Below are 53,602 nucleotides of genomic sequence, written 5' to 3' on the forward strand. Positions count from 1 at the left end.
CTTCACCACAGGACTAAAAGTTTCAGTAAAATCAATGCCAATTTTTGCTCAAACCTTTTTGCCACCAATCTGGCCTTGTATCTATATATGGTACCATCTGCTTTAAGTTTCAACTTGTAAATCCACTTGCAATGTATGACATTTTTATGTGAAGGTCTGGGACAAGGTTCCCATGTTTGATTAGCTTGTAAGGATTCAAATTCTGATGCTATGGCAATTATCCATTCAGTAGATTTTGCAACCTGAGCAAATGTGTTGGGTTCAACAGGTAAAGCAAAGGTATTGAGCTAAACATAAGGGTGCTTGGTGCTATAAAACAGTTGGTAACCTATGTACTGTTTGGGACAAGAAACACCAGCTCGAGATCTAGTTGTCATAGGGTGATGAGGTAGAGATGGAGCAACTTTTATGGATGGTTGATGAGAATGAGTGGAGGCATTGTCATGTGAGTCAATAATAGGAGAATGGGAAATAGGTGGTGCTTGAAATTGGTTAGATAAAGAAGATAATAGTGATGGTGTTGGTAATATTACAGGGAAGTATTGGTTGGAGGGATTGTAGATTGTACCTGATCATAGACTAGGAAAGTGCATTCATAAAAAATAACATGACGAGAGATGAACACCCTAGTGCTTTGTGGATCTAGACACTTGTAGCCTCTATGATTTAGATTGTGGCCCAGGAAAATGCATTTCTTACTGTGAAAGTTGAGTTTGTGAGAATTGTATGGCTTGAGTAAAGGGTAGCAGCAGCAACCAAAGACTTTGAGTTCTTTATAGTCTGGTGCCTTATGGAAAAGAGTGGTGTATGGTGATTCAAGATTGAGGAGAAGAGTAGGCAATCTATTTGAGGAATACTGTTGTCAAAATCGCATCAACCCAATATTTTTGTGCAAGACCTGAATGTGCTAAGAGAGCTAGACCAATTTTAGTTATGTGCCTAAGTTTCCTTTCAGTAACCCCATTCCGTTGAGGTGTATGAGGACAAGATATTCGATGAAGTATTTCATTCATGTCTAATAAGTGCTTGAACTGATGTGAGGTAAACTCACCAAGTCTATCAGTTCAAAAAGATTTGATAGTTGTGTTGAATTGATTTTCAACAAAGCACTTAAACTTAACAAAACTTGAGAAAACTTCAGATTTACGAGTCATTGGAAACAACCATGTATACTTGAAAAAGTCATCAATAAAAATAACATAGTGATTACAACCTCCAACAGATTAAATAGAAGATGACCAAACATCAGAATGGATGACTTCTAAAGGACTGAAACTGACTCTTGAAGATCGACTAAAAGGCAATTGTTTTATTTTTGCTAGCTGACAAGATTCACAAACAAAGGAAGATACATTTTGTTGGGACATTGGAAATTGAAAATGCTTAAGAACATGTTTAGTTATTGGTGGAGATGAGTGTCCAAGTCTGTGATGCTATAGAGACTTTGAAGTTTTAGCTCCCATCATGCAGGTAAACCTTGTGTTATTTTTTATAAATGCCATTTGCAGTTGGATTGGGTACAATCCATCCTCATTATGCTTGTGATGTTGCAGCTTCTTGGTCTTGCAATCCTTTATAGAAAAATCAGATTCAGTGAGTTCAAAAAAATAGTTATTATCAACATACAACTTTTGGACGTTCAAAAGATTGACAAGAGCTTGAGGATGATGAGAAATATTATTAAATGTGAATGAAGAAGTTGGAGTGGAATGTATACTAGAACCAGAATGTCGAATAGGTAGAGAGGTACCATTACGAACTGCAACTGACTCAGGACCTTGATATGGCTGTTGATATGAGAGATTATCCAAGTTGGCTGTAATATGAGTGTTTGCCTCACTGTCAACATACCATACTTGGTCTTCAATAATTGAGTTTTTGGTTGCAACCATTGCTACTAGCTGCTTAGGAGGATGACGACCCTGTAAGCATGGTCCATTCTATGAAAACAATCCAAAACTTCGTGATTTGTTCTCACATAGATTTGACATGGAACTTGTTTAGATGTGGAATAGGAGTTGGTGGGCTTAAAGTTCACATGTGGACTGGACTGCTTTTTGTTGATATTTTTGAGATGGGCCAGATTATTTAGATTTGGAATGGGGAGGTTGATTGTTATGATATTGAGAGTAAAGAGCAAAACTCACAGCTTCAGTATAGGATGTCTGTGCAGCTAGTAGCAATTCATGGTTTAACAATTCTACTTGGAAGTCTTCAAAAGTCATAGGGGTATTTCGAGTAGCAAAATTAAAAGCAATCACAAATGAGGTATAAGAGGGGCTGAGTCCACTGGTGATGTATGAGATGAGATCCTCATCATCAACTTATTTTCCCACAGTTGCTAATTGAACTATCAATGTCTTGGCCAAGGAAAGAAATTCTTGGCAGGACTTGGAGTCTTGGCGAAGACTCTGTAATTGCCTTTTGAGATGTGCAACTCTTGAACGAAATTGTAATGAAAATCTGGCTACTAAAGACTGCCACACTTGTTTGGAAGTGTTAAGACCATACACAATTGAAAGTACAGCTTCAGTAAGCGTGGCATTAATCCAGATTAGTAGATACTAATCTTTCTTGTTCCCAATGATGTAATCTGGATTTAGAGTTTGGGAATCAGGTAGGTGTCGTGGAGGGCATGGCTCAGTGCCATCAACAATACCCAAAAAATCATGACTCCTTAAGACTGAAAGAAACTGTGACACTCATAACAAGTAATTTGAGCTGTCTAGTTTGACAGAAACTAACTAACTGTGTGATGTTGGGAAAGGAAAACATGATTGTAGTAGAACTAGAATTGGCCATAACAATAGGTGTAAACCCGTGGGGCTCTTGATACTGTGAAAGAACTTAGGATTGCGAGAAAAAATTTTCCTCATATCATTTCATGTTTTGTACATGTATATATACTAAAGATGTAGATAAACCATACAAAGTAACTTCCTCTATATAAGGTAACAAATCAACATTAAACTACAATCCATTACAAGAGATCAATATGCTAATATGGTGGTGCTAATATCCTGGAGACTTGAATGATAATTGATATACAGTGGCTGCATTTGATCTATCATTTTGATTTCCTTCCTTAACACTCCCTCTTGGCTTCCTAGCAATCATCTATCACTCAATCACAATCATCCGTCCAATCCTCCACCTCTTCCCTACCTAATCTCAACCACACTATCCATGTCAAATTGACCCACACCAATTACCTCTTATCACGCACTCATTTGGTTCCATAATTTCAAGGTCGACAACTTTTTGGCTATATTAATGGCACTCTGCTTGCTCTTCTCGTTTCAACCCAACACCTTTACCATTAACGACTTTGACAGCCTCATGACCAATCTTGTCTATACCGCCCGGTTTCAATAGGACAAACTGATATCGAGTGTCATGTCCTCTACATTGATTAAAGAAGTTCTTGGTTATGTTTTTTTGTCTTCAAACCTCTTGTGAGGTTTGGCCCGCTTTGGAAATATTTTTTTCTTCTCAATCCAAAGCCCTGAGGTCATTTCCCGCCTTCATCTTGCAACTCTGAAGAAAGGCTCCCTATCTATTGCTGACTACTTCCACAAAGCTCAAATATAGGCACATACATTAGCTGCCATTGATGAACCTCTCAAAGATTGAAAGCTTTTTTCCTACATCTTGGCAAATCTTGGCTCTAACTATGAGTCTTTAACCACCTCTATCACAACTCAAATAGATCTCATATGTGTTAATGAACTCCATGGTCATCTATTTACTCATAAGCAACACCTTGAACACACTTTTTCTGCTGATCTGTATCAATCCAGTGTCGATATGGCTCATCACAAGAACCCTACAAACAAAAACCAACAATTCTCCATCTCAATTTCCACCTTTAAATCGTCCCACCTATCAGGTTTGCCTTAATCTTGGACATACTACAACAAAGTGGTATCATTGATGTGACCACGGCTTCCAATGTTAGAATCAACCTCCATCTGCCTACTATACTGTTTAATCTCAAACACCTGATCTCAATTGATACCCTAACATTGGTTCCACCAATCACCTAAAAAATGACTTAGCCAAACTAATGTGCAAGCTGAAAAATGCCATGCTCCAAATCAAATACAAGTTGGAAATGGTCAATGTTTGGACATTATTTATTTGGTTCAACTCATCTTCCCTCTACATCCTGAACCTTTTTTGTGCAATATATTACATGTGCCTCGTTCAAAAAAAAAATTATTTCAACTAATCAATTTACTAGCTAAAACCACACAGTCATTGCGTTTTATCCATCTTTTCTTATTGTCAAGAACTTTCACATAAGGAATTTACTGTTGTAAGGCCCAATAAAATGTGCTCTCTACCCTTAGCCTTTATCCTCAAACTTTTCTAGTGTTGCTTGTGTTGCTGAACGTGTTTCTATCTCACAATGGCATCATCGTTTAAGTCATCCTGCATTCAACATCGTTCTTCCGGTGTTGTCCTCTTTCAAACTTCCAGAGTTCAACAATAACACTCCCTCAATTAGTTCCTTTTGTCACCCAGGTGAACTACATCATCCTCATTTTAATATATCACCATCTATGTCCAAAGGTCCACTGGACCTTCTTTTTCTTGATGTATGGGGTACTGCCCCTCTTCTATCTTTCAATAATAAAAGATTATTTCTTTGCATTGTTAATAACTTTAGCACTGGGATGATGCATTTGATACTGCTTTTTTTTATTATTAATATGCTGTCATTTAATCTAAACAAACACAAGTATCAATTTCTTTTCCAAAAACCACTTGACTACATGACATTCCTAAAGACCTTTGCAGTGGATGTTAGCCCTATCTTAAACCTTACAACAAATAATCCTTTAAATCCAAGTCATGTTTTCCTTAGGTACAATAAACCATATTGGATATGTGTCTTGACTTGTATCTGGCTGTGATTATGTTGCTTGACATGTAATTTTCAATAAACCTGTTTTCCCTTTTCAAACAAATAGAACTCAGTCCTCATCCACTTCTATTTCAAACTTCAATATGTCTTGTTCTTTGACCATTACACTCCCTACATCTTCTCCCACACTAGCTCCTCCTATTGAGCCTCCCCTCCCATTTGTTCTTTCTGTACCTATTATTTTTGCCATAGAGTGCTCTCACATGACCTCCAATCCTTTTCATGATCCATCTCCTTAACCACGACCTCAACCTCTCACTCACAACATGACGACTTGTTCCCAACATCACATCACAAATGGCACTATTGAATACCCATTACCACATGCCTTAACAATTTTAATTGATTCTTCCTCTGATGAAACTACATGTTATATTTCCTCTACAATTAAGCATGTTGTCCAGGATGATGCTATGGTTGCGAGCTCAATGGCCCTTAAAAAATGGCACTTGGACACGTTCCCTCTCAACCCTTTATGAATGTTGTAGGATGCAGATGAATATTTCGGAGTAAAAGAAAAGTCAATGGCAATGTTGAGTGGTACAAGGCAAGCAACTTTGTAAAATGATTTATTCAACAAGCTGGGTTAGATTCTGCTGAGGCCTATAGTCCCATCATTAAGCTCATCACAATTAGAACAATTCTAATCTTGCCATTTCAGTTGGCTGGTCACAGAAGCAAATTGATGTCAGCAATGTTTTTCTACATGGTTTCTTTTTCTAGGCTTCGTGCATGCCAATGTCTCGTATCTTCTCAAGAAAGCCCTATGAGGCCTTAATAGGCCCCTAGGGCTTGGTTTTCATCACTTAAGTGGACGGCTGCTCAAACTTGGTTTCACTACCTCTAAGGTGCCATTTGGATGTTCACTACCTCTAAGGCGCCAACATTTTACACTGATCATTTCACCTATGGCTGCTTCGAGTCCTCTTAGCAATCTTTCTAAAATAGCTTTATCTTGCAACTATTTATCGCAACACCATGGAAGCCCTTCAATACTTCTTTTTTACCCACCTAACATAGTATTTGTTGTCAATAAAGTATCTCAGTTCCTTCAAGATCCTCATAATGGTTATTGGACTTCTGTCAAGCATGTCCTCCATTACTTGAAGCATACTATTACACATGGTCTTCACATTTGCAGATGCTCCTTTATCTAGCTCTTTGCTTATTCATATGCTAACTGCATAAGATACATAGATGATGCTATTATGTGTTCCTTGGAAGCAATCGTTTCTCATGGAACCCCAAAACGCAGTCTATTGTGTCCTGCTTGAATGCAAAAATCGAATACAAGTCACTTACCAATGCTACTACTCAGTTACTCAGGTTACAGTCCTTGCTTAGTGAATATGGCCTTTTTTTCCCAACAGCTCATATACTTATCCTTCAACTTAGTCTTTCATGCTTGTACAAAACACATTGAGATTGATAATCTTTTTATACGAAACAAAGTTGCTCAAAAGGCAATTCAAGTTCAGTCTTTTTCTAGAAAGGACCAGCTTGCAAATATTTTTAACCAAACCAATTGTTTCCTCTCGATTTTACTACCTTATGTTCAAATCTCAACATGTTCCCCTCACCATTGCTATCGCCATTGCGGAGGCGTGTTGAAGGATCACTCTTAAATTTAAAACCAACTGATCACTACAAGAACAAAGACAACAGATAGCAACAACAACAATAGCAAATGACTATTAAATGTGATATTTGTTTGTAGAGTAATGCTAGATACATTCGTGGAGTATATAAGCGCTATAGAATCCTTTTGAAAAATAGTGGGGTCCACTATTAAAAACATTGCTAGTCCCATGAAATGTTTTTGAAAAGCTTTGATACATATATACTAAAATAGCTAGGCATGATCTCTCACCCTTTAAAACCTAAGCCTTGATGTTCATCCCGTCTGGTCAGAACGGCTTAACATTCCATGCCGGAAAAATAAGCAACACAGTTTGATGGTATGTTTCGTTTCAAATAAAATCCCAGCTATTTGGTACATTTTGGTTCATTCAACCAAATTCCGATATCTTGGTCAAAATTGGCGTTTCAATCCAAAATTATTATGAATGTGATTTTTTAAAATTTTTTGAAAATGTAAATAAACTAGTAATTTGACTAGTTTTTTCTCCAACTGGTGATAACCCCTTCTTTTCCCTCTTCTCTTAGATACCCCATTCTTGCAGTCGTGAGGCTCGTGACCCATTACAAGTAGACACCTTTAGTTCCACCCAACTAGCAACCACTCGGTCCGCTTTGCCACAACTCACCACCTCCACACTCCACTATACTCTCGATCTGTGTGTGTGATAGAAAGCTCTTTGTATCTTATATTCTATGTTTATTGAAATCTGAAACTTGATAGCATCTTTGTATTTATTGTTATACACACACACACTCACACAAACACATATAACGTCTATCCAAAAATGGTTCACTGAAATGTATCGATATTAAAATACTTTGTTCCACTACCTCAACCAAAACAATCATCCAAATTCAAATTCAAGACTTTGATCAAAACTCCAAAGATAAAGCTGTTGCAATGGCAAAAACCAAAGGCTGGAAAGTTCAGACTAATGCCTTGTTTAGTTACACAAACAATCAAATCTCATCTAATTATTACAACTTTCTTAAATTCTCACACAAGATACAATAAATAATTCAACTTTTTCAAATCTCAAAACAAAAATTATATTAAAAAATTATATTCTAACAATATTTTATTCAACTTTCAATTTTCATCTCATTTCATCTGTGTAACCAAACGAGGCATAGAAGTACTTTTGACAACAAGTGGTGATGAAGGTGTTATATGTAAAACTAGTACTTATTCTAGAAGTTTAAGTAGAGTGAAGTGTAGAGTCAAAGTTTAAACTTAAAACTTTTGTTCTCATACTATGTAAAACTACCATTTGTCTCAAAAGTTTAAACTAATGGGAAGAGCTAGATTTTATTGCTTATACTATATCTTAATACTCTCTCACTCATATGGGCTAGAGTTTCCCTTAATAAGTAAAGCTAATAAGTGGAATATATTGCAGCTTTCTCACACTCCTATGGGGATGGAACTAGCACGATGGTAGAAGCTCAGGCTTTATTGGATGGACTAAAACTATGCAACAAACTAAACTTACCTAGAATGGAGATAGAGATTGATTAAAAAAACTACTGCAACATGGTGGCACAAGGAAGGGGAATTCCAATAGGCCATCATGGTGATTGAGATTGACGAATTGTATAATTTGTTTGATGAATGTACTAATGTCATTAAGTGCATTTGATGAGATTGATGTACATAAGACTTAAAGCTCATGTCATTTACAACCTCTAATATAATTTTCACATAACTAGTGATAAAATTATGTTTTTTTCTTATAGGACTATAATGTGTTGATCATGGCAATCCTTAATTATAGAAGTGAAGAGTTCTTATCAACATCATGTGTTTTCATATCCTGAGCATGATCAACATGCAGCATATTGAGAAAAACTTGAATATTTTCTCAAACTCTCTAAAGCCAATTAACATGATGAACATGCATGATCGGCATCCTTTATGCATGATTATGCATATTGAGAAATGAAACACCTGATCTTCACTTCTCCCTTCAGTTGCCAATCTATCCCTAATCTTCTTTATGCATGTCTGAAACTGCAGAAATTGAAAGTGTTGGGAAAGTATCTTCTCCTCTAGTACTTTGTGCCTCAAACTCTTTCAAAACGTATTAATTGATAGGACTCTTACATTTGTGATCTGGGTGCCATTTCTCCTCACACGGGTAATAAAGTCTCTTCTTGACCCCTTTTTTCCTTCATTGAAAAGAGTTATGAAAATGGTTGTCTATCATTATTCATAAAATTTGAAGACTATATGGGTTAATATCATTAGTTTGCGTGTGTGATAACTCAACCTTCAACATCGACCATGAACATAACTAATATGTTATTGTAACTTGATTGCTGCCTGCAATTAAAAAGGAAAATCTTACTTATATTATGCAATCCTTGTACAAGCAAAGGCTAGGATCAATCACACAGCTTGATAAGAACCTTCACACAATCAGGCTGTTTCAATTGCTCAAATGCTGTATCTATATCTTCCAATCTAACTTCGTGAGTCAAAAGCTCATCAAGTTGGATTTCCTGTGGAAGAGAATATAACAATATTTCAAAAAGTTATGAGAACTCAACATGATTGATAAATGTTGGTTAATTATGGTAATTAGTTTACACTATATAGAACATGGTGCTGTCCCTTGTACAAAACAAAACGTACATGACACAATAAGAAGTTCAAATAAGATGCATGCTGCTATATAAGATGCTAAAGCAAACATGTACGAGACACAGTAAAACAATATTGGTTTTACTATCAATGTTTTTTGAGAAGTGAATATAATGGTAGATTTTTTGGCGAGGGAATGTATTAGGGGGTGTGTAACGACCCGATCCTATATTTTTAAGGATAAATTACGGATAATTTTTTTTGCTCAATAAATGAGTTAAAATCCATATGAGAATTACCAGATGATTTTTTTTTTTAAAACCTAGAGTTAAGGCTTCATTATTATTATTATTATTTTATTTTTTATTTATTTATTTTATTTTTTACTCCAAGCACGTGTGTTAGAGTCCAAACACTATTACTATTCTTATTTCCTCTTTATATTAAAACTCCTAGCTACTGGATTTTATTCTATAAATTTCAAACACGCACGAAATCTAATCCACTTTCATGCACGTACGCTTCATCTTCTTCTTCACTAGGGTTTTCATTAGTCTATATATAGAGGCTTATTACGTCCAGTCCGAACCATTATTTCCAGCGTGATCAACCAGCCTCTTCCTCAAGCCGAAACCAAACCCAACAACCCACGCCTCCTTCCCCACGTCGTACTCAGATCCCCTCCACGCCAACGCAAATAGCAAGCCCCTCGCTGCTGCCCTCCACCACCGTCGCTCAGCCAAGCCTTCACGTGCACCACACAGAACCACTCAACCCGCAAGTCCGTCACCGAGAGAGTCTAGTTTTTTATCCACCTCCAAACACACAACCAACCACCGCACAACCGCACACACGGCAGTACACCAAGAACCACCAGCTTTCCCCCACGCAACAACCACCACACAGAAAATAGAGTCTTTCCGCAACCCACGTAAACGGCGCCAACTACCGAAATGTTTAGAGAGGGTGCTCTGTTTTCACCATCGAAAATAGGAGATTTTTTTTCTCCCCACCGTGAGCCACAGCCCAACCACCCCACGGCACCAACTCCCTACATGTCTTCACCACACTGCACAGGAAGTGCCACCGGGCACCTCACGCCAGCCTAAGCCACCACTCCCTTTCGGTAAGCTCACGACGTGCCCACTGGTTCTCTCTGATCCCTCTCAGATTTTCTTTTTTCTTTCATCACTTGGTCTCTCTCTCTCAAGCTTTCTGTTTCTCTCTATCTCTCCAGCCTTGAGCTATCGAGGAACCACCCAGCTCCTTGTTTAGCACCACCAAGCCCGAAAGCCTCACGCCTAGCTCTCGGTAAGCTCTGCTGTGTGTCCGTCTACGTAGTTGCATGGTTACGTTTCAAACAAAATGCCAATAATAGGTTCTAGTTTGTAACAATCACAATTTTGCCCTTTTGAGTTTAGTTTGTAATGTAATTAGCCTAAGCATGCGTATTAGAATCTTAATTAGAATTGAGTTATTTTTTAATTATCATGAAGATAAACATGCATGTTATTAGGCTATATTCGGGTTCTAAATCATTTTGGGCTTGATAATATTTTTATTAGAGCGACAATTATATTACTTAAGTGGGATAGACTTGTTTCTTAGATAGACTTGTATTGAATTAAATTTAGGGTAAGTGAATATCATTTATATGTCAATGAGTTTAGGGAAATGATGGTATTTTAGGGATTAGGAGAATTTTAAGTATTGAAGAATTAAAATAGGTTAATTTTAGCTTTTCAAGGTTAAATATTTTAACACGTGTTCAATTGGAATATTTACGGAAATTACACGCTCATTGTATAGGTGATTGATTACGTGCCGAAAATAGTGGATTAGCGCTGCAAAGTAAGTAGCATGATCATACCCTTACATGTATGTACGGTAAACGGCATGTCTTTTATAAAAATATTATGCATGTACGCCCTCCGTTGGAAGCCCCTTTTTACATACCTAAATCATGATTTTATGTGAAGATTTATGCATTAAAGTATTTTATGAAAGTCATGATTTTATTTGAAGGTTTATGAAAATTGATGATCTTATGTGATAATTTATGCAGTTATGGAAAGTCATGCATGATTTTATGTGAGAGTTATGCATAAAATTATTTATGAAAAGTCATGATTTTCTGTTAGAGTTATGCATAAAATTATTTATGAAAAGTCATGAATTTATGTAAGGAAACATGTATCACGACATTTATGAAAGAATGTGATTTCATTTGAAATCTATGATATGATATGACAAGTATGTATGTGATTTCTTTTGAAATCTATGATATGAACAAGTATGTATGCGATTTCTTTTGAAATTTATGAAATGACAAGTATGCATGTATGATTATGATAAGATATGTAACGGCCTATGTTATGATATGAAGACGGTACCTATGTTATGGGCATATTGCATTGCCAGGTCGTGCATGCTGGTAGTGCACCCAGTATGTCTTCCTTATGTATGGATTCCATAACCCGCAGCCACGGGCGGAATCAGAATCTACGTAGATTCGTTAACCCTAACTCACGGGGGTCAACAGTGGGTAACGGCCTATGATAAGTGAAAAATAAGTTAATGTTCATGTTCATGTTCATGTTATTTATATATGTATTTATGAATATGCACGTTTTTCAAGAAACCTTATGTTTATTATGTTTACTGTATGATGTGTTGCTTATTGAGTATTCGACTCATTTTAGTTTGTTTCTATATTTTTTAAACCACCACAGGTGATGACATTTATGAGGATGGGACTGCAAGACTTGACCCCGGGAGGCGAGGCAGAGACCTAGACAGATTATGCTATGATTATTTTTATGGTTTAAGGTTTAAATAAATTATTCTGATCAGCACATGAGACTTCCGTATTTTTTTTTCTTTAATAAGTGCTTCTGAGACTCTATTTTGGATTTTAAGTATTTATTAAATTTTATTTTATTTATGGAATCTTTCGCACCTGGCGCGTTATTAAAAAGAAAAGTTTTTAAGTTCAAGTTTAGTAGTAGCACACCTGCTCCTTGAAAATTCTAAAATATCTTTTTTGAAAGCGGGGTGTTACAGGGTGTCTTCAAATTTTTTTAGAGATAATTATGGTCCGGGTCGGTTTCGTGGTCTTGTACATACTGGTAGATGGGGTTTACCTTATATTCGAGCACAATAGAATTTTTAGTTGGGTTTGTATAAACTAGTTTTCGGTTTATATTGGTTTGATGCCTAGGTTTGGCCGTGTTTATGTCTATATGTAAGCCCCTAGGTGTCGGGTTTGTTACAACTATTTTTTTCAGCCACAAATAAGGGTTTTTTTAATAAAATTAGGGTACCATCCTCTTCTCTAGAAAAAAAAAAAAAAAAAAAAAAATTAGATGACAATGCTATGAGCCAGGTGGCAATAACAATTCGGATTCATGAGACGACGTGTACGTTTTAAACTGAATGGATACTATCAATTTCAGTTGAAGAATTGAGAGGATCATACAAAATTAGATGCTTCGAGTCAAGTAACAATGGAAATTTGGATTTATGGGTGGCAATTTTTGTTGTATTGTCTAGCTAAAAGTTGCAAATAAGATGCATGTATGCTGCTATATATATATCAATCGGATGCTAAAATCAGACATATAAGGGACATAGAAAACAATGTACGTTTGCAAGTGTAGATGGTACTTCTATTCATAATAATTCACCTTATTTTTGCATTTGTCGATTATAATAGGAAGGTCAGTTTTGACTCTGAGCCCACCAAAAATGGAACCCTTCAAATTTCCACCAAACACTAGGGAAAGGAAATTGATCTCCACAGTTGCATGATTTCCTTCTCCAATTACTATTGTTTGGCCTTTTCCCTTATCACCATCAACAAAAGACTACAAATTATTAATAAATAAAGGAGGTCATACCTTTTTTACTGAGCAAAATGTAATAAGGAGTTGATAGAAGTACCATTTTTGTTGCTTGGAGAGCTTCATTGACCAAGGGTGCAACCCCTGTGCACTCAAAGCAATAATCCACACCCATTCCACCTGTTAATTCTTTAACTAGCTCGGAAATAGTTTTATGACCATGTCTTTCTGGGTTTATAAATTCAGTCATTCCAAAAGCTTCTCCCTTTGTTTTTTTTCTCTCATTTTTGTCAATGCCAATTATCTTTGCTGCCCCTTGCATTCTGGCCCCTTCTATTGCCTGCAATTTCCAAGTCAGGAAAAACAAATTCAATAGGAACACAAGTATCAGCATGAATAAAAGCTAGTTAAAGGCATATTCATACCCCTAATCCAACAGCACCAAGACCTAGAACAGCAACACTCGATCCTTTGTCAACCCCAACTTCCTTCCAAGCAGCCCCAAATCCAGTTGAAAATCCACATGAGAGAAAACTAGCATGGGGCAGATCAATTATGCTTGGATCAAGCTTGAGGATGTAATTAGCATCAACAACCATGTACTCAGACCACGTAGAGCAAGAAAAGGAGTGATACAGCACCTGGCCGCCTCTTGCAGACATTCTTGAAGTGCCATCAGGCATAAGCCCACTGAAGGGTACTGGGTATTTAAGGCACAAGTTGGTTTTTCCTGACAAACAATTCTCACAGTCTTGGCACTCCCCAATGAAGGTTGGAATGACAAGATCTCCTTCTTTGAGATCTGTTACTTCCTCACCCACACTCTCTATTACACTGCAATCACATAGTTTACTTCACATGATATAAGGCATCCAACCTCGAAAATGGGACCGACTCTGTTTGGTCTCCATGATAGTACTATAAGAAGCCCCGGAGCAAAAACATCTAACTTCAAACAGTGCAGAGATTTCAAAGAATTAAAGAGAGTTGAGAAGAGAAGTTTACCCAACACCTTCATGTCCTAAAACTCGAGGGAAAGCAGGCTGTAGATCAACAAGGAATGATATCAAATCGTCTATCCCAAAGGAAAAAAGTACATATTGCAAACAGGACACACGAACTGATCAGCAAGGAAGAAAGAATACTAACGATTGGGAAGCCATTTGTTAATAAGATGTCGGTGTGACACACACTGGCATACAGGGTTTTGACGCGTACTTCACATGATTTTGGTGGCTCTACTTGTATCTCTTCCACCTTCACCGGCTCCCCCATCCCCCAACACACCACCGCTGCCAGCACCACCACCAATTGACATGAAATATATGTATATATGTATGATCAGAGAGAGAGAGAGAGTACTGACTTGAGATGGCGAAAAGATCAAAGAAACTGAGTGGTTGAACTATATATACATATGCAGTATATCATCTGCAACTCCACAATTAAAAGATAAATATTATAGGGCTTATATGTATATATATACCTTTGCATGTTATGACCAGAGAGTTGCTCTTGGACATTGCCTAGCTCGTTTACAATCCAAACTTATCAATGGAATTTGGAGGGTTAATTGATTATTTGCGTCTGTAAATATTCCACTTAACAACGCATATAGTAAGTGAAGTACGATCATTTTGCAGACATTATCCAGTAAGAAAAGGATAATGGCCGCAAGTTGGGCAAGCAATTATGCCTTCAAGTTGGACAAGGATTGATGTGAATGCATCTATACAAATAATATCACTGAGGGAAAATGACACTTCAGAACTACCTTTTTCTAATGAGCGGCCGGAGTAGTACCGCTCCATTTGACTGTTAGGTTAAATTAGGCTTTTATCTTTTTCAATTTTTTTATTTATATTTTTTTATTATTTTAAAATATTTTTAAAAAATATAAAAAAAAAATTAATACACTAATAATTACTTCTTTAACTATTAAATAAAAAAAATTAAAATACATAAGATGTCAAAATGAGGGACAAATTGAGCGGGCAAAATAACATTTTTCTCTTCTAATAATGACTAGTCTTGGATTGGCCTGATGCATTGGCGGAACTACCGGCCTCCAAAGAAAAATTATAATAAATTATTATTCAAAATTTAAATAAAATTTAGTAAAAAAAATAATATTAATCCCAAAAAATTTGAAAACTTCTTAAATATTCTTTCAAAAATATTCTTTGACCCATCTAAAATTATTGAGTCTTCTTAAAAGTATGAAAAAAATAGTTTCTATATTTTCTTAAAGTCAATGATTTTTGCATCCCAAATATAAAAATGAGTATACGTACGTAAAAGATCCAAAAATATACCACCGAAAATTTAAAACTTTAAGATATGAGTTAAAAAAAATACAAGTATGTATATATATGCGTTCATAAATATTTTTTTTATAAAATTCAAAAGTCTTTCATTTAAAAAAAAATTAAAGTGTCTTTTTTTAAAAACCTTTAGATGTTTGCATATTCTTTACTAAATCCCAACAATCTTTTACTAAATGAAAAATACATGAATAAAAAAATATAGTGTGATTTATTATTTTATTTGAAATAAAAATTTTAATAACACCAGCTATCGAGTTGATAAAAAAATATTTGCTATAAATTGAAGAAATATGCGTCTATAATGTACTTTTTTATAATTATAAACAAGAAAGTATATAACATACACATAGACAGCATACATGCAAGCATCGCCGTTATTGCATAGATCAATATGCCCCCAAAGTCGAATTTATGGCGCCACTGGCCTGCTGGGCAGGCCCCTGTACCTAACGCATCTCGCACCCGGCCCCAAGCTATTGGGCCGACTACCCACAAAAACTTAAAAAGATAAAATTAGGGAAACCATATGTAGATAGAAATAAACTATATTGCAAACGTCCATTGAACGTTACTACTATATATATAAACTATATGTAGATAGAAATAAAAATAACACAACTGCATTATAAAAAAAAAAAGTATATTTTCTTACAAATTTATAAATCATATTGTAAAAAAAAGTTATAACCTAATTGCGAAAAAAAAAAAATGTCGAAGAAAACAAATAATATATGCATGAACAACCATAGTAATATATATGCAAAAGAAGTTTGATATATAAGTCTACAAAATGTAGTTTGATTTAAGTTTTAAACAAGAAGCAAAGTTCATATTATAACCATAGTAATTAACATATTTCTTTCTCTTTTGTAAAATTAATTGATAAGATATTAAATTCTTATAGTATTGTTGGTTCATCTGGTCTATATCTGCACAAAGTTCGATTATTCATTCTTTTTCTGAGATTTCTTTAGCCATATTTTCTAAGGCAAATGCTCTGGCAAAAAAATAAAAATTACTATAAAAATTATGTTTTGATTTATAATTTTTTTATTTGAATTGAAAAAGTTTTAAAAATATAATTATGTTACCTTGCCAATATGATTCATATAATGAATTGCTGAATAACTCAATGCTTTTTCTGTAATTTCACCAAATACTATTACAGCTAGTTGTCATATACCATCATCAACTTCAACAAATGCTCAACAGCTAGTTATAGTTACCTTTTGAAAAAATCAATATTCTGCACAAGAATTTTGCAAATCAAAAGTTATCGTTAACATTGTTTTAGAGACTAAATTTTATCTTCGAAATTCATGATACAGTCCAATAGGAAATATTTGTGTAGAAAAATCATAACACATTCTATTAAGTTCCTCAGGAATTCAAGTTAACGTGTTCTGGGTTTTTTTTTTTAGAATGTGTATTCAAATCAAAGCTCAAATTGAGAAACTTAAGCCGAAAACGAAAAACCCAAACCACTTAGTCACCATAACATCAAAAGAAGACAATAAGACAATAATTTACAAGTTTGATCTTCTATACTAAAACAAAAATAAACAAAATATATTATAAAATGCTTTTATTTTACATTTGTTCAATATATATCTTACATATCAAATCTTAAAACATACAAAAAAAATATACAAACGAAGACGTAAACCCAGCCGAACATATTGAACATGGAACAACCGAATAAAAATCCATATACTTTTTTTTCACAAAAACAAAGTGCATCATCCATACAAACAGAACAATAGAAAGCTAGAAGGAAGAAGAAAACCTTGAAACCAAATTTGGTACAAAAAGAAAACCAAAACTATCACAATTAAGAATAATAAAATAATGCAAATAAATTACAAAACACAAATATAAAACAATCTATGCAATTACATACTCATACACATTGAGCAAGTTCAAAAATACTAACCTGAAAGGAAAAAGTCTGAAAGAAAAAAATCTTGCACTATAACAGAACAAAGCAGTAACATCAAATCAGACATTCAACAAATTTATATATAGCACTATCAAAACTATAAACTTGAAACTATCAAACATACTTTTTTTCAACAAATTTGGACAATGGCTTCATTCTTTAAATATTATGCCATAATAGAATCGAGCAATAACACAAAATCAGAATTTCAACATCTATGCAATTACATACTCATACACGTTAAGCAAGTTCAAAAATACCAACCTAAAAGAAAAAAAATCTTGCACTATAACAGAACAAACAGAAAAAAAAAAAAAAAAAAAAAAAAAAAAAAACTGTTTATCGAACACCGCACATGAAAAAAACTGAATCATAAGAAAAGAAAAAATAGAAAAAAAAAATCACTAATGATACAACCAAAACACAAGCTTTACAAGAAGATGAAAGCAAAAAAGCCAACACTGCATTATAAAATCAAAAAATACAACAATGCATTATACCTTAAAAAATGAACTTCAAACAACTCAAACTCTATAGAACAAATTTAAAAAAAAAAATTATCTATACTAACAAAAACCAACTTTACAGCAAAAATATAAATACAAGATTACATGTGAAAATACAGAACCAAAAACCAAAAAAAAAAAAAAAAAAACAAACAAACAAAAAAAATTCCTAGAAAAAAAAAACCAAACAGCTAAAAAAATATTCGCAAACGCAAAAAACCATTATATTTTCCAAAGATGTGCAAATCACAGAACCCAACACTGCACACGAAAAAACCTAAATCATAAGAAAAGAAAAAACAGAAAAAACATCATTAACGATACAACCAAAACATAAGCTTGACAAGAAGATGAAAGCAAAATAGCCAACATTGCATTATAAAAACAAAAAATACAACACTGCATTATACCTGAAAAAATTAACTTCACACAACTCAAACTTTATAGAATAGAATTAAAAAACATTTTATCTATACTAACAAAAACCAACTTTACAACAAAAATGCAAATACAAGATCGAATGTGTAAATCACAGAACCAAAAACAAAGACCAACATTACATTATGAAAGAAAAGATACAACACTGGTTAATAAGAAAAATTATATTTCCTTACAAATCTATAGATCATAAATAATAATACAACTAAATACAAACTTGACAATACTGCATTATAATAAAGATTATATAAAAAAGCCATAACTAAGTTGAAAAAAAAAAGACACAAAAAATCTATCTTTTCACACAAAAAATACATAAAACCGAGAAAAGGTAAACCCAAAACCAAAAAAATATAAAAATCCGAAGACCAACAAACATTTAACAGCATAAAAAAGACAACAAGAAAAAAAAAAATTTTTTTAGCAAAAAATGAAAAGAATTGAAAGTATCCAAACCTACAATATACAAAAAAATATTTAACTGCATAAGAAAAAAACCAACACTGGATTATAAAAATACCAAAAAAAAAACCAACATTACATTACAAAAAAAGATACAACACTAGATTATAAATAAAATGATATTTCCTCATAAATGTATAAATCATAGATAATGACACGAACAAATACAAACTTTACAACATACGCAAAAAAAAGCCACAACCCAGTTGAAAAACCCAGAAATAGCACAAAAAATGTATCTTTTCACACAAAAAGTATAGAAAATCGAGAAGACGTAAACCCAGAACAAAAAAATACAAAAACCCGATGACTCGAAAACTCAAAACATACCAACAAACATACAAAACACACGAAAAAATGTCTAACTGCATGATAAAAGATTCCAACGCGAAAAAGCTAAAACCCATGAGAAAGATATAATTTTTTACAAATAATACAAAAACTCCACAACATGCAAACCCATAAAATATAAAAATCTCATGGAAACCCTTAAAAAAATACACATTCTCAAAAAAATTCAAAAAAAATACACAAATCTGAAGATAGAAAGTGAACAAAACTGCATGAGAAAAAAACCCAACGCAAAAAAGTTAAAACCAGGAAGAAAGATATAATTTTTTACAAAAAATCCACAACATACAAACCCATAAAACACAAAAACTGATGGAAACTCATGAAAAAAAGACACATTCTCAAAAACAATACAAAAAAATACACAACCAACAAGACCGTGCAAAAAAAAAAAAATTGACAAAAAATACAAAAAAAAAAAAAATACAAACTCAGATCATACAAAACCATAAAAAATATATTTTTTACCAAAAATGCGACAAAAAATGTGAACCAACAGCAGGAGGAAAAAAAACCCACATAACAACCCAAACAAAAACACAGGACAATCCAGAACTTGTAAACAAAAAAAAAATTCCCAACCTTGCAGAGAACAAACCTGAAGAGACACCAACAGACTGCGAGAAAGATATAATTTTTTACAAAAAATTTACAACATGCAAACCCATAAAGCATAAAAGACTCATAGAAACCCATAAAAAAAAATACACATTCTCAAAAATAATCCAAAAAAATACACAATCAAGAAAACCTTGCAAAACAAATGACAAAAAATACAAAAAAAAAAAAAATATATATATATATATATATATATATACAAACTCAAATCATACAAACCCATAATATATATATATATATATATATATATATATTCACCAAAAATGAGACAAAAAATGCGAACCAACAACAGGAGGAAAAAAACCCACAAAACAGCCCGGACAAAAACACAGAATAATCCAAAACATGTAAACGAAAAAAAAAATCACAATCTTGCAGAGAACAAACCTGAAGAGACACCAACAGAAGTAAAAATGTGACCAAAAATGCAAACCAACAGCAGGAGGAAAAAAAACCCATAGAACAGCCCAAACGAAAACACAAAACAACCCAAAACATGTAAACAAAAAAAAAAAATCTCAACCTTGTAGAGAACAAACCTGAAGAAACACCAACAGAAGTTAAAACACAAAGAGAAGAGAGAAGGCGAAGAGAAACGGCCAACAAAAAAACTGAGAGAAAGCGAAAGAAAAGAGAAAAGAGAGAGAGATGAAGAAAATGTGAAGAAGAGAAGATAAAAGAAAGAGAGAGAAGATGGAAGGCAAATAAAAAGGCAGAAGGAAAAAAAAAAAAAAAAAGCAGAACTTGCAGCCCCTCTGACACCACTACATTAAAAAGATCAAACCATCCCTATGTAAACGGACACAAAAGAAAAATATAAAATGATAGAAAAGACAAAACACCCAAAAAACAGATGGGATGCATGGAGGACGAAAATTTTACTGTTCACCTATATCGCCACTTATTTATTCACTATATATATATATATATATATATATATATATATATATAGCCCTACAAGCCCATTCCTATTTTGAGTTTTACTACAAATCAGCCACTATTCACTTCTAGTGGCTAATCTGTAGCACGCCTTACGTGTCATCTTATAATGTTCTTTTTAACAAAACGTCATCTACACTCACGTGGGCAGCACCCCCACCCCCTACTCGATTCCCTCTCTCAGCTCACCCGGCCCCGTCGTGTGCCACCAGCCACCACCATCGGCTCCCCCTCACACCGACCACCTCCAACCAGCTTCAAGCCTCCACAGCAGCCCCCACGTGCAACCCCCTCTCTTAACCCGAAATGGGTTCTCCTCCACTATTTCTCCCTCTCGCAGCTGCTACCACCACCGTCGTCAGTCTCTAACCCACTGTTGAGTACCACCAAGCCCTTAACCTCCCCCTAGCCACCGTCGAGCTTCCATTGCACGGCAGCCCTCCCCCTCTCTTTCCCAAAATGGGTTTCACCCATACACGGGTTCTCCACCTTAGCCCGTCGTACACTGCCACCCACGACTTCTAGCTGCCACCTCGAGCCTCCCCTGGCCACCATTGACCTACCCCAGCCACTCATAGCCCTAATCTGCCCCTCACGCAGCCTTCACTCTCTCATGGGTTTCTCCACCCATTTGGCCTAGATCCACTACCCTCCAACCACTATGACGCTTCCCCCTCTCCACTACCAGCTCCACCACACCTCCCTCAGCCCTTCATGCATAGCCATGCCTCCCATTTGGCCTAGATGCGCAACGTGGGGGTGGGGGAGAGAATGGCGACGCGGGGTGGAGGTGGGGGTGGGGGAGAGGATGACTATGCGGGTGGAGGGTGAAGACCGAACTTCAAACTGGTGAAATCTAAGAGAGGAATTTGCTTTTTGTTGTAGGGACAAATTAGTCATTTTGCTAGGCCAAGTAGGGTGTGATGTGGCTGCTCCCTAGATTTTTTCTCCTATTTTTTCTCTACAGTTCAACCTTCATTTTCTTCTCCGTCTCTTTTATCAATCAATCTTCTTAGGCCTCGTTTGGGTGTTGGATGTCGCAATGAGATGAGATGAAGAATTTGTTAATAATAATGAAATAGTTTGTAAATTGTAGTGAAATGATTTGAATTAGATATGTTTTATGAAGTTTTGGGAAATGAGAGAAAAAAATTGAATAAAAATATTATAAAATTAAAATATTGTTAGAATATAATTTTTTTAATTTTATTTTTGTTTTGAGATTTGAGAAAGTTAAATTATTTTTTTATATTTCTCCCTCTCTTCCTCTGCCTTCTTCTCATATTCTTCTAGCTTTCTTCTTGTAAACCCATGACCATGGTTGTGGGTCACTCGAGCTAGTTAAGGCCGAGAGACCTAGTCGTGGCTCTCTACAACCTATGGTCACAACTTGGTCATGGGTAGCGTTGTGGGTCTTCAAAGACCCACGGTGGATTGGTCAAGTTGTGACCCATAGCCACAGTTGGCCATCAGTCTCTACAAGTCCCACAGTCCTATGGATGTGGGTAAGATGGTCTGCAAGGTAAATCTGAATTTTTTTTTTTATTATTTGTGGTTGGATCCATGTATTTGACGTTTGATCTACGATTTGGGATTTAAATGTAAAGATTTTTTGTGTGAATATGAAGATTTAGGGTTTGATTTGTGTGGAATATGTGGATTTATATATTGGGGGTTTGGATGGACAGAGTTCGAGCGGTGGGTTGACAAAGTTGCTTGCCTGTTCGACGAGAGCAAACAAAGAATGGCTCAGGCGAGGTGGAAAATGACCATCCCCCAACCACGTGGATGCGAGAGTGGGGGAGGGTACTACCCACCTCCCCCCACCCATACAAGACAACTAGCACCCCTGGAGGGTACTACCCACCTCCCCCCACCCATACAAGACAACTAGCACCCTTAGTCTCAATAGAGTGAGTCCCTAGAAAAAGTAAGTTTTTACTAGTGAACCCATTTTTGAAAGCGACTCGCCCTAAGTTTGTACATTAGGACTTATATAAATCATTTTACTTTTTAAAAAAAAAAATTTAACTCAAAAAATTATTAAGAAATTGTAATCATTGAAAATGGATTAAATGTTGTCATAATTAGATATAGAGAGCACTTTAGATGCAAAGTCATCAGATCAAGTTTTTGTTAGATATGTCAATTTTAATGAAGGCGGGGGATCACAGCCATGGATCACTTAGCTACCTATATTAGGTTAGTGATTAATGACATCAAATCAATTGTGTTATGACGCCAGGTTCACTTTTTAAACGACTGTGTTTTGATGCTATGTTCGCATCTAAATGTTCAATATCTTGAAAATATTGCCGAGTAATAACTTGACAAGGCCATTATGAAAGCCTTAACTTCCCATATGAAGCAAGTAATGGGATCAGTTCAAAGTTTCAAAGCTTACTATTAAGGATATCTGCATGCCCGATGGTTCTTGAATTACTCTCATATAATTTGGCATATATTAGATCCTAATTTTCGAATATGAATATTATTAATTCTCTTAAGACTCAAACAAAAATTAATAAATATTACAAGGTATGAGGAAACTATTTTGAACATGATATCAAACTAGAGGGAGGGTTTCTTTCTTTATATCCATCGTCTCGCTTCTCCAATCCACACCAATTTCCAACCAAACATCCCGTCCCTTCTCTATCGATCAAACTTTGGTGTCGCTTCCACCCTTTCTCTTCATTTAAAGTCACTCTTCTCCCCACATCCCTTCATTTTTTTCTATTTTTTTCTCCTTTTTTTTCTTTTTGTCAAGCCATTAAAAGTTAGATATAGAGCTTTTGATCCACAAACTCACCACGTCATTCCCACCATTGGGAGCGCCGCCACATATTTGACCCCCCATGACATAGTCTTCCCTACTACCCAACATGTGACAGCCACACACTGCCGACTCATCTCATATATGAGCCTCCTTTTGTCGCTAAACACTTCTAGTTGGCCATCAATTGGCTCTTCGGCCTTGTTATGTTGTTTTTCTATTTTTTTAATGCCTTAATCTCCATGGCATTCAGCGGCATTTCTGCACCCAACTACCACCATCCGTCATACACACGCCCCACAGAAAATCTCTTGGTGTCTAGCTCCATCTCCCCTCCAAAAACTGTCATATTTTGACCAATGCATGGCTTCCACATGCCACCATATTCTGCCACCTAGGATTCTATTATTCTTTTTCCAAAAGATTTATACTTTTTTTCCTAGGTGTTACTTTCATATAATTTATTATCCATTAATGTGAGAGATGAGATCTTCAACGATTGTTTAAAATATGGGCAGTTGCAATGCGCACCCGATTTTGTTGGCTGAAGGAGAATCCATTAGCCGAAAATACTGCCTTCATGATGGCCTTTTCTTGGATATGACTCTAGAAAGCATGAAATAAGAAATAATGAAATATTATATTCTATCTCCTAAAAAAAATCTATTTGGAGGTCGGTTCACCGATAGCACACTACACACTTGGTCTGGGAGTGCCAAATCACGGTTCACCCCTCCCCTTGTTGCCTCTCTCTCTCTCTCTCTCTCTCTCTCTCTCTCTCTCTCTCTCTCCCCATGCTTCTCTCTTGTCTCTTTCACTCTTAGAAGCCACATTCCCCCTCATCCCTTATGGTTCTCTCTCTCCCCCACACGATTCTCTCTTGTCTATTTCATTGTCAAAAACTAACTCTCCCCCCCCCCCCCCCCCCCCCCCCCCCCCCCCCCCCCAACCCCTTGTAGTTCTCTCTTGGTATTTCTCTTTATTTTTGTTTGGCCATTTTACAAAGCCAACTTGGGTGCTTGTTTGGCAAGAAGAGACGATCTTCTTCCTTTCCTTCTGTTGCTACCATTTTTCCAGCATCAATGGCACTTCCAAACACTTCCCCCCGTGCACAGCTCCCCACCCCCCCTCTCCCCGGCCGCCCCGTTGTGAAGAAAATGGAAGTATATCATTCAAACCGAAGTTCCCTTCTAATTTTGACGTTGGAGAATCCAATCTTAGCTCCTTCCAAATAGGTTCTTCCTTACATACTATTCAAATGTGCTCTCTCTCTCTCTCTCTCTCTACACATGTTTTTCCCATTCTTTAGATTGTTCAGTTTAAAGAATGCAATGGTTGAGTCTAGTGCAGTTAGAAAACCATTTCGAAAGTCAATGTAAATAGACTGTGGATGAGCATATGAGAGAAGGCGTTCTGTGGGGGAGAGTGGTACGGGGGAAAGCTGCTGTGTTTTGTGGAGTTTTAAAAAAACGTAACCACGCTGGCGCCCCACTTAAGTGGTTTGTGGGGTAAGACTTCTAAGTAGCTGGACTCTTTATTTTATATATATATATATATATATATATATATATATATTCTATTATATAAGTGCCTATTTGACACCACCAAACGAAAATTCTTGTTTTCCGTTACCTTCCCGTGAAATCAACGTTAATTGCTACCGCAGTCTGAGAATAGTACCTTCTGTTCGTAGTTTTACAATTTTGTCTCTTTATTTTATTTGTTTACCCTTTTTATCCTTCAGTTAATTTTGTTTTATTCATATTTTTACCTTTTTATCCTTCACTTTTATCAATCAACTCATCCATCTCTGACATAACACCTAAAAAGAATGAAAGATAAAAGATAAAAAAAACTATAGATGACAAGTTGAGGGAAAAGACCCAGAAAAAGACTTTTCTTTCGTGGGTCAATAGTCAGTGATAGGGAAGAGATAATTTTAGTTGTGTCAGATTTTGTGATTTTTTTTTATTTACTACTATTTCCCTTTGTTTTATTATTACTGAGTGCATATCACTCTTTCTCTCATTCTCGATTCCCTTTCTCCTTTGAGTTCTCTCTCAATCTTGAACCTAACGTCCTCTCTTCTCTCTCTCTCTCTCCACCTCACGGCCCTTGCCACCATCAGCAGCCACGGAGCACGGCAGCCCTAGCGACGCCGTGCGTCCCCTCCAGCCACCAGATGCAACCTCCCTCATCCCATAGAGATCTGGGTTTCAAATTTCAAAACTCTTAATTTTTTTTTTCTCAGAAGCCAAACACGGCATCAAGATGGGGATTATTAGCATGATTTTATTGTACGTGCCTGTTTTCAGTTTGATGTTCATGCTTGTCTGATGTGCATGTTTTCATCTTCAGGTTTGTGGTGTTCGATTTGTGTTGATCGACTACATCTTCAGTTTCGTGGGCGTCTAGATCTGACTGGTTTTGACAAGCTAGAGTTTTTTTTTTTCCTTTCATTTCGTTGAAGCTGATTTTTTTTTTTTTTGCTTGTTTGATGTGCATGTTTTCATCTTCAGGTTTGTGGTGTTCGATTTGTGTTGATCGACTGCATCTTCAGTTTCGCCAGGCTCCAGATCTGACTGGTTTTGACAACCTCGGAGCTATGATTGAGGCCAAGGTTGTGACTGGTTTTGACAACTGCAGCAAATGAAAGGAGTTTTGTTCTGCGTTTGCTACTTTTATGGGTAAGGTAAAGCATTCTTACAACTATTTAGTTTTTATATTTTACCCATTTTCTCAGTGCTCGGCGAAGGAAAAGGCAGAGGAAAGAAAAAGAAGGAAAAGGAAGAAGGGGCAACGCCGGTTGCGCGCCAGTTTATCTTTTATAGACATCTGAGCACCTACATCTGAGCATCACCACAGCTTCTCTCTGAGAATCTCTAATAGATTTCATTTTTTCTCTCTCTTAACCCATCTTTGTCGCGAACCAGGAGCTACCCTGCGAGGGAGAGAAATGAAATCGTTGTTCGGAATCTGAATTTCCAAGTGAGAAGGAAAGCAACGAGCAAAAATGGCAAAGAATGTGGAAATTCTTGCCGTGGAGATCTACTTCCCTCCCACCTGTATTCAACATGTGACCTCTTTGTCTGTCTCTGTGCCTCATTATTTCAGTTTCTGTTTAGATGTTGAGAAAACGTGGGAAATGAAAAGAAAGTCTAATTTGTAGTTTTTTTCTTTTCCTTTTTTTTTTTTTTTCCCTAGCAATATTTTTTTAAAAAAAATTGGTCATTTACGCTGGTTGTTTTGGATTAAAGAAAAAAAGAGGTAAAGTTGGGTTCAACTATTTGTATAGTTCAATTTAAGTTCGGCGAAGTGGAGGTGGGGATCTGTTTTTGCCAAATCTTGGACTTAATAATTGGAGATTCATGTATTGATATTTTAATATGTGCATCTTTATATTTTCGCTCTCTGTTTCGGTCATTGAAACGGACGTAAAAAGGAGGAAACTCATGTATTTTACATTCTCAAGGTGTTTTGATCATTGAGCTATTCTTCAAGTGTTATTCCTTTACTTTCCCGAGAATCAAACAAAACCTTCTTTTTCTCCTTAACTTCCCTGCATGTAAATGAATGAATTGTAAAAATATGTTTACGTTTTATGTATAGTGGTTTTAGGCAGCTTAGATGGGGGGTATTTACCTATATTATGATCCAAATTTGGTGGAATTGATTTTAACGTCTCTCATATGTATATCCATATGGTTGTTATATATGAAAGTTTGGTAATTTAGTCGAAACTCTGATCCCATGGGGGTGGTCAACCACCACCGATAGACTCCTAAGGCTGTGTTAAATTACACTTAATTGCCAAATGATAATATTTTAAATTATGATCGTTTTGTTTTATAATGGATGAACAAATTGATGGGTACAATTATTTAAGATAAGAATTGAGACTGGTAGATCTGTGATATGAATAGCTTCTTAAAAGAAAACATTTGTGAAATTTAATTCTTCTTTATCTGAGTTTCTTAAAAGATAAACGGAATAGGAATAACCAACATAATTAAATGTACCCAGGGAAGAACCAAGCCATACGTTTTCTTCCTTTTCTTCGTGTAGGTCCGCGTGCGTTTCTTTTTCTTTATTTCATTTGTCTGGCCAAAAGACATAGCCGAGCATGAGTTTTTTATTTTTTGGTTCCCCCAAGTCGCAGGTCCGTCCAAACGAAAATCTCGATGCTTGGCCAAGCTCTGCAATATTGGATATTGTCATGATTTGAGATCTTCAATAACAAAGACTTTAAAAATGGTAAAATTTATTGGGAGGGAAAGGGAAGGGTTGGATGTTGTCTGTGGTGGGACTGAGCAAGAGAGAACCCATTAATAATAATAATAATAATAAAAGGATATATTATTGGGAGGGAAAGGGAAATGGAAATGGATTACTAATAGAACGTGAATATCACTATTAGACTTTCATGCAATAATATTTTCTACCTTTTAACCATTATATTATATTATTTCAATTCCCATGTACTGCAATGATCACCAACTCTGAAATTAAATTCAATATATATATAATTGTATATAAAAAAAAAATTTATTCATTGCCAAATTTAATAATAGATTTATAAATAAAATATAATAAATGATTTACATATAATTATAAAATATCATATCATAAATCATAAGATGATAAAAAGATTACGACATTTGAGGATTATAATATTTGTTGATCATTATCCAGTTTTAAGAAATATCTAATACGATTTAATTAAGAGACTCACCCAGATAATCTACAATAAATAATTTCACACATGTATATATATGACCTATGAACGATAAGATATTATGTGATAAGGGATAAAAGTGATTTTTCATTTCTTATGTCTCCGTCAATTCTGAAAATGGCAGTATTGATCTATTGGTCCCTTCTTTCTAATTATTATAGTTTTTATTTCTATATTTGCTAAAATTTATTTATTTTTCAATCATTAAATTATTTTAACCATATTATTCTTGTAAAAAAAAAAAAAAAATTGTTTCACTCAACTAGGCAATGTGCTTTGCACGTTGCTCCCGACCTAGTATATATATATAGATAGAGAGAGAGTTTTGTTACTCATCATCCCTACACACCACATACCACATTTTTTTTTTAAATTTTTTTTTATTCTTCTTAAACTAATTGAATTATTCTACTCATCATCTATATATAACATATTTAGTAAGAAATAAATTAATAAATAAATAGTGTGGTATGTGATGTGTAGGGATGATAAATAGTGTTTTTCATATATATGTTGTTTTATTTAGTTTGAGATGTTTGTAGGAGTATCTCATTCCTGCTATTGTACCTTCTAATTTTTAATTTTTCCATAAAAAGTATATATTGCCGAGCTGTATTGATTATTGAAGAATAATTAAAAAATAGATTTTAGAAGAATAACCAATCAAACACGATTTTTAATTTGTTTCCTCAAATATTTATTTTGTATTTAAAAACAAACATGGATTCATCATCCTACCCATCCATTAATCAAAATTAACTCATGTATTTTTGGTTTTCAATAAAACTAAAACACAATTTTCAGTTTTAAAGTTCTAAATTTCACATTTCTTTTTCTAATGTTTGTTCCATGTTTTGTTTTCTATAGGGGTGGGCAAAATTTTTGAGATTTAGACTCCGGCCAAATTTCGACAAGGTTTTGACTTCGATAGAGTCGGAGTTGGCGGAATTTGGAGTCGGAGTCGGAGTTATTCCGAATTCCAATATTTAAAAAAAAAACACATGATCAAAATGACGTCGTTCCACTTTAAGAGGAACGATATCGTTTCATTTTAAGAGGAACGACATCGTTTCACTCAAGCAGGAGACGTTTTGGTTAGGTAACTAAACGACGTCATTCCGCTTGAAGTGGAACGACATCATTTCCTGAAGAAAAGGGTTCAAAACGTAGGACCCCCTTCTTCCCTCTCACTTTCGCACAACAGTCCCTAGTCTCCCTTTGTCTCCACACGAGTTCACCTCCCCCACCGTCTACCGTCACCTGAGGCTACAGCGAACCACCTTCCGGAGTTCATCACAAATTGTGAAAATGATTTGTTGTTCCTCCTCCAATAGATTTGTTATTCCTCCTCAAATTATACAAATATGAAATGTGATTTGTGAAATGTCAAGGATCGAATAATCCTCCTCCTTTCTTTGTGAAATGTGTATGATTTGTTGTTCATTTTAATGATTTCAGTTTTTAGGCTGTTAAATTTAAGAATTATGGGATTTAGATTTTGGAAAAATTGGGTGTTTTTGTCCCAAGAGATATTTGCTCGAGTATCACTCGAGTGAACGTCACACAGATTCGTTCGATCGAGCCTTCACTCAAGTGTGGCTCGAGCGATATCACACAGATTGTTCAATCAAGTTTTCACTTGAGTGTGACTCAAGCAAACATCACACAGATTGTTTGATCGAGCCTTCGCTCAAGTGTGACTAGAGTGGATGTTCTTTTTTTTGTGTTTTATTTATTTTTAAAATCACAAACACTACTAGATACATATGTTTTTTCTTTTTATTATGTTTCCAATTTATAGATAATTTTCATAACATGTTAAATGATGGTTGTTTGTTAGTTGTTTATTTGCTCAAATTATGGATGCTACACCATCTCGTTGCAATTCTCCACAAGAGGATGACGCACATTCGTTGGCATCACCAACAAGTACTTCAGATCGTAGACCCCCATCTAGAGCAACTACCTCATGTGCAAGTAGTTGGATTCCAATATATCTAGAAGACATTGATATGTTTAATGAGGAGGAGGAGTTGATGAATGTTGAGGTCGATCCACCAACACGGCCTAGTAAAAAAAAGTTGTAGACATGGAAACATTTCACCAAAGTTCTCGGTGATCGTGAGATCCCGCAGACTCAATGTCACTACAATGGGCAACTATGCGGTTATCATTCGAAGAAGTAAGGCACATCAGTTGAAGCAAGGCACGTCAGTTGTAACAATCTACTGAAATTCACTAATAGAATTTCTATTGACTTTAGGAACATCGTGAAAACCCCATAAGTTTTTACGAATTGACCAATTGCTCAGGTTTTAATCTGTCAACATGGTTAGTGTTATCACTCACTATGGTTCTAGGAATATGAGTTTAATTATTTGAGGTAATTAGAAGTGTCAGAATGCGTTATGGTCTACCCCATTAGACTCATTGATTATTTAGGATTTTATGGCGCAATAACTCATTTTCATAATTTCGAACAAAACGACTGTTCGAAATTGTGAAATTATTTTTAAGGGCACTTCAGGGTTGAATTTCGGTAAACGATTTTCACTATAGGTTAATATGAATATTTAAATTTTTTCAATACTAAGTTTTTATGCATTTTTTTGGAGTGAATAGTAACCTCGATAAGCGCACCTAGTGCAGTGTTTTCAAAATTACAATGTGGAATGTCCAAATTAGGTTAGAGAAGTTTTATTTGGACACTTGACAAGATCTTAGCCATACATAGTGAATGGTATTAGACACTTGGCACAAAGAGAAGCCATTAGATAGATTTGTGAAGGAAATTAAGGTGTGAGATTATACCACCTAAGCAAAACTTTGTTTCATCTGTTCAACCAAATTGTGACAGACCAAAGAAGATTTCAATCCTAGCAAAACCTAAATGGTTAGAATCCAATTGAAACCCCAAAAGTTTGGTTGAAACCGAAACCCTAAACAGTTTCCCAAACCCTAAAGTTGGCCTCCAAACCCTTTATAACCCTATTTCTAGCATTGTGTTTAATCACTTGATTAAATCACTTCCACATGCAATTAATTAATCAAATCATTGTTATGAAATCATTATCCAACCTTTTAAACCTTAAAAATTTGATTGGGCCAAGAAAAATTTGTTTTGGGCTTGATAGCATCTCAAACCCTAACCAAACCCCCTTTAAACCCCAAATTGAAGCCTACTTGGTTGGGGCCCACCAAGGCCCACGAAATTGGCCACCTTGGCAAAGCTTCTTGAAGAAGTTTCCTCCCCCACATGGCAGACCATCCACTGCCATTGGCTGCACTCAATAGTGCCTTGATATGAAGGAGAAATCCACTCCATCAACCTCCATCTCTCACAACTGTTGTAGGCAATCCTTTGCCTTCATTACTCTCCACTTTATGTCACATAGGCAACTCTAATAAAGGGTCTTTCAAGCCCATAACTTCACCCTCCAGGAGTCTAAAGTCATGCAAGACACAATTCTCTCATTTTTATCACTTCTTTCCTCCGTTCTTGGAAAGAAACCCAAAAGAGCTCTCTCGGACAGATTTCTGGGTATTTTTGGGTGGCCATTTTCGACCCTTTGTAAGTATTTTCTCACAATTACTCATTCATAAAAGTTGTTATACTTGAGTCTAGTTTCAATGGATATCTTATTAGTCTCATTATATGCTCATTTGATCAGTCAAAAGTATCTTTAACTATGGAAAGGTCATTCTAGGCGTAAAACCGGAGAGTATGATATGTTTTGAAATTTTTGACCAAGCAAATGGACATACATTGGTCCAAAAATTTTATGGAGTGTTTAAGAATGTTTATTGAGGTTTTTTTGCATGAATAAAGCTTTTAATGATAGATTTTCTTAGCTTTAGAAACTTAAAAACTAGAAGTGGAAAAACAGTTTTTGTTTTGTGAAAGTTTGAATATTTCGTTATTTAATCTTATTCCAAAGGTTTTGATATTTTTATATGATGATCCTAAGTCTCTTATATACATGTTAGGATATTATTTTGAAGATATTTAGTATTAGTTTTAAATATATGATTTTCTATGCAAGAGGATTTTAGTTTGGCCTAAGATTTGATGTTTTTGGGTTAGATCTATGTTTTGTTAAATTTTAGCCATGTGATTTAAAGTTTGATGGTTGGATCATCTTTAGGACACATTTTTAAACCATGAGATGTTTTAGTTTAAAGATCACATGTCTTTAAGCCATGGATCAAGAGATTGATCAAAGTTAGTAGAGAGAAAAGTTTATGTTTTGGACTAAGTTTAAAACCAAAAACTCCAAGTGTCGTTTTGTGATTTTTGGTGACTTTTGTTTGATGATTTAAAACATGATTGATCTTAAGATGATGTTTTGAATATGTTAGAAATAAGATTTGATTTTTTTTTTGAATTCTTGAAGATGTTTTTATTAAGGTCAAAACTTATGTTTTTAAGGGTTTATTTTTTGTTAAAAAGTTTGGGTCTTTTTACAAAAAGTTTGGTGTTGATGATTAGCTTTTCTTAATGGATATTTTAAGTGTGCTTTTAAACTTAGAATAGGAAGATCTTTGTTACAAAATTTTGGTTTAATCATGAGTTTTGAAATTCCAAAGTATTGCAACCAAAATCAAGAGAAATAACCTATATAGGTTTCAGTCATAGTGAGTTTTCCATAGTTTTGAATGGTTTTAAATTTTTCTGAGTTGATATTTGAGTTTAGAACAAAATTTACATTAGGAATGTAAATTTTGACAATTTTGGGAGTTAGGATGTGAAATCCTTAAGTTATGGGTAAAATGGTCATTTTCCTACATGTAGAGGGTAAAATAGTAATTTTACTCTAAGTTGTCTCTTTTCACATTTCTAATCGTTAGTAATTAATTTCTAAGTTGTCTCGTGTTTCGCACTTTTTCTCGTAGAACACGACTATCGAGGTAAGTTAGCTCTTAACTTACAATCAAGTTACTGTGTATGTGTGATGGGTAAGGGAATTACATTTTATGTTTGTATGTTGTTTTATATGTCATATTATGCTATATCATCTCATGTTTATCTTTTACACGAATTATTCTGTCATGAAATACATATCTGTTACATAATATATTTTGTCTCATGTTACTATCTGTTGCAAGTATGTCACATTACGTATGTCATATGTTACATGTATGTCATGTCACGTAATATTCACTGTCACATGTTATGAAATGTTGTCTGTTACATATTATTCCATGTTATGAAATTTTGTCTGTTACATGCATGTCATGTTATGAAATGTTTTCTGTTTCATTTATGTCTTGACATATGTCATGTTTGTCGTCTTACGTTCATGTCACGTTAAGCTACGTCAGGACTTCTATCTTTTCGTATTCATGCCATCCCGTCTCGAATACAGTTTATGTATTTCGAGAACAATCTTGTTAAGTTATTCATGTCAATCATGACCCTAAGCGCTAGGATAGGGTAATATCCTTGTAGAACTCATTTGTTCATGCTGGAGTGTCTAAATAGGTGTGAAATTCTCTGGGTTAACAAAGTACAGTCAACAGATTGCGAATGAGGCCTAACTAGCTGGTCACCGGAGCGCACCAGGCACTAACGCCGATGGAGCCACTTTGTTTTTACGTGTGTCCACAGCAAATGTGACCCAAACAAATCATGGGGCCACAACAATTGTGGAGCATACACTACGTTAAACACAGCAATTGTGACACGTAAAATACGTGGGGTCACAGCAATTATGGAGTACGTATTAACGTACTCACAGTTGGTATAGACACCTGTGTTGTGATGCGGTAATCAGCAGGGACACACGGCTCAAGGGGACTCGTGTAGCACCCGTATGGTCACTTTATTAATTAAGTCTACTGAGCAAGATTCCAAGTTCATGTATTTCACGTTCAAGTCATGTTTCACATTATGTTATGTTCAATCTGACGTTCATGTCAAGTTTCAAGTTTATGTCACGTCAAGCTAAGTTTCAGTTTCAGTTCAAGTTATGTCAGTTCATGCCATGTTATGTCAAGTCAGGTTATGTTTATTGTTTACTATTGACTTGATTGTGCATTCATGCCTTTATTGTCATGCATACATCATTAATCTGTGTGAAGGTTTTTTGTTAACTTGCTGAGATTTGTAATCAAATCTCACTGTGCTAGTCCCAACTACCATTCCCCCCAAATGATAGATCTTGTTATAGGATCTAAAGGAGAACTGGGAATCGACCAACTGAAAACAGTCGACTAAGCGACGGTACGATATAGATGTAATTGCCCTAGATTACTACTTGTATTTTGTGGAGTTCAATCTCCAACACTCTTTTGTTCACAACCATTTTGGACTAGTGTTGTGATCTCAGTTGTTTAGTATGCCTTTATGTATGAAGTATGTTTTAAGTATTTGGGATATTATAAGTTTGATGCATAGTATTGCTCAAAAAAAATTATCCGCTACGAATATTGCATAATGTTAGATGCATGTTAGGAACATTGCATCTTATCTGTCATAAACGGGGGCAGGTAACCTTGTGTTGCATGTCCCGACGCCTCAAATGTCCGTTCAATCCCAAGCGGAATCTGTGGGCTTCTCATCAGTATTAATAGCACATCTTATGGGTTGCCAGCGCTAAAGATACACAAAGGGCTGATAGCAACTGATCAGATGAAGCTGAGTTACGAGACTTCTACGGCTACTAATGGCATGCGGATTAAGAAGCTATCAATCCCTCAATACAATGAGAAGATGTTAAAGGGATGTTCTTGCAGAAATAATCATCACTGATGGATGCCTTTTACCACGGTTGACAAGACAGACTTCCACAAATATGTGCACACTTTAGAGCCACAATTTCTCATGCTTTAACGGTATACTGTAATGCGCGATTGTTTGAAGAGACATGCTAAGGAGATGGTAACGATGAAGAAAAATGTTTGTCGTCACTGGCCACAGAGTGTCATTTATGATTGATATATGTACCTCCATACAAAATGTGGGCTACATGTGTATCACAACCCACTTTATTAACAATGAGTGGACGTTGCAGAAACTAATTATCGGCTTCAAAGAAATTGTTGAGCAGAAGGGTTCATCCATTGGCAAAGAGATTGATGACTATATAAAGGATTGAAAAATCAGAAAAGTGTTTTGTATCAAGGTTGACAATGTCAATGCGAATGACACTACCATTGATAGGTTCAAACGAAATACAATGGTAAATAAGGATATCATTTGTGAGAACCAATTTATTCATGTTCAATATTGTGTCTATATCATCAACCTCATAGTTTCTGAGGAATTTAAGGAGATTGATGATTTCATTATTAAAGTCTGAAACCTTGTGAGATATGTGAGGGTTTCCCTTCAAAGGTTTCGCCAATTTAAGACAATAGTCGAACAACTTGAGATTTCATCTTCTAGTATGTTGCAACTGAACGTTCCGACTCGATGAAATGCTATATACATGATGTTAGATGTAGTGCAGAAGTATCAAACAACGTTCGAGCAGATGGAGGCATAAGATATGCTTTGCTGGAGTCAGTTGGGGGGAAAAGGGGGTTCGGTGCGCCGGACACAGTTGATTAGACCAATGTCAGGTATTTTTTAAAGTTATTTTAGGACATAACTATGCAGATATCTGAGATGAAATATCCTACTACGAACATGTATTCGAGTAGCTTTCGGAACTTTATGACCACTTGCAACAGAGTTGTGCTGACAGTGTAGGTTTGTTGAATGCAATAACTATGAGGATGAAATACAAATATAATAAATATTGGGGAATATGTCGAAGATAAATAGATTATTATTTGTGGTTGCGATCCTTGACCTCCAATATAAGCTAGCAATTGTAGAAGATTAGATTAGGGACATCTTCGATGGTGAGGACGTTGATCAATTTATTAGATCGCTTAAATATGATATTGATGATTTATATAATCATAACAACAACAGTAGTCATTCTTCAGCCGAATGTGGTAGCTTCTCACGCCCGACTGACTCGACATCTTCCTGGGATGACACACATGCACAAAATTCAAATTTAATGCGGCTACAACTGTATCATCAAAACTGTGCATTAAGGAATATTATGCAGTGTCAGTGTGAGGTTGAGCGTTACTTTATGGAAAATATCGAGGCACCTAGTGATACATTCCATATATTAACTTGGTAGAAGGTGAATTTTGGCAAATTTTCATTCCTTTCCCGAATAGCCAGGGATGTACTAGTCATTCTTATCATTATGGTTGCTTCTAAGTTGGCGTTTAGCATCGGAGGTCCTATCTTGGATGCTTATCGAAGTTCATTGTCGCCGACCACCGTCGAGGCCCTAGTTTGCACACTTAAATGGTTAAGTTCAACGCCCATTGAAGTAGATACCATTGATGCAGAAGGCTATAAGGTTGAATCGGGAAACTTTATGATTTTAAATTATTATTTACACAATTTTAATGTTTTCATTATTTAATTTATAATTTATATGATTTTGTACACCTAGTTGTGAACCTCAGACTAATTGTGGATGACTGTGACAGACACATTGTGGGATGACCCCTTTATTGGTGAAAAACTCAATACCATGATTACCTTCATGCAAAACTCGTCAGAATTAGAAGTGGAGGTGAGTTCATAATATGTCTTATTTTATGTCATATATCACTCGGTTGATGGTTTAAAAGTCTATAGCTAAATGACTAAAGAAAATATAGTGCATTTGATCAATAAAATTTCATGCTGAAAAATTAGAAATCACTATCGAGTCATTAACTCAAATGCATGAACTGTCAAGACTAATGCAGGAGATTGTAGTTATTTCATATTTGAATGAAATTTATGACATTATTAATATTTTGGTGTTGTAAATTTAAATTTATTGTAATTTGTAGTGTTAAATTTAAATTTATTGTTTGCGATTTGTAGTTTGATATAGTCATTGTATTTAAATTTTAATTTTTTAACTTATTTGTTACAGTATTTTAGATTTTTTAAAATTATTTAATTATTTTAATATTTTTAAACAGGAGTAGGCCAATCTGAATTTTAGATTAGTTTTGAATATTGAGTTATGGACTCAGCCCAATCCGAATAGGACAACTAGACAACCTCATCTTCTACTCCGATCGGAGCTCCAAGTTGGAGTCTAACTCCAATTAAAATCAGAGTCAGAGCAGGTGGTTCGGAGTCGGAGCCCACCCACTGTTTCATGTACTTTGCTTGGTACAATACATAAAGTTGCATTATTTTGCGTTTGTCAATAATTTAAATTTAATATTTTTCTACCAAGAAACAAATCCAAACGAATTGTAGCATTCAATCAAAGAAGCTCCAGTCCGCTCCTTCCCCATCAAAATTCCACCACAAAGCCCAAACTCCCCCTGATTTTCTTTTTCTTTTGTTCTCTTTTGGATAAGTACGAACACGAAATCGAGGCTTCTGTTTGTCATTTGCAATTTTTATTTTTAAATAAAACTATCTAAATTTAAATGAGTTCAGAAGGGTATTATCATATCTTCTGCTGATTCAGCGCGGTAGCTATTGTACTTCTCAAATGAAATACATAGACAAATCTTCACGTAGAAACGAAGCAGATGGAAGGCATCGATAATTCCATCCAAAAGGTATGTGAAAATTTCTATGCCGTTTTTGTGTCCTTTTCTTTTGTGTATTCTATGATTCTCTTCAAGATTCCGGCAGTCATTTTAGGATTCCGTTTGTATTTCTTTTTCTTTTGTGGTTGTTATTATTCTTGCTCGATTTAAAAAGATGATGCAGCAGAACAAGGTGATATTTGGGTCGCCGAATTTTCATTAGTCGTGTATGTATCCGTGTTTCTTTCTTTCTGCCGTTTTCTGAGTAACCAAACAGGGGACTTCTGTTTCATTGATTTTTTAATATAGTCTGGGTATAGATTTGGAATGAATTAAGTATAAAGGCATTGGGTGTTAGGATTTAGTTGGGTTAGTTGATGCACAATGGCGTTGGTGTTTATATGGTCACTAAAATTTTACTGCAAAGAAATCTGGCTGAAATGGGGAACAGCTCTTGTTATTTGATTCTACGGTTTTTTTATAGCTCGTAACTAACTGAAATATATTTCATCTCCGTTTTGACGAATTTATGAAGTGGCATTTAACTAACTCTTACCGAAAAGAATTTACAAATGGGTTCGGGGAATTAGACCATGAGCTATAGACTAATATGAGATGTTCATTGTTCTGCCCAAAATCAGTTTCAAACATGCTTTTTTCTCCCTACATATTTTCAATCTAGGATGCCGATGTACAAATGGGTGACATTTTCCTTATGGAAATCATCAGGGCACGCTGTGAGTGGTTTGCCCCTTTAAATCAAACCCATGTTACCTGAGAATACAGTCAGTTCTGCTGTACGGATGAGGAAGTTAACAGGATGTTGGTTAAACTATGACAGGGGTAGTCTTTACAAAACGTATGTATGGAGTGTAATGAGCTAAGTATTAACCAAGCTCAGCCTTCTATGAGTCTTGCCCTTTAGTCCTCTTTAATTGACCTGCTTTACCTCAGTCTGGATAGTTAGTTTGTATTTTCCTGAACGTGCATGCCACAATGCAAGTATTAGGAGATCAGCATTTGCAGGTGACCTTACTATGTGAATACTGTAGACAAACATGAGTTGTGCAGAAGTTTCGGTGACCTGCATTCCATCATTCCATTTACCAGGGAGGTAAAGCCTGCCTCAGTTGAAGGTCTTTAGAGGGAGATCTCTATGGCAATAAGAACAATGGTCAGAAAATTGGAATCTGGATTATTCTAATAGTATAATTTCACCATTAATTAGCTTTGCAATTTGAAGATATCATTCAGAGCTTCTGATAGAACTGAATTTGATGGTAGCACGCCTATTGTTATCTTACATGATATTTGTGATGCAAGTTCGCATGACTTGTTTCCCATAGTTTTGGTTCATAGATTTGACCCCAAACATCTGTAGTTTATGTATATTTCATATGAGCCTTTACTTGTTTGAAGGATTATTACAAAGTTTTGGAGGTTGATTATGATGCAACTGAGGAGAATATCAGATTAAATTACCTGAGGCTTGCACTGGTTGGTCATCTTTCTTTTCTGTTAGCTCCTTTAATAGTGTTTTTTCCTTTGCTTGACTGTCATACATTCTTTTAACTAAATGTAATGGGACACATTGACTGAGGAAAAATACAATTGATTCTGTGGCTATATAGAAGTGGCATCCTGACAAGCACAAGGGTGACAGTGCTGTCACGGCAAAGTTCCAGGAGATCAATGAAGCTTACAAAGGTAATACTCAGGCATGACAGGTGCAGAAGTCTGCATTTCCCTCTCTATTTGCATATGATTTTAGTATTCTTTGTTCTTTAAAAACAGTTAAGTTAATGGCCCCTTTCAGAATTTGCAAATGTTAATATCATCTTTATCTTCTCATCTAGTATCTTCAAGAGACTCTGACAAGTATTTGAGAAATTCACACGCTAGTGTTCTTTCAATGATCAATATCTTTGATTAGATGTTGAACTAATTTTCTACAACAAAAATGCTTAAATATATTGCCTTTCAACATTGTAGGACATGTTTCTACACATTACAAAAAGACAAAAATGAAAAAAAAAATTAAACATAGGCATTTTGGTCCTTTATTATTCATCAATTTTTTTTCTTGCGTAGAGCAGTGTCACATGTTCTTCAATCTCTATTAATTTCTTTTGCAGTGTTGATTGATCCTGATAAACGAATTGACTATGATCTAACCGGAATCTACGAGATTGATAAGTATACTTTGCGGGTAAGAAAATTCGAAAAAAACTATTATGATGCATCCATTGTTATAATTACTGATGTTCCAATATGAGACTATCTGGAATAATCTACCCTTCCAATGCAGGAATATCTTGCCAGATTTAAAGGATTGATACTTACCTGCAATGGGCTTGGCATCAGTCATTCGCCAACGAGGTAATAGTTAAATTTTAATTAACACGAATAGTATTGTTGAATGTCGTGCTGAATTATATGGTAAATGACTTATGAAAGCTAGTGTATGTTTGTTTATTTAATTTTGTGTGCATGTGAGTGGGTAGGTTTGTGTCTGCATCTGATGTGGGGTATCTGAGTGTTATTGTTTCAATTATCAAGAATCAAGATATTGTTTTATCAGTATCAAACATTTTGAGTTCTTTCCCCATAGCGTTCTTCTTGTATTTACAAGAAGTATACAAGATGAACACCTAACTAGGAATAGGAAAGGAGAGAAGAAAGTCATGAAAACTCTGCCCATTAAAATCTATTGAGGCTGTCCAAACTAGTAGAGTCTTGAAGAAAAATGTTTTAAGCTCTTCCGTCGTTCACTTATGAATCTCAAAAAGTTTTTTCATTCATTTCCCTCCAAGTACACCACATCAGACAAATAGGGACGATCTTCCATACTTTTTTTTTTTTTTTGACAAGTCAAAAATAAAAAATAAAGAATCAAGAAATTAACTCTGGAGATTATGTAGATCTACATTTTTTTTTTATATATATTTCTTATATCAACAATTGCATTAGATGTTGAAAAAAGCGCAAGAGTTCACCATTGTTTCATTTCTTCCTAGATCTGAAGGACACAGAATGCTTATTGAGCTGATTCTTTTTTAGTTAGCTTGACTTGTTTTTTAAGGCAAGAATTTTCCCCCATAAAAACCCTAAAAGCATTTTGAATATTCAATTAACTCTGAATTCTGTATTTGTTTTCTATGTTTCTTCTCCAAGTTCTGGTCTGCTAGATAGGAATGCAAGTCACATGGTTGATTGGCAATTAAACAATAATTATATATTTCTTAACCTTTTGGCTAAAGTTGAGTACCAATGATGTCCTAGCATAGTGGTGAGGGCCTTTGGGAAATTGTTGGTGATCAGAGTTTGACTTGCTACTTTTTGGCCACCAGAACTTGGAGATAAATGTGGCAAGGCCATTTTGTGAAGGAAAAACCTGGAATTGGCTCTACACCACTAAATGGGTGCCTCCCATGGCTGCAAGAAACGTTGTTAACTGCACAGGATTCTCTCTCAAATTTGAAATAAGATACCATCACTGATTGTTCCATAGCTCTCTCTCCTTCCCCCAAATCAAAACCCAGCACTGCCTCCTCAACCCTCTTTTACCATCTCCTTTCTGATGTGGAATCTTGTGATGGAAGAATGTGCCAATTTGTGAAATGGATTCTCTGAAAGACTTTTTTGTCTGATTTTTCAAGTGAATTGAAAAGGAAATTAAAAAAATAAAATAATAAAATAAAATAAAAATAAAAACAGAGAAGAAATAAAAAGAAAAAGAAGAACGCTTTGAAGCTTTTTGACACAGTTTGAAAGACAACGGAAAAGAGGAAAAATGGAAAAATGTTCTCACCAATGGCTCCTCAACTGCTATTATTAAAAAAAATGGTTAAAAAAAGTGGACCTTGATCTGTTAGTCCTAAGAGCTGCTTGATCACTTCCTGAGAAACAATCCCCATTTCTTCTTCTCTATCTCTCCCTTCCTCATACACGTATTTATACAAATGCACACTCAAAAATTTTCTTTTGAGTTTATTTCTGTATTTACCAAAGCTTGGTAAGTTTATGGAAAGACAAACACTAGCAAAAGCTCATACCACAACATAAACTTGAACAGAGAGAGGTCTCCTCACTCTAAGTTCCCACCGAGAAATTTGCTTATGTTGTTTTTGCTCCAATTATGTTTTATTGTAGACTTAACCTTTCGGAAACTATAGCAAAGAAAGGCGAAACCGAACTTGGTTCGAGTGGTGACAGAGCTGTCGACGATGACGACTACGACTGATAATGTCTGTTCAGATAGCTTCGACAACACAGTTTTGGGTTTTATCTCTCCGACAGCTTTTTTTGGATAGAGACGAAGGAGACCATGTTTTGTTTTATTTGATTTTTGAGATGCTGGCATGCCATCATTTTATTGGATGGTGTCAATGACCACTTTAAACAGGATCCTATTCAAAGAGGAACTCTTTTGTGAAAAAGGAAGTGATAGCATGCGCTAGAATAATGTGAAGGTGAGGCTCCAATGCTGGAATCTGAATGGGATATTGGAGATCTTCTATGAATACTTTTTTCACAGCTGTAAACAGATATAATTATGATATTGGGATTAGTTCTTGCCCTCAGTTTCTGCATATGCTTCCTAAGGTGCTGGGAACAGAAGTTGCGAATATTTGTTAGTTATTTGCATGTAGAATTTATATAAATTGTTGAAGGTTTGGCATGGTAGTTTCTCAAAATAGAACTGTTGTCCTGGGGTGATTGTGAACTGCAAGGAGAGGGCACCTGCCTGCATATCGTTGATCTCTTTTTTGCATTATAATAAACCAGTGAACCCTTGGTTCTGTACAAGTTACTGGGATTGGAGGTGGAGACAATTTTCTTTTAGTTTTGCGGATATATGAGTAGCTGTGGCGGTGGTCCTGAGTCGCCTCTTAGGTTAATTTGAGATTTAAATTTTGTGTTTATCTGTCTGCTTTTTGTTGAGTCAAATTACTGCACGCCTAGTGCTTCTGGTTACTTGTGGGGCTCTCCATGATGCCATCTTCCCTCCACAGCACCATTCAACAATGTGCCCAAGCTTGAAAGGACTTTCTTGTCTTTGACCTTTTGATTCTATCCTTCAAGACTCCTCAAATCTAGTAAAAAGAATTGTTATTTTCGACTAATACTAGTTGTCAATCTGTTCATGGCACAACTCTAATATTCCTTTAATAAAGGCTGTGATAAAGAAATTATTATTGTTGTTGTTGTCGTTGTTGTTGTTGTGGTTGTTAATATTATTATATATGTATTTATATAAGCTTTCAAACAAATGCTGCTTCTTTTTAATAGTGTATATAAACATTATTTTGATTTACAAAACTGAGTGACGTATAGGTTGTGAGTTTTTGACTAATTGAGCATTAATATTTAACGAGGAAATGAATTTGTTCATTTGTAACAAATCCAGAGAGTAAACGATAATAGATGAAAGAAAAAAGAATAGGACAGGTCATTATGACATGCAGCCACAGGTAAGGTGATATTAACTATGGATATTAAGGCCTCACTTGGATGTTGAGCTGAGTTGAGATGAGGTGAGTTCTCTATGAATAATAGTGAGTTGAGATAGTGAAGTGAGTTTTGTAGGGTCCACCTAAGATGTGTTTAAATGTATTTATGGGAAGTTGAAAAAGGTTGTGGGTCTCACATGTAAAGAGGTGTTAAGTTGAAAAAAGTTGTAGGTCCCATGTATAAAACGGCCTTGAATTGAGTGATGTTTAATGATTTGTGAGTTGTGTGTTTGAATGTTGGGCTAGGCTTAAATTTGAACAGAACTTAGATGAGTTGAGATGAGTCCATGTTCCAAACGAGGGCTTAATTAACTTCAGATGATGGTAAGTTTGTAGTTCGAATATAGACACTACATAATTAACTTCAGATTTCTTAATTATTAAGCTAATAAGTCTGTAGAGAAATTTTGTCACTCAGGCTCCTAGGCATGTATTTTCTGCAATCAATTTTAGCTTTTGCTCTTATATCGTTTTCCTAAGAAGCAAAGTAAACATTATACTTCACTTGGCAAATGGTGTTCTTCCATGGCCCAATGGTACAACATACCCCAAGCATGAAAGGAGGACTGCCCTATCTTTTCTGTTGATTACATTCTTCTTTGTTAGTTGATTCCCTTCTAAACATCAAGCCTTATGCACTAAACTGAATTGTTGCCATCAAAGTCTATCCAATTGCCATATTTTGTTCAACTCCATCGGTAGATTTGTTTTAGCAGAAGTTGCTGTCCAATATATTATTACAGTAGCTTTTATAATTTTTATCAACCTTTTAGAGTTACTTATAATTTATATATTCTAATGCAGGACACAGCAGCAACTGACAGAAACCAATGAGTTAACAGATAAATGAGGTTTGGACTTGCTATCCATATCAAACCTTAAAATTTGCCTTCTCAATCAATTCCTGTGATTCGCTGGTTTTAAGTGTCTGATAGTTGAAAAAGAAAGTGTCTGGTAGTTCTATCCCTGTTGTTACCTAGTTAATTAAATCAAAGCTGAATAGTGTTAACAATATGCACATCTGGCTCCTGTATGCATACGAAATTGAAAATGAACCTCATCAAGTTTGTAATATTAGATCAATGTGGTCAAAATGAGTGGTGTAAATTATTACTCTTGAATAACCTTGATTAAAAAGCTGGTTCTGGTGGATGTTTGACAAGTATTGATCTTGGCTAAATGATGGGTTGAGATCTTTCTTTATGATCATTAGTTTGCAATTTGAGCCAAATACAATAACCAAATTGGTGGTTGACCTCATAGTTTTAGGGTTTCCTTTGCCTATAGTTGTCTTATTGAAAGAAATCTGCTCTAAACATTGGACATCCAGATCATTAAGAATGCACCATCCTGTTCTTTCAGTGCTGCAGTTTCATTTTATATGTCAGTCATCAAAACCTAAAACATAAAATCTTGTCCCCAAAGTGAAAATTTTCCTTGACGATGTTTTGTTTTTTGCATTTAGGGGATGATGTAATTGGTTTATGTAAAATAGGTTCATTTCAATGCATTCACAATGGCCTTAAAGAAGGTTATAGTTCGAGTTGTGATGACCAAAACTATATTTGGTTAACACAGGAATAGAGTTTTCACTGAAAGCCAAAAATCACCATCAACTGCTTCGAGGTCTTTTTGACAGAAGCTATCCGAGAGCTCCTGAACCAAAAGCAGGGAAGCACTGAGATGGTGCTGTTCCATCAGGAATCTTGGTTTTGACCAGATTGGGTGGGAGTGCCGTCCTTTGGAGCAGTGTCAAAACGCAAGGGTTTGGTTTCATAGGCATGATATTGAAACAGAGTAATTCTATATACAACCGTGAAGTACGTAAGCGCCGCATAATCGCTTTGAAAAATAGTGGGGTCTATTATTAAAAAAATTAATTTTTTTCATGTGAGTCATATATTTTATTTTTTTTTTTAAAATGATTACACAATATTTATACAATTTACGGTTGTAAATATCTTTTCTTATTGAAAAATGTCACAAAAAAAAGAGATTGTTTCCGTATGCCCGAAAGTTGAAAAGATTAGTGACAATGAGACTTAGAATGTGATGTCTGATTTGGAAAGTCTCAAATCTACCCCCAAAAAGGTACTCGACTTCTACTTTGTGGAGATTATTTTCTCTTGTATATTTCTCCTGATGGTTATGGACATGGTTTTCTTCCCTTTTTTTTTTCTTTTTTGTTTGTTGCTTAAAAAAAAAAAAAAAACTAGAAATGCATTGATAGATAGAGACCTACCCACAATCGTTATCACTGACATCATCCACAAATTAGTGTTAAATAATTGTGGCTAAAGGTCATAGCCTCATGGGAAATGCTTATTGAATGACATAAAGCAGCACCGTTTCAGCCTCAAAAACCTCGTGGATTCCGTCACAGAGATTGAAGAAAAAGTAGTTAGTGCAGCTTAAATATATCTAAAATAGTATTTTTATTTTTATTATTATTTTTGCAGGCTAAAGGGTGGAATCTGTTTCTCATATTATTTTTTATTATTTTTTTTTTAAGTAAACGTAAATCTCATTAAAAAATGCAGAGGGGTAATCCAAGTACAAATTCCAAATATTTTTTTCTCATCTAACAAAAAGAAATTGTGAGTGCAATAATTGTGGCTCAAAATATACATGAAAGAGAATAGAGGTTGATTAAATATTTTTCTAATACATGATTGGAGTCAAGAAATTGTTAAAATAGGTTATATTCATCTATTTAAATAGTTGGTTTTTTTTAATGGAATCTGTTTCTCATATATTTTAGTGCCTGTCCATATCTTGAATCCCAGTCAAGGATCCAACTTGCCCATTTGGATTCCATTATGTGACAATAAATCGTTTATAATTCCAAGGAATATTTTGCTTTTTTTATTTTTCTTTGGTGTCTGTGCGATTCAAAATCACTTCCATTATTATAAGAATTAATATCACACTCAGCACGAGGCGTTGGAATACAAGTCATGACTTTGCAAAGCTTCTTTTATATAAATTTTAATAAGTGGTGTAGACTAAAATTAAGTTAAATATTATTTCAATATGACATTAAGTTTTGTAATCAATAAGCATAGTTTAGATAGTGAGTTAAATTGAGTTGAGATGAAAGTTGAAAGTTAAATAAAATATTATTATAATATTATTTTTTAATTTTATTTTTGTTTTGGAATTTGAATAAGTTTAATTGTTTATTATATTTTATTTAGAAGTTTAAGAAAGTTATAATGATTATGTTGATACCAAAAAATTGCACAACAGACTGGAAGGGGAGAAATAGTCATTCTAGGCCCACGATGGTGTTTCGGGCCTCGATCGGCGTAGTTTGGAGCCTCCTGTAGTGGTTCGAAGTAGCTATACGATGTTCGTACGTACATCCATAGCAGTGAACAAGAAATAAATGCAAAAAAAATAAATAGAGAATGAGATACATATTTACGTGATTCGACACTGGGCCTACGTCTATGGATTTTTTGAAGGAAAAATCTACTATAACATGGATATTTTACAGTCTCATGGTCTTTTATTTTTCACCATATAATGAAAATCGGAAACCTATTTGCTGAAGGAGATATTCTCATTGGAGCTCTTGTTGTGAGGTTGAAGGAGTTGTAAAAAAAAGTAGAAGAAAAAAACCCCTGGAGTCATCTGGCTCTCCCCTTTTATCTAATACCATCCCTTTTTCCGCATATCCCTTGGTAGTGGTGAGGAATGATAGCTTTTTCCTTTGTGTGCCTGACCTTCTCTATTTTCTCCACTTTCTAATTTTTCTTTTCATTTACATCTCTTCCTTCTCTTTCCTGTGATACCTTATTTTCCCTTGTTCCATCATTGTTTCTCATTCTTCTCTCCTTTTATTGTCTTCTATTGGGGGTCCTTTGATAGACTAACTAGGCCTAAGATATTTTATCTCTTTCAAATTATATGAGATGAGATTAGATGATTTCACTATCCAAACTAGGCCTTAAGTTTTGTATTTCAATAAGGTATAAAATGTATATCTATCTTCATTTTACCTTTGATTTGAAAGATTAAGACCTGGTTTGGTTTCACAAACCTTTGAGATTATCTCTTCTTATATTATTTTATCTCATTTCAATATCCAAACACCATTTAAACACAAATATTTTTTATGCTTGGGCTACCGAGAGGTGGTCTTGAGACATTTTTCTAATTCAAATTTTTTTTTTTTTTTTTTTTTTACTTAGTGATTAAAGAATTATTTTTTAATGATATTGTGAATTTGATTTTTAAATATTCAGGAGTATAAAAAATGTATAGAAAAAAAGGGCCAAATGACCTTTTATCAGGAGAATCTCTCGGGCTACACCCTTAGGGAGTGTAGCACAATCAATTTTCAATTTCAAATTTTCAAATTTTTAACTTTTTAATTTAATCATTACAATTTTTCCAAACTTTCAAACAAAATACAAAAAATAATTGAACTTTTTTTAAATCTCAAAACAAAAATTATATTTTAACTTTATAATTTTTATTTAATTTTTTCTTTCTCTTTTTCCAAAACTTAATAAAAATTTTAACTCAAACTATTTCATTACTATATATAAATTATCTTACTACTATTTATCAATTTTTTTTTATCTCATTTGATATGTGTAACCAAAGGAGATTTAAGAAAAAAGAAGAATCGAAAGCTAACCAAAAAAACCCCACCCCCTCTTTAAGTATCTCTATTTAGTATTGTTTTCTATTGTTTTGGGGTGTTTGTTGGAGAACATCACCCCCTCCTCATGTATCACATTTCCTGTTTAATGAAATTAATTTGCTAAAAAAAGAAAAAAAATCTCAAAGATTCGTATTTGAGTAATTATTAGGTATGTTTTTCAGAATACGGACATGTGATGCTCTTACATTATTATAGGACGACGTATCAAATCAAATTAATATTTATATAAATAATTTTAATTATATAATATGAAGTGATAGTATGACAGTACCATTTAGATAGGATTTAAATAGTGAGATACGATAAGATAGTTTTAGATGAAAATTGAAAGTTAAATAAAATATTATTAGGATATTTTTTTAATATTATTATTATTTTGAAATTTGAAAAAGTTAAATTTTTTATTGTATTTTATGTAAGAATTTGTGAAAAATGTAATGATGAGATTAGATGAAGTAAGATGGGTTGAGATGATTTTGGTATCCAAAATGGATAATGAGATGAGATTAGATGATTTGTGAATAATAATAAAATAGTTTGTGCATAGTAGTGAAATTGTCTGAATTGAGATGAAATGAGATATAATGACGAGATTTGGATAGTAAGATGAGATTATATGATTTGTGAATAATAATAAAATAGTTTGTGAATAGTAATGAAATTGTTTGAGTTGATATGTTTTATGAGATTTTGAAAAATGAAAGGGAAAAAATTAAATAAAAATATTATAAAGTTAAAATATTATTTTTATTTGTGATTTGAAAAAATTGAATTATTTTTTGTGTTTTGTTTGATAGTTTGGAAAGTTATAATGATTAGGTAATGATTAGATAAAAAAATTGAATATTTAAAATTAAAAAATATTTGTGTTTATTTATTTAAATATTAAGATGAAATTAAATTAAATTAAATTAGATTAGATTAGATTAGATTAAAGAATTTTTATTTTCTCAAATAATTTATTAGGATTCAGAGCTCATGAAGTGTGAAATAAGGTTTTAAAAATAAACCGGAAAACCAGTCCAAATCATATCAGACCGATTGGTTTGGTCCAATTTCGAACCGATTCGGTTCGAGACCGGTTCCTTCATTTTAAAAATCGGTCATAATGGGTCTGGTCTTGGTTTTATGTTTTCTAGGATAGGACCGAACCGGTTCGCATATTTATATATTTTAAAATAATTTTAATATTATATATAATATTTTTTATACTATATTTCATTTTTACAAATTATAATTATATATGAAATGATGTTATATTATAATTTATAACATAAAATTTTAATCTTAAACATGAACATTTATTTAATTATATGTTTTAAATATAAAATATATATTAATTATATTTTATAACTTTATAAGTTTTCAACATATTCATTTTGATAAATATATTAATAATACTAACATACATTAGTATATTAATTACTATATTATCACTAACATATGGTAATAGTATTATATTAATAGTATTAATATATACTAATAGTATTTGTATTACTAATATTTATATATATTAATATATGAGTAATGCTACAGATCAGCCCCTGATCACGGCTGATCCGTAGCACACCTTACGTGTCACGATTTCACTACCTTTTTTTTTTTTGAAAACCCGCTCACCCTTTTCCCCCCCTTTGCTTCCCGTTTCTCTCTTCTCAGCCGTGTTCTCGTCACAGCCCAAATCTGCAATCACAGCCGATTCGTAGCCACCGACCACCACCATCGAGCCCATCCTCCTCCCCCAGCCCGATGCTCGTCTCTCTCCCTCACGACCAAATATGCACCGTCGGTCGCCATCTCGACAGTCGACAACACTTAGACAGTCGCCGCCACCTTGACAGTCGACTCCCAAGGATGGGCGAGGGGCTGGAGGCCTTGGGGCGAGGTGGGGGAGGCCTTGGGCGACACGGGTTTGGGGAGAGAAGTGGGTTTGGATTAGAGGGAAGTGGGTTTTGTTGGGGGTGTTTTTGGTCATTTTACCATGGTGTGTTTTGGATAATCCCAAACAGTGGGCTGATGACAATATTTTTTCTTAATATATATATATAAGTATAAGAGATTAGAGATTTAATATATATTAAAAATTAAAAAATAGGGCCGGAATCGATAAAATCAAAAGTATCAATTTAAGAGAGTAAATGATGCGATATCACTTTTGAAAATATAAAATTGGCGTATATAATTCAATCCTAAAATTTATACAAAATCGGACTAAACCAGACCCTTTGTACACTCTTAGAGTATTAGCATTGGATTGACCATCATATTCTTCAAATTTTGATTAATATGTAACTTTTTCATTTTTAGCTAATCATTCAAAACTTGAAGTCTACGTTGGATTAGTCATCACACTCTCTATAATAATAAAATTTTATTATTATTATTTTTAATTAATTTTTATTTTATTTTCATAATCTTCAATAACCTCCAACAATCATATTCATTTTCATTTTCACAATTCAATAATCTATAATATAATAATCTCAAAAAATACTTTTAAATTTGTTATAATTCTTTTCATATTTGAAAAGAAGAATAAATTTATTGTAACTTATATTTTAAATGAAAATAATTTAACTAATTTAATATAGAGTAAATATAAATGACATTTGTTAAATTTAAAAAAAAAAAGATATTCAATTAATTCAATGCCAATATTCTTAGTGTGAACTCCAAATCAATCAAATCCGACTTTTCTGATATTCGGATAAAGTAATAAAGCAGTAAAGTTCACACCGGAAATTCAATTCTATAAGTTGTCGATGGTAGCGTATAAAACAGGAAACTGATGGGTTGGAACTTTGAACTAAAGCCAACACCTTTGACCATGAAGCCAGAGTTGGTGAAAGCCCGGTTGAAGAAGATCTCAAACTTCTGTTCTTACTGTTTATATTTATCATGATTCATGACTTCTATGATAATGAACTAATTATATTTTGATTACTATACGGTTGAAACAAAGAAATTATTATTATTCTTTTTTTACAGATGAGTTGAGATGAAATGAAATGAATTGATATTAAAGTTAAAAGTTGAATAAAATATTATTAAAATATATATTTGTAATATTATTATTATTTTAAAATTTAAAAAAGTTAAATTATTTATTTTATTTTATATAAAAATTTAAAAAAATTATAATGATGAGATAAGATGAGTTAAAAGTAATTGTAAAAAGAGACCGAGTTTTTAAAATCTTCTCTCATATCGGAATTTTTTGTTGCGAAAGGAAAATGAGGAACCAAAAGTCAGTCCAGATATTGACAAGTAATGATGAGATAAGATGAGTTAAAAGTAATTGTAAAAAGAGACCGAGTTTTTAAAATCTTCTCTCATATCGGAATTTTTTGTTGCGAAAGGAAAATGAGGAACCAAAAGTCAGTCCAGATATTGACAAGGAAAATGATCAAACTAAAGAAAGAAGAAAGATCCATACTTGGGGTCATTTGAGTTCTCAAAGGTCAGAAAAAGACCATTTTCAAGCACAATCTCCTCCTTTTATGACTCATTTTTGCATTAAAATCACCAGGTTTGTAAAGGGATCATGACAAAGGAGAACCACACACATGAAGAAGAACCCTCTAGTGCCCCTTTTTTTAATTTTCTTCTTTTCCATTGGGTTGTGTTGTACTTTTCACAAGCCATACCATTCTAGAAAGGCCAAAAGGAAAACAATGAAAAAGGTTGTTTTTTTTAAAAATAACAATAACAATAATAATAATAATATTCTTTTAACACACTTAGCTCGTTTGTATTCAAAATTTACGTCAACTAATTTTAACTAATTTTATTTTATCATTACAATTTTCTTAAATTTTTACACAAAATATAATAAAGAATTCAACTTTTTTAAATTTCAAAATAATTTTTTCAAATTTCTATACAAAATATAATAAATAATTTAATTTTTATTCTAGTATTTATTAACCATCACAACCAATCTTAATTTATATCTGAATTTAAATCACACCTAAAATTCAAAAGATATCTTTTGAATTTATGAATAATTTAAGAATGGAAAATGTAAAAAATTGAGGGTTCAACTCCTCTTTTGTGAGCAGCCACTCCATCTCGAGGTGTTAACTCCGCCGTCTGAGATTTTAATGGAGGAGAATCGCAGAGGGAGCGAGAGATTCCTCCGTTACTGTAAATAAAGGGGACGAGATCTCTTTCAAATCGGCGCGGAGACTCTACGATCACTCACTCTTCCTAAATATATTTTAAGGCAATTTTAAGAGAATGCTGCTTTATTTCTCTGTCCGGCAAGATTTTAATCCCTATCGCTTTTCATTTCCGTCTTCCTTGAAACTTTCCTGCAAATTTTCCTAGCACTCAAGTACATCATAATTTCTACAAATTCTAAGAAATGTTTCGATCATCACCAGTTCCCAACATTCCAAAGACTAATTTCCAATTTTTCAAACCACCTGATTACACTACCAAACATCAAAGGGAGAATCGAAAAAAGAGGATTGCAGATTAAACTGCAGGCATAATTCATAATTTCCTTCTTGCTGCTATTGTTCAATCCGAGGGAGAGGAAGAGAGAAAGTGTTGAATGTGATCGAGGAAGGTGAGGTGCTGAGGCCTATCCTTCCGCTTCACATAACCCTTGGTCTCCCTCTCCGTATAAGCGTTCAATCCCTTCTTCCCATTCTTCATCCACAGCTCCATCGCGTAGCTCCTGTGCGCGTAGTACGCCTCGGCGCTCGTCAGCCCCTCGGCGCCGCACGGCATGCTAAAAGCACCACTGATCCCGCCATCGGCGTTATCACGGGGCTCTAACTCTAACAGAATGGGGAGCCTCTCGTAGTGGCCGCGACTGGTGCCCTCCAACTCGTCCATCCTCGCCAGTCCCTTAATCGACACCGCGTAGATCTCGCCGTGGACGCGCTGGCCGCAGCCGGGGATGTCAAGGAGGAAGGGGACCCGGTAGGGCCCGCATACCAGCGGGTAGTTTTCCGTGGTGCGGACGGTACCGATATAGGCGGCGTCTCCGGTTCGCATCAGCTCCTGCATTAGAGTGTGGTTGGAGAACCCACGCTTCAGCGTCCCGTAGGTGAATATGAGGCTTCGGCTCTCGTCCTGCATCCTCTCTTCTGCAACCATGATCACTGGTAAAGAAAGAATGGGAATCTTCAAGGTGCAATGGCGTATAGAAAATGGAGAATGAAAGAAGATGAGATTACGTATGTTTGTGGCGGATGAGAAAGAGGCTTCGGCTGAGATTCGATTCAAGATACGGTTAGTTCGGGCTTCGGGGAATGGAGTCCTATTTACAATATGAGTTTGCGGAAGGCTTTACAATTTCCAAATTAATAAAAAAAAATTTATTAATGCCAAAGTATTTCAAAAAATAATTATTAATGCCAAAGCTTTGAACATGTTCAAAGGCAAAGAGAGAATTTCTTTAATTCTTTAAAATCTTTGGTATAAAAAAGAAAAAAAAAACAGTTTTATATTGAGATTTGGGAAAGTGTATAATTATGATTTCGAAATCATGAAAGTTGTTTGATAAAAAAGTTTAATAATTTATGAAAGTTGTTCCAAATCATGAAATAATTAATATTCACTTTCTTAATCGTTAAGTAAAAAAAAAAAAAAATCAATCGATTACTCTTATCAATCACTTTTATAGGTTCAACTAACATTTTCTATAATTTATTGAGATGTGTTTTGCAATTCAATTTTTTAAGGTGAGCAGGTATAATCAAAAGTTGTTCCCATAAAATTAAATTGTGATGTATTTTGTATTGAGATTTGTAAAAATA

General features: G+C 34.5%; 3 protein-coding genes, 1 long non-coding RNA gene and 1 pseudogene across 13 annotated transcripts; 1 reads left to right on the plus strand and 4 right to left on the minus strand.

Moving 5' to 3' along the window:
* Nucleotides 1-2,225, minus strand: part of LOC121255226 — a 10,424-nt pseudogene extending 8,199 nt beyond the window's left edge.
* A 1,713-nt stretch (nt 2,226-3,938) lies between these two features.
* LOC121254358 lies at nt 3,939-22,692 on the minus strand. Its single transcript, XR_005938613.1, has 3 exons — nt 22,682-22,692; nt 20,948-20,950; nt 3,939-5,654 (listed from the first exon to the last, which is right to left on the minus strand). It is a non-coding gene; the product is annotated as an uncharacterized LOC121254358 (long non-coding RNA).
* On the minus strand, nt 8,357-14,697 carry LOC121254356 (CYP enzymes assisting alcohol dehydrogenase-like). 3 transcript variants are annotated; one of them, XM_041154355.1, is made up of 8 exons: nt 14,484-14,644; nt 14,147-14,289; nt 14,003-14,040; nt 13,423-13,831; nt 13,098-13,337; nt 12,842-13,021; nt 8,920-9,073; nt 8,357-8,740 (listed from the first exon to the last, which is right to left on the minus strand). In XM_041154355.1, exons 1-7 carry the CDS (start codon nt 14,518-14,520, stop codon nt 8,957-8,959), a joined length of 1,164 nt encoding a protein of 387 aa, XP_041010289.1. In that variant the 5' UTR covers nt 14,521-14,644; the 3' UTR covers nt 8,357-8,740; nt 8,920-8,956. The 3 variants fall into 3 exon arrangements, with proteins under 3 accessions (XP_041010289.1, XP_041010292.1, XP_041010290.1); XM_041154358.1 differs by having other exon boundaries at nt 14,364-14,613; XM_041154356.1 differs by lacking the exon at nt 8,357-8,740 and having other exon boundaries at nt 8,901-9,073; nt 12,842-13,000; nt 14,484-14,697.
* Nucleotides 22,693-37,241: 14,549 nt separating the features above from the next.
* LOC121254357 (dnAJ-like protein slr0093) lies at nt 37,242-45,309 on the plus strand. Of its 8 annotated transcripts, none has more exons than XM_041154362.1 (7): nt 37,242-37,260; nt 37,549-37,673; nt 39,063-39,140; nt 39,275-39,350; nt 39,779-39,852; nt 39,952-40,022; nt 41,796-43,159. In XM_041154362.1, the coding sequence occupies exons 2-7, from the start codon at nt 37,644-37,646 to the stop codon at nt 41,884-41,886; spliced, it is 420 nt and encodes a 139-aa protein (XP_041010296.1). In that variant the 5' UTR covers nt 37,242-37,260; nt 37,549-37,643; the 3' UTR covers nt 41,887-43,159. The 8 variants fall into 8 exon arrangements, with proteins under 8 accessions (XP_041010296.1, XP_041010295.1, XP_041010294.1 ...); XM_041154361.1 differs by having other exon boundaries at nt 37,252-37,272; XM_041154360.1 differs by lacking the exon at nt 37,242-37,260 and adding an exon at nt 37,268-37,286.
* Nucleotides 45,310-52,216: 6,907 nt separating this feature from the next.
* LOC121256584 (putative gamma-glutamylcyclotransferase At3g02910) lies at nt 52,217-53,089 on the minus strand. Its single transcript, XM_041157429.1, has one exon. The coding sequence runs from the start codon at nt 52,938-52,940 to the stop codon at nt 52,356-52,358; it is 585 nt and encodes a 194-aa protein (XP_041013363.1). The 5' UTR covers nt 52,941-53,089; the 3' UTR covers nt 52,217-52,355.
* Nucleotides 53,090-53,602: the final 513 nt, after the last annotated feature.

The sequence above is a fragment of the Juglans microcarpa x Juglans regia genome, chromosome 3D, assembly GCF_004785595.1.
Source record: "Juglans microcarpa x Juglans regia isolate MS1-56 chromosome 3D, Jm3101_v1.0, whole genome shotgun sequence".
NCBI classification, from domain to species: Eukaryota; Viridiplantae; Streptophyta; class Magnoliopsida; order Fagales; family Juglandaceae; genus Juglans; species Juglans microcarpa x Juglans regia.

Excerpts from the sequence above, each read along its gene's own strand:
- LOC121254356 (XM_041154355.1), bottom strand. The coding sequence starts at position 14,520 with ATGTCCAAGAGCAACTCTCTGGTCATAACATGCAAAG. Across the intron at positions 14,290-14,483 it reads TCTGGTCATAACATGCAAAG|CGGTGGTGTGTTGGGGGATG; the intron begins GTATATATATAC and ends TGGTGCTGGCAG. Across the intron at positions 14,041-14,146 it reads TAACAAATGGCTTCCCAATC|CCTGCTTTCCCTCGAGTTTT; the intron begins GTTAGTATTCTT and ends GTTGATCTACAG.
- LOC121254357 (XM_041154362.1), top strand. The coding sequence starts at position 37,644 with ATGGAAGGCATCGATAATTCCATCCAAAAG. Across the intron at positions 37,674-39,062 it reads TCGATAATTCCATCCAAAAG|GATTATTACAAAGTTTTGGA; the intron begins GTATGTGAAAAT and ends ACTTGTTTGAAG. Across the intron at positions 39,351-39,778 it reads GATCAATGAAGCTTACAAAG|TGTTGATTGATCCTGATAAA; the intron begins GTAATACTCAGG and ends TTTCTTTTGCAG.
- LOC121256584 (XM_041157429.1), bottom strand. The coding sequence starts at position 52,940 with ATGGTTGCAGAAGAGAGGATGCAGGACGAGAGCCGAAGCCTCATATTC.